Here is a 72,089-nt window from a genome sequence, read left to right as displayed (position 1 = left end):
GCTTTTGCACAGCAAAGGAAACCATAAACAAAATGGAAAGACAACCCTCAGAATGGGAGAAAATATTTGCAAATGAAGCAACCGACAAAGGATTAATCTCCAAAATATACAAACAGCTCATGCCACTCAATAACAGAAACATAAACAACCCAATCAAAAAGTGGACGGAAGACCTAGACGTTTCTCCAAAGAAGACATACAGATGACCAACAAACACATGAAAATATGCTCAACATCACTGATTATTAGAGAAATGCAAATCAAAACTACAATGAGGTATCACCTCACACGAGTCAGAATGGCCATTATCAAAAAATCTACAAACAATAAATGCTGGAGAGGGTGTGGAGAAAAGGGAACCCTCCCACACTGTTGGTGGGAATGTAAATTGGTACAGCCACTACTATGGAGAGCAGTATGGAGGTTCCTTAAAGAACTAAAAAGAGAGCTACCATATGATCCAGCAATCCCACTCCTGGGCATATATCCAGAGAAAACCACAATTTAAAAAGATACATGCTCCCCAACATTCTTTGCAACACTATTTACAACAGACAGGACATGGAAGCAACCTAAATGTCTACTGACAGGAATGGATAAAGAATATGTGGTACATCTATACAGTGGAACATTACTCAGCCATTAAAAAAAGAACAAAATAATGCCATTTGCAGCAACATAGATGGACCTAGAAATTTTTATATTGAGTGAAGTACATCAGACAGAGAAGGACAAATATCGTGTGATATCGCTTATATGTGGAATCTAAAAAAATTGTACAAATGAACATATTTACAAAACAGAAATAGATTTACAGATGTAGAAAACAATCATGGTTACCAGGGGGAAACAGGGAGAGGGATAAATTGGGCGATTGAGATCGACATATACACACTACTATATATAAAATAGATAACTAATAAGCACCTACTATATAGTAAAGGGAACTCTACTCAATACTCTGTAATGACCTATATGGGAAAAGAGTCTAAAAAAGAGTGGGTATATGTATAACTGATTCACTTTGCTGTACAGCAGAACCTAACACAATATTGTAAATCAACTATACTCCAATAAAAAATGTTTTTAAAAAAGACAGGGAGCATAAAAATAAAAAATTAGCATACATATTTGTAAAACATTTAAATAAATGTGATTTCCTAATGGCTTAACAAAATGTAAGTAAAATTTCTTTTTAAAATAGAGCTAAAGTTACTTCCAGATGGCATCAATTTATTCCTTTCCCAGTTTCCATGATAGAAAAATGAGGAAGTCAGGGTGAAGAGTTCCCTTTTCTCAAAAAATTACTTGGAAACGAACTCTACACCATGTCCAAATTTCTAACACTCTTAGCTTAACAAGGAAATTAACTCTTCTTTGCAATCAACAATACAAAAAAGTTATGATGTTGTTCTTTGCATTCTGGGTGAACTCATGGGTCTTGACCTCTTGCATTCAAGAATATGTGAGGGTACAAACAGACCAATGTCCTGCAAAACCCTAGACTGACAGATAAAGCAGATATCGGGAAGATCTTGTTTGGGAGGAATTCTCATGAATTTATATATCCTAGACTGCTCCCCCTTTACAGTTTTGGATCAAACAAATCATTCTGAATTAAATGATTTTCTCATGTCTCCTACCTGACATTCCACAGGGTCCAGGTCTCTTCACAATTTGGCTCAAATTTCCTGGAAATTCTGCCAAAATTCAATCTTAGTTTGTGAATCTTGGCAAAGGATTCTGCTGGCCACTCCAAGCTACCCCCAGCCAGGAACATGCACTGCCTTCCCAATCTGGAGGATCTGGAGAGCCAGCCTTACTGTGTGTTTGTGTTGGTTATCCTCCCCAAGTCCAGGGTGATGTCTCCTTTCCTGAGTTCCAGGTCTACAATTCCCTAATGTTGACCACCACATCCCAGAGGGAAGATAAAAATCCTGGGGCCATACTAATGGTGAAAAGTTCCTCTGACATGGCCAGTTTAGTCTTGGTCTCTGTCCATTGCCAGCCCCCCGGATAGCACTCTTAACATGGTTCCACCATCCCTTGACATCCCTTCAGGGTGTCCTAAACACACTTTTAACTACTCTTCCCTTTACCATGTGCCTCACAACACCATGGGTTGAGGGAGTTATAGTGTATCACTGCTACTTTATCATTTGGGAATTCTTGTAATAAGTTAAAATAGGTTTCTCTATAGTATCTCTCCTTGCATGAAGAATTCCAATCAGGGAAATTTCAAAACTTAAACCTAATTCTCTTTTAAAAATATAAGCTGCTGGGGCTTCCCTGGTGGTGAAGTGGTTGAGAGTCCACCGGCCAATGCAGGGGACACGGGTTCATGCCCAGGTCCGGGAAGATCCCACATGCCGTGGAGCGGCTGGGGCCGTGAGCCATGGCCGCTGAGCCTGCGCGTCCGGAGCCTGTGCTCTGCAACAGGAGAGGCCGCAACAGTGAGAGGCCCGCGTACCACCAAAAAAAAAAAAAACTATATATATATATATAAGCTGCTATCTCCTCAAATTAATAATTACATTTAGAGCAATCTCAATTGTAATTTTGTGATTGCGTTAAATCCCAAAGTGTCTTTCTAAAGGTAATGATTCTAAAATCCACGGTAAATTAAGCAAGTGAAAACACTCAATAAAATTTGGGGTGAGGGAAATACTGATATAACTTAAAAGCATAAAAAAGCTATAACAAGGAGAACATTTCTGTCTTAACATAGAACTCAGTAGATGGACTATGAAATTTTTAAAAAATCCAAGAAAACATAATATAATAAATATTAAGGGTTAAAACTCAAATTGGAATATTTGTTTATCCAAAGAAAAAGTTATCTCACAGCATACACTAAAATACTTTATAGAGTTAATTTTTTAAAAAACAATAAAAGGGATTTTTTTTTGCTTAACTCAGTCTTTATAAACATAAATTATACTCAAAATATAAAAAAGATGAGCTGGTTATGTATGACTTCAGGAGGGTGAGAATAAATAAACTTATGGATGTCAAAATTACCACAAACAAAATATATTGACAAAAGACAAACCAACAAAAAGACAGAAGTATCTATAGCATATATAATGGCAATGGATATATGTATGTATACATTATAGTTAATATGTAAATGGTTTTTATAAATCAAACAGGAGAAAATGAACATACCAATCAAAAGCTGGTAAAGAATATCTATAGGAAATTCATAAGAAACCACATTAAATTGGTCCATAAACATACAAAATATGTATAACCTAAGAATCAGTGGGTCTAGTCTAAAAACCAATATTTCAAAGAAAAAATAAAATAAGATGCAATTTTTCACCTACTGAATTTACAAATATTAAAGAAAGTACAATGCTGATGATGATGTAAAAATACTGTAAAAATACCATTCATTACTACTGATTGTTTAAATTGGTAATTTCTGAAAAGCAATCAGAAACATGTATCAAGAGTCTTACAAATGTCACATTTTTTGACCTAGATATTCAAAGGTTGGACATTAGTCCTGGGACAATAAAAAAAAATTATGCAGAAGTGTGGATATAAAGATGCTTATCATAATAGCATAATTTGTAGGAAAGGTTAGGTTTTTTAATGGAAATATGTAGGCAAGTCAGTGTCAGGACATAAAGTCAGTAGGTAAAGACTCTTGCTTCTTAAAATTATTTTCATCCACACATTTCCACAGGAATGCAGGGGCCAGAAATTCAAAGTTGTTAAAAAAAAAACAAACCAAAAAACATGTTATACGGATGGCCCTGATTGAGGCTAGTTTATATGAAAGACTTAAGGTTTAAAGTCAATGAAAAAAACCTTTACATTAAGATCATGTCAGTTCCAGATCTCTGAGACTTCAACATGCCTGACTGGCTCCATAGAAACTGACTGTCTAGAAATATTGGTAGACATTCGCAACCAAGGAGACATTCTGGGCTCACAAAGAACTGTGTACCTGTAGTCTACTGAACTAGGGTGATCATTCTCCCCATTCTGCCTGAGATAGTCCCGGTTTACTCTTATTGACTGGGTATAAATGTTTAATTTGCTCTCAAAACCTTCCCATTATTTGGATGATAAATTATATGTCATCCTAATGAACCATTTATTTTTATTTATTTATTTATTTATTACATGAATGAATCAACAGTTTAAATTTTATTTATTTATTTTTGGCTGTGTTGGGTCTTCGTTTCTGCGTGAGGGCTTTCTCTAGTTGCGGCGAGCAGGGGCCACTCTTCATTGCGGTGCACAGGCCTCTCACTATTGTGGCCTCTCTTGTTGCGGAGCACGGGCTCCAGACGCGCAGGTTCAGTAGTTGTGGCTCACAGGCCCAGATGCTCCGTGGCATGTGGGATCCTCCCAGACCAGGGCTCGAACCCGTGTCCCCTGCATTGGCAGGCAGACTCTCAACCACTGCGCCACCAGGGAAACCCGCATTTATTTTAAGTAAATAAATTCCACTCATTTTAATTAAATGGTGTTTTGACGCAATGGAACGTATTGAAGAGCATTAAATGAAATAGCTCTCCTCAGGTAGGTTTATTCCTAGGTATTTTATTATTTTTGTTGAAATGGTAAATGGGAGTGTTTCCTTAATTTCTCTTTCAGATTTTTCGTTGTTAGTGTATAGGAATGCAAGAGATTTCTGTGCATTAATTTTGCATCCTGCTACTTTAGCAAATTCATTGATATGCTCTAGTAGTTTTCTGGTAGCAACTTTAGGATTCTCTATGTATAGTATCATGTCACCTGCAAACAGTGACAGTTTTCTTCTTTTCTGATTTGGATTCCTTTTATTTCTTTTTCTTCTCTGATTGCCATGGCTAAAACTTCCAAAACTATGTTGAATAACAGTGGTGAGAGTGGGCACCCTTGTCTTGTTCCTGATCTTAGAGGAAATGGTTTCAGTTATTCACCATTGAGAATGATGTTGGCTGTGGGTTTGTCATATATGGCCTTTATTACAGTGCTCTGTGACCACCTAGAGGGGTGGGATAGGGAGGGTGGGAGGGAGGCTCAAGAGGGAAGGGATATGGGGATATATGTATACATATAGATGATTCACTTTGTTATACAGCAGAAACTAACACAACATGGTAATTATACTCCAATAAAGATGTAAAAAAATAATAAAATAAAATTAATAACAGATGTAGTCAAACTAATATACATTTTATCTTGGAATCAATATGTATACGCATTGCTTATGTCTAATTATCTTCCTCACCTAAATATATCTGTGTATGTGTGTGTGTTTTGTGTGTGTACATACATATCCCCATACATGTTGTACATTTATCTCAAAGCTGTTTTATATTCTCCTATCTCATTACTGACTAAGGTCCTTTACCATAATACTTTGATTTACTTCTAGTAATGTCTGTTTGCCACAAGGCATTTAAGAATGTGAAACCTGAAAAGGAGATTAATTTGAAGTCGTGAAATGCAGGCTAATAAAATGTACATGAAATTGCCTTGAAAACAATAGTGGAAAGATTTTCTATAGATGAGTACATACATGGGAAAAAAAACCAAAAGAAATAGCTCAATGTAAGTCATTACAGTATTTGCCAAGGGTGTGTCCATTATGTTGTTCTTCTCTTTGAGAACTCATGAGAGGCATTTCTCTCTGGACTCATTGACAGTGTAGCTGTGTTTCTCCTGAGAATCTGGTGTAGTTTTGTCTCCTGGACTCAACTGTAGAACTGGTCCTGTTTCCCACTTTGCATTCAGACATTGCTAGATGCTTGGAGCCAACCATGATGTTCACTTTCAGTCCAATCATGGCCCTAGAGTTCTGGGAGATAATTAGGTCTAAAACTTAGACCTAATGTTTTATCTTCCCTTCAAACTGCAAATACTTGTTTTTCATTTTAAGGGTTTAAAAGTAGCAGAAATATCATGCCAACCACCCACCATTAAACAATGTTTTCCAAAAGATACATATTACTATAAGAATGCTATAGGTGTCAGCCAGCATACATTGTATTTGTCAGGTCACCCTTCAAACAGCCCATGTCTTACCATTGCTACATGTATGATGTACTCTCATAGTGCAGTCAAGAAAAAAAGAAAAAACCAATGGCTTATGCTATGATCAGGAGTTGATTGGGGAGTTTATTCCTGTAACTAGTATCTCCCTCCTGTTCCTTTATTTAGGTCAGTTTTATTGGTTCTGCAGCCACAGAAAGCTTTCACTCCAAATGGCATCTGGCAACTTAGTCTCTGGTCTGTGTAAGGATATGATATAATTCTTCCTCCAATATCTAGAAGGTAATAGAGGCAGCTATTGACAGAGCTTCAAGTAGCAGGGCAAGCCTATAATTGACTAATGTCATTTTCAACATTAGTTGGCAGAATGTAGGGACTTAAAACAGAAAAGAGAGGGTTTAGGCAACAACATGCTCAGATTTTGTTTTCCTCCCTGATACCTTTGGACTAAGCATCATCATTTCCTCAGCTATAAAGACATATTTTTAAAAAGACATGGCCGTACTATCTTTGCAACTTTTCTGTAAATCCAAAACGATTCTAAAGTAAAAAGTTTATTTAAAAAAAAGCACAGTTGCCAACTACAAATTGGGAGTTACCATCTACCTCTACAAGGATTAAATCATGAGCTGCTGCAGCTGCTGACCTTCATCACCCCCTGAAAAAAGTTCAGGGTGGAGATCAGGAATGAGGCCCTCTATGCCCGGGGAAAACTGGCAGAACCGCTTTTCAGAGAGTTAGATATTTTCAGATTTTATGAGCCCAATTCTTGCATCTTCTCTTATCTAGAAAAGCACTAAAATCCTTTGTGGTGACGTCTGCTCCTCGTGACTAGCAGTAACCTTCTGCAAAAAATATGTGCTTGGGGGCTTCCCTGGTGACGCAGTGGTTGAGAGTCCACCTGCCGATGCAGGGGACACGGGTTCGTGCCCCAGTCTGGGAAGATCCCACATGCCGCAGAGCGGCTGGCCCCGAGAGCCATGGCCACTGAGCCTGTGCATCCAGAGCCTGTGCTCTGCAACGGGAGAGACCACAGCAGTGAGAGGCCTGCGTACCAAAAAAAAAAAAAAAAAAAAAAAAGTGCTTGGTTGCATGTACTCCCCCTTCACCAAAATCACATATATACTGACCTTCCCCCCTACCTCTTTGGAGCAGTTTCTCAGAGCTATCTGAAATGCTGCCTCTGGGCTATCATCCTCATTTTTCCCCAAATAAAACTTAACTCACAACTCTAATGTCAACACAGTGTATTTTTTTAAAAATTATAAACACTCTTTGTGCTAGCTATAATGCTGCTAAACAAATATTTGCAGTTCTTCAAACTCCAGGCACATGGTAGGATTGCACTTTCTGGACCCCTGAAGTTACGAGAGCCATGTGACCACCTCTTGTCGATGAATTGGGGCCAGAAGTATTTCCTGGCATTGTAGTCAGGTGCTGTTATAAGACACTGCTTTCTCTCTGGCACAGTGATTGAGACTGTTCTAGCTAGAGGATGTTCCACCACCCTGGGTCTTGAGCAATGATGACAAAGGAGCACAGCAAAATCCCAGCTGGCCATCGATGGACATGAGTGTGATATGAACCTTTATCTTTCAAGCCACTGAAATTTGAGGGCTGCTTTTTCTCACAGCATAATTGAGCATATACTGATGCAACATGCCAGGACTTTAGATAGAATGGTGGAATCCAAGTTTATTTGACTGTACTCTGTGTGTGTGTGTGTGTGTGTGTGTGTGTGTGTGTGTGTGTGAAGTTTATTAAATGGGTCCTTCAACACTATTTAGTATAATTATGTTCTTGTTTGTCCAGCAGAGCTCAGGTTAACATCTATTGCCCTGGAGTATCACAAAGTTGCCTTTCGTTGTCAGAAGTGTCTCAGTTTACACAACAAATTGTACAGTCATAACAGAGCAACTGCATGTTTCTAGCAAATGTATTAGACTTCATAGTATGCATTTTGCACACAAACCTCAATAAAAGCCTCCATTTAATTTTCCTAACTTTATTTTTAATTTCCTTTATTTTTCCAATTTATTTAAAATATTCTCCATTTTGCTCTAATGTAGTATTTTTAATTTTCCATTGGGAAACAAGCTGATATAGTAATGTGTGTAAACAATTTATTTTAATTACTTAGTTTTAAATTAATTTATTTAAAATAATTTTTATTTTTAAACGTGTTTGAAGAATTGTAAATGGCTTTCCTTCTTTTAATACTGTTACATGTCCTTCATCTAATATCATTTCCCTTCACATTCCAGTAAAGCAGCCCATTCTGGTGACTGATTAGCCCTGAGATTAACTACATAATGTGCTATGACAGTTGCATCAGTCAGGACTTTTACCTGCAAGCAACGGAGGTAGATTCTGGCTGAGTTAAGAAGAAAAAGGAATTAAGAAGATATCAGGAAACTCCCAGAATCATTGGAAAATCTTGAAGCTAAGCAGCCATGGAAAATCCCCCCAAATCTAGAACCTTATTCAGTGAGGAAACAGCTTTAGCTGATTGGCCCTGCAGCCATGAAGAGAAGGTTCTTATTCTTTACTTCCTGAGTTACGAGTTCCTGAATCAAATTCTGATGTAGATATCCCTGACTGATCTTCTGGGTGCTGGTGTTCTACTGCAAAGAAGGCTGGAAAAGCAAAAATCTGGCATTTTCAGCAACTACAGTAAAAGACAGTCTTTGTTCTGTACAAAGATATGTAGTATGGGGAATTAAGTAAATATTCCCTTGGCCTTTTGTTAAGGGTTTAGATGCTGAAACAGAATAATTGGAGAACCAAAATAAATGGCAAATGTCTGTTTTAGGCAATGAAATTCAATACAGAATTACAAGTGGTCGTTATAGTGTACACACATGTGGCTTTGATCTACTGTTTGGCCAAATATCCACAGTCCTATTTATTCCCATGCACTGAGACCACAGCCACTATTTGAAAAGCCAGATGCATTCATCCACTTTACACCAATTAGAATGTTCTTTCTTCAGTAATGACTGCATAGAAAAAAACTAAAAGGAAGGCAAATATCCTTCTCTCTTACTACAAAAAGTCTTCAATAACATCTTCATCCACATATTTAGGTGAAGTAACAGCAATTCTTAAGAGAAGAGCTTGCCCCAGAGTTAGGAACAAGCCTACTTGTCCACTGTGAATCCATTTACCCAAGGTCCTAGCTAAATAAACTACCAACATTAAATAAAATGTTACTCTTCAAACTGAAGTTAGAAAACCAGCTCTGCTACCCAGTCACAACATGTCTTTAGATATCCACTGGTGTCATTTTTACCACCCATGAAATGAGGCATTTGAGAGCAATAAGATCCCCAAAGTGCTTCCAGATTTCAAATTCTATGCTTCAGTAAATATAAGACAAATAGGCAGGATTGTGGCCAGGTATAGTCTCTGGACCTAAACATGATATTAATATATGGCAGATACTTACTGAAGGTTGGTTGAATGAATGAATAAATTATGAATGGACAAATTAAGTTAATGAATTATGAATGAACAAATATTTCTTTAATTCTTTGTTGAATGAAACATAACCAGATCAAGGACTACCACTCAGTTGAACTCCCTCTGATTATGTTTCCTCTTTTCAACTGATCCATAAGTTTCCTCCTTTTTCTTTTTCTTTTTCTTTTTCTTTTTCTTTTTTTTTTTTTCTTGCAGTACACGGGCCTCTCACTGTTGCGGCCTCTCCCGTTGTGGAGCACAGGCTCCGGACGCGCAGGCTCAGCGGCCATGGCGCACGGTCCTAGCCGCTCCGCCGCATGCAGGATATTACCGTACCGGGGCACGAACCCGTGTCCCCTGCATCGGCAGGTGGACTCTCAACCACTGCGCCACCAGGGAAACCCAGTTTTCTCCTTTTTCTAAACCAACACTATCACTAAGAACTGCTCAGCTAAAATGCTCTAACTGCACCTTTATTTCTATTTACTTTTTTAAAGTTTATTTGAGTTATATTTTATACACTACACTATTTACCCACTTAAAGTGTACAGTTCAATGTTTTTTAGTATATCCACATTAGCTGTAAAACCATTACCACAATCTAATTTTAGAACTTCTTAAAATTCTTCCTCCAAAACCCTGATACGCATTAGCAGTCACTCTCCATCCACCTCCTACCCCCAGCCGTGGGCCAACACTAATCTACTTTTGGTCCCAATAAATTTGTCTCTTCTGGACATTTCATATAAATGGAATAATAAAATATGTGCTCTTTATAACTGGCTTCTTTCGGTTAGCATAATATTTTCAAGGTTTGTCCTCGTTGTAGCACTAGTCAATGAATCATTCCTTTCTTTGGCCAAATGACATTTACTTGTATGAGTATATCATATTTTATTTATTCATTCATCAGGTGATGAGTATTTGAGTTGTTTCCACTTTTTTGCTATTATGAATAATGCCACTATGAATATTTAGGTAATAGCTTGTTTTGTTTTTTATGAATGGATATTTTCATTTCTCTTGAGGATATACCTAGAGATGGAATTACTGGGTCTTACGGCAACTCTATGTTCAACCTTTTGCAGAACTATGAGACTATTTTCCAAAGTGGCTGCACCATTCTACATTCCCAGCAGCAATTTATGAGGGTTCTGATTTCTCCATCCCCTCACCAACACTTGTTATTATGTCTTTTGATCATAGGCTTCCTAGTGGATGTGAAGTTACATCTCATTGTGGTTTTTTTTTAATAGTTCATTATTTTTTTTATTAGTTTCTGCTTTATAACAAAGTGAATCAGTCATACATATACATCTGTTCCCATATCCCTTCCCTCTTGCATCTCCCTCCCTCCCACCCTCCCTATCCCACCCCTCCAGGCGGTCACAAAGCACCGAGCTGATCTCCCTGTGCTATGCAGCTGCTTCCCACTATCTATCTACCTTACGTTTGGTAGTGTATATATGTCCATGCCTCTCTCTCACTTTGTCACAGCTTACCCTTCCCCCTCCCCATATCTTCAAGTCCATTGTGGTTTTGATTTACATTTCTTTGATAACCAATGATGTTGAGAATCTTTTCATATGTGTATTGCTCATTTGTATATCTTCCTTGGAGAAATGTCTATTAAGATCCTTTCATCATTTTTAATTGGGTTGTCTTTTTATTGTTGAGTTGTGCAAGCTCTTTATATATTCTGTGTACAGGTCACTTAGCCGATATATGATTTGAAAATATTTTCTCTCATTCTGTGGGTTGTTTTTTGCACTTCTGTATGGTGTCATCTGAAGCACATTTTTTTTTTAATTTTGATGAATATCAGTTAATCTATTTTTTCTTTTGTCAATTATACTATTTCTTCTTTAGTCAGTTCCAGAAAATTATGGGTTTCTAGGAATTTAATTTTTGGCATAGAGTTGCTCAAAATTCTCTTTATTTGTGCAAGATCAGTGGTGATGTCCTTCTTCCATTCTTGATTTTTTTGATTTGATTCTCTCTTTCTGGTATCATTGATTTTCTCTATTGTTTTTGAATAGATCATGCCACTCCCTTGTGGCCTGCAAAGTTTCTGTTAAAAGTCAGCTGATAGTCTTATAGGAGTTCCCTTGTATGTATCTAGTTGCTTTTCTCTTGCTGCTTTTAAGATTCTATCTTTATCTAACTTTTGCCATTTTAATTATAATCTGTCTTGGTGTGGACCTCTTTTGGGGTTCATTGTGTCCAAATAGAGGAAGACTCTCTGTGTTTCCTGGACCTGGTTATCTGTTTCCTTTCCCAGGTCAGGGAAGTCTTCATTTATTATTTCTTCAAATAAGTTCTCTTCCTTTTCTCTCTCTCTCTTCTCCTTTTGGGATTCCTATAATGGGAATGTTAGTATGCTTGATGTTGTCTCAGAGATCTCTTAAAGTATCCTTTTTTTTAAAATTCTTTTTCCTTTTTCCTCTTCAGCTTGGGTGATCTCCACTACTCTGTCTCCCAATTCAGTCATCCATTCCTCTGTATCAGCTAATCTACTGTTAATTTCTTCTAGTGTAGCTTTATTTCAGTTATTGTATTCTTCAGCTGTTTGATTCTTCTTTATATTCTCTAATCTCTGTTAAACTTCTCACTGTGTTTATCCATTCTTCCCCCAAGTTCATTGAGCATCTTTATGATCATTAACTTGAACTCTTTATCAGGTAAATTGCTTATCTCCATTTTGCTTAGTTCTTTTTCTGGGATTTTGTCTTGTTCCTTCTTTTGCAGCATGTTTCTCTATGTCATCATTGTGCTTAAGTCTCTGTTTATTTTTATATATTAGTTAGGTCAGTTGTATTTCCTGATCTCAGAGAAGTGGCTTTATGTAGGAGACATCCTATGGGGTCCAACAGTACATTTCTCTTGGTCACCAAAGTTGTATGTTCTAGAGCTGGCCCCTACATAAACTGTGTGGGCCCTTCTGTTATGGTAAGGCCAATTACTGTGGGTGTGCTCGTGGGCAGGGCTTGGTCCCAGCATGGCTTGCTGCATAGCCCTGCACATCCTGGGGCTTGTGCTGAGCTGCCAGTGGGCAGAGCTGGCCCCAGCCCATTAGCTGCCTGTCTGTGTCTCATGCAGTGGCTGCTGGCCCACTGGTGAACAGGGTCAGGTTTGAGGGATCTTTTAAATTTTTTCTTTCCTTGATTCTCTCTGGTGAGCTTCTAACTGGCTTACAGTTTAGCTTGATGCTTTCATGAAGCTACCAAATTTCTTTTAATTGGTTACCACTACAACCTCCATTGTTTATAAGAATATACTTAGTCATGAATTTCACCATGCTCTGTGTTAAATAGAGTCAGTTACTTTGGGGAGAACTCATAGCTTTCTGCTCTATGGCCTGCCCTCTCCCTGGCACAACCTCTGCACCACTGTTCCAGATTGGGTGTGGGGGAACAGTGACCCACTTCTTTAAAATGACACCACTGCCTCATGAGCAGTATCCTGGCCTAGAGAAGCAGCCTCTAGTCTTCTCAGCATGCCTCTTCTAATGTGTGACCTCCACCCTATAAGCAAGATTGGACAAGGTTCGTCAGGGCCCCAGGATTCTTTGCCTGCCATGCCTAGGGTAATTTCTACCTTATGGGTAAGGGATGGGTAGAGGAGGAGAGATTCAAAACCCTCAGTCACTCTTTCTGGGAACAAAGGCTCTGTAAAATAGATTCAGGAAGCGGACTGTATCCTTTGAGGCATGAAATGAGAGACTGCACAGTGTGGGAGGTGCAGGGTGATAGCACAGCCCTCAACTGGGAGCTAAGGGGGAGAGGGAGACCTGTGCTCTTGGCTGTACCCATCTGGAGTAGAGCTTCCATCATGATGAGCTGGGAGCAGGGAAGAAGGACGTGGGTTGTGGCTCAAGTGCCACAAACTCTTGCTATTCTTATTGAGGTATAGTTTCTTGAATAAATGTTTATTTATTCATTAAATATAAATGTAGTTCTTTCAAATACATTTCTAATTGTGTGTCCTTAAGTCAGTTTCCAAACAGATTAACTTTTTTTCGTGACTTTTTCCAGTTATGATTGTTTCATTGGGCAGAGAAAGTTTACAAAGCTCATTACTTCACCATTCCAGAAATCATCTCTCATTTAGCTTAAATAGTTGTTTAAACTTCAAGAAGTTTTGATTAGCATGTCATACAGTTTATATTCTAAAAACTTCCTGAAGTTAAAGTATGCTGCCTCCCTTGACATCTTCTTTACTCTCATGCTTTTCATTCTATCAAATAATCAAGTTGGAAGAACCAGAAAAATCAATGAAGATTTTGAAAAGAAAGCCTAAATATATCAACAAGTAATGACGATGAATGGAATAAAAGTGATTCCTGGGGCATAATGTGTCTGTACATGCCAATTTTGTGCCCATGTAGTTTCCCATTCACATATCTCAATTCAGGAATAACTGGGGTGGGGACAGGCAACCAGTCCATATTACTGTAAGTGGTCAACTTGAGGAATAATTTTCATTCATTTGAAAGGATCTGTAAATTAGTGTCACTCTGTAGACTCTCAAGATGCACACTCAGATCTCATGACAGTATTTGTTCAGTCTGTTTCTGTCAAGCCCATATAAACCATTTTTCCACTTTCATTTAGTTTAGTGCTTTGGTGATAAAGGGTTTTGAGGCCAAAATATTAGTTATTCTGATTTAAAAGCAGCTGAGAACACATAAATGGCTAAATTTTCTTTCGAGTCTTAGAACTGGTAAATGTTTTAGCTTTGGAAACCTTCAAATTTAATGTGGTCTAAATCACTGCTATACAAAACATGGTCTGCAGACCAGCCCTGGCCCATGAACTGTTTGTTATAGATCTGTAAAAAGCATAAAAATTGAGAATAAATGTTTATAAACATTTATACCAACTTGACAATGTAGCTTTATTTGAATCTAGTAATAGCAAATTTGGGATTAATGTTTGTATGTCTTTGTGTTTTTGTTTCATTTTTATACTTATTCATTTTCATCATACTTTGTAAAAGAATCAGTCCATGATAGATTGAAAATAAACAAAACAGTGCTTCGTGGCAAGTAGCTTGAGATGTTTGAGCACAAGTCTATGCCCTCTCCTATCTTCTCACCAATTCTCCTATGAAGAATGATGATGCATCATAAATGTAAATGTTCCCATTTACATTTTCCATAAAATATAATCTTATGCTCTGTATCAGGTTTCTATTTTGTATAGCAAATTGCCACAAGCTTAGCAGTTTAAAACAATGTCCATTTATCACTCACAGTTCTTTAGGTCAAAAGGCTGACACACGTGGCTGTGTTCTTTACTTAGGGTATCCCATGGCCAAAATCAAGGTGTTGGCTAGACTGAATTCTTGGCTGGAGACTAAAGGGAAAATAAACTCCTAAGCTCATTCTTGTTGTTAGCAGAATTTAGCTCTTTGCAATGGCAGGACTAAGGTCCCTGTTTCCTTACTGGCTATCAGCCAGAGCCTGCTTTCAGCTCCGAGACTCTGCCCATAATTTTTTGTCACTTGGCCTCTTTCATCTTTAAGCTAGTAACAATACATGGAATCCTTCTGCTTCAAATCTCTGACTTCCTCTTCTGTGACCTAAGCCATGTGGTTAGGCCAAGCCCACATGGATAATCTCCCTACATTAAGGGAAACTATGCCATGTAATATAACCTAATCACAGAGTAAAATCTCTCATGTTCACGTACCCAGGGATTATTTGGCCATGTCCATGGGAAGTTGGGGAGGAGAGAATATTTGAGGCCATCTTAGAATTCTGCCTACCACATGCCCTGCTGATTTTCATATCTGAATTTGGCAATTGTTTCCCTTGAATTCTGGCCAACAAAGACTCTTGACTATTAAATAACATTCTTTACATAAATCTACCCTTTGTTTGGAGGAGGTCTTTTTCTGTATAAAATAGGTTAAAATTGTTTCATTTCAATGACCGAAATGATATTCACTAAATAACTCCTATTTTTAAAAAAATAGCAACTGCACCTGTGTACTATATATCATAATGTTTAATTTCAATGTCTCAGATTTCACAGAGTGAATAAAATAAAATTACTTCTTTAAAAATTCATTTTTTGTAAACTTTATTCTTTTTAAAAAACATTTCCCATTAAGAGTTATTTTGAAGGAATGCCTGTGGTTTCTGCTAATTTATTATAGATCCATCCTTTTATAACATAAACCACGGACTGTGTGATAAAGCATACCAGTTAGAACTATAAACAGATATGTTATAGATAACTTAAGTAATGTTTTTCTCTCCTGTGAATACAATTTGTGTCACTTAAAAGCTGGAATCAAAGGAAGCTTATTTTTAGAGATATTTAAAGCTAGGAGATGTAGCAAGCAATAGCAACACTAGCTAATTAAATCAAATACCATCCCTGGTCTCTGTTACCATTTTAGGGTTCAAGATGAAACAAGATGGAAAAAGCGTAGGATCCCTTGATAAGTATAACTTGCAACAAGTTGGCAAACTGCCAAGAATTAAAAGCCAAAAATAGCAGTTTTGCTGTGTAATTTTTTTTTGCAATGACATTATAGCTCCACATCCCAGATTGCATTACTCATTTTGTAAAATAAAGAGAAAACTATATTTTTTTAAAAAAAAACTTATTTTAAAAAATTACCCCATCAAATTGACCAGTTAAAAAGAAAATATTCCATGGGCTGATGGCATTTGAGGTTCTATACAGGAAAAAAGAGAACCAAATATTCTTTGACACTGAGAATAATACAGCCCGATATAAAGTAATAATTGCAGTCGGTGCAACTTAACCTCTGCTTAGTACTATGGCTGTTTTTATTAACAGGAAAACATCTAAACCAGTACCTCGTTTCTGAATTGTAGTTTAATTTAATTAACGTTTTCATTGTTTTTCCATGTTGATGTTTCTATATTAAATTCATCTTAAGCAATGCAATCAAGAGACCAAGGACTATACTTCCCAGACATAAAAAGCCGACTTCAGAATATGGTAATTCTTAAAGATCAGGCTTCACCATGGAGAAAGAGAGATGTGTAAAGACAAAGTAAGATAGAGTCCATTTTTCATTGGATAAGTTCAGGTTCATGATCTTTGCCTGGTGCCTGGATCATGAAGCTTGATCCAAGAATCAAGTGATCAAGTCAGTTCTATGCTTACTGATTCTTTATTCTAATTATGTTTTGTCTTCCCATGCATCTGCAGGTGGGTAGTTCCCAGGAATTTGAATAAACATTTGACCACAGGATGAGCCAAGTACTGGCCAATAAACAAGAGTTATGAATGTACAAGTTCTGATAACCTCCTATTAACCTTTAAAAAGGGTACTGCACCCAATTTCAATATGTCTGGGGGGGCAGGGGTTTCCCCACTATCAACAAGCAATGCTCCAACACCAGCTGAGTCTCTCTCAATTCAACTCAATTCTGACACTATTTACCAGAAAATAGCATGAGATCCCACAGGTTAAGTAAGGGCTCAGTCCTACAAGATTGCCCCCTGCTTCAGATGTTATTCACAAGTCCAGGTTGTTACCTGTGCTTCTGCTTCACTGGCTACATATTGGAGGTTCCCATGACCCCTTCCTTGGACTTCAGACACAAGTCACAAGTCCAAGTTTTACCTGTATGGACCAGCTATAAATCAGAGGTTCCCACAACCCCCCTCTTTGGGTTTAATTAATTTGCTAGAGTGGCTCACAGAACTCAGGAAACCCATTTACTCACTAGATTACCAATTTATTACATAGGTTATTAAAGGATACAAATCAATAGTCAGATGAAGAGAAACATTGGGTGTGGTCCTGAGGGTGGAGTTTGGAACCTTGCACAGTGACACATGGAAGCATTCTGGTTCCCCAATCTGGAAGCTCTTCAAATCCCCTCCTTTTGGGTTTGTATGGGGGCTTCATTACATAGGCATAATTGATTTAATCATTGCCGATGGTGATTGATTCAACCTCCAGCCCCCTTCTCCCCACCCCAGAAGGGAAGGGGTGGGACTGTAAGTTCCAACCCTCTATTTGTGGTTGGCTGCCCTGGTGACCAGTCCCCTTCCTTAGATGCTCTCCAAAAGTCACTCCATTAACATAAACCCAGTTGTGGTGGAAAGGAAATTGTTATGGATAACCAGATACTCATTTCACCTCTATGGTTCTAAAGCAATTTCAGGAATGAAGACAAGAGACCAGTTATTATAATAAGAGATGTTCCCTTTGCTCTTATTGATCAGGAAATTCCAAGGGTTTGGGGAGCCATAAACCAGGAACTGTGGATGAAGACCAAATATATATGAGAAATACATTTTGGTCATCTGAACGACCAAATACATTTCTTATAAATCACAGTATTGCCACCCTGTTGGTGAAGAAGGTGTACCCCACCTTAAATGGTGTGAGATGGCTGAATACACAACAATCCTTGGCATTAGATAGATGAGATCAACAGCAGTTGATTAATCACATGTACTCACAGCCTGGGGGAGGACACTGCATGCCAGGTGGGGCCACGCAGGAGTTGCACTTGGTAATAGGCTAAAGAACCAGGGGCTGTGGGAGACAGGCTCTGTAGTATCAAGAGGGTGAGGTGCCCCCTGGTTCCCATGGTCTATTAGAATAATTTTCCCAACTAGCAGGAAAGCACAGCCTGTTAGGTTGAGGATCGAGTGGACTGCAACTGATATGGCTGATGGAAGAATGAGCTAGGTGAGGAGCCTTTTCCACTGGGTGGGGGGCATATCTGGTGAAAGCTGTAGAACTCACAGTGAGGGCTTTGGGGCCTTGTCCGTTTCAAATATTTCAGGACAGCCCTTGAAATATCGTCTTACAATACAGCTCAAGTGACCAAAGAGTTTGAACAAATCAAAACCCCAACCAGCCCTATCAGGACAAGGAGCACACCCTGGCCACTGCAAATTTTCTCTGAAAATGATAATAATAACAACAATAATAATTCCACAACCTTATCTTAAAGTTCTAGGAGGAAGAACATTCCTTAACCTCTTCCTGTCTAGCTGCTTTATCATCTCTTATGACAACTCTTGATTATGTCTCATTATGATATTTATTCACATATTTGTCTTCCTCACTTTTCCTGCATAAATAATCCCATTTTTTTGTCCATGGGCAAGACCAGGCTACTCCAGGAAGTGACTTGGTTCATGTTCAAACTGCTCCTTACTCACTTCCCTCAGCACAGAGACTGTCATTTCTGTGATGGGGTTTTTTCTGTTTTTTTCCCAGAAAAGTACTATTGAAGTTTTATTTACATGAAGTGATTCATTTCCACCCTTTTTGTCCCCCCTCCCCGGTAGCTTAGAAATTGCCAAAAAACCCAAAGTACCTCATGCTGATGCTGAATCATCTTTAGATGTCCTTGGAGTATGACTCTGAGTTCATGAATGTGCCTGTCACAGGAGAAACTGGCCCTCCACCTCAGCAGACCCTAAATGAAGCTGTCTTCTCTAAACTTGTCCATCACCACCATGGAAAGATGGAGAGTGTGGGCAAGAAATGGAGGGAGGGAAAATGAAAGGGAAAGCGAGAGAGTGGGGTCAGGGGGGGAAAAGGAGAGAGACAGAAAGACAGAGAGAGAATTTTGCAAGAATCAAGTGGATTCCAGAAGGCAGTGCCATTAATAACATGTGTCACCCTTGATGACATTAGGAGCCAAATTCTAGACTTCACAGCCAGGCACCAGGGGAACATTTTACTGGTACAGTCACTACATAAACTCCCATTTGGTCTTTTTTGGTACCCCCTACCCCGCAGGCATCCTGTAAATTTTCTTGACTTTATTTCATAAGATTTCTGAACTTGCACGTCCTCCCTGTACAGTAAGTGCCAGCAAGGCTGAGGTCACAGCAACACCCACTGCTGGAGTTTGGGGGAAGGTGATGGGAAGCAGCTGTTCTGTTCTTGGCTCCTGCAAATCACCTGCTGCCTTATAGAGGATAAAACCCACTCCGTAAGAATTCAGCTTCCTTGCTTTTGTGCTACCTTCATTCATTCATCCATTCATTTATGTATTCAAAAACTACTTACTGAGCACCAACTATAGGCCAGGTATTCCTACCACACTGTTTTATCTTGTCTGGATCTGCTAAGGGAAAGAGGAAGAGAGGAAAGATGGAAACACAGGTGCACTAATTCCATCCCACCCTCCTCCTTTGCCAATTCAAGTACTGGAGAAAATGGAACATAAATTTTAAAATAGCAGAAGGTTAAGGTTAAATAATTTTTAGAGTGAAGAGTTTTCTTCAGGGCACTATCTATTTAAGTCAACACTAGGTCAAATGGATTCTGGGTTGGAAAATTAACCTTAAATTACAGAAGTCAATTTGGTCATCTCACTTTGATCAGATAGTAGTACTTAGCCCTGTGAATCTTATCTTTTAATATATGCAAGCATTTGCTATGGTTTTTCTAAGAACTCTTTCTCCAAGATTGCTATTGATTTTCAAGGTACTGGATCAGATTCTAATTTCCAGCAAACGTATTATTTTTCAAATCTTACACAGGCTAACTATTGGATCCTAAAAGAGGCTGAGGGGAATTTTTTTCCTAAAATACTAAGAAATAAATAGGTACTAATTACAATCCCATATTAAGAAAAGATAACAGTGTCCCCATTGGTTTGAAAGAAAATTGAGGGTTGTTTTCTTCTTCTGAGCAGTATGTTAATGAATGTCCACTTCCATGGTTGATATAATCCATAGCCTGTTGAAAATCCTCATTTTCACACCCTAACCTCAGAAATAAACATTACAATTAGCAAACTCCTGAGTCTTTTGAGAAAAAGTGGTCAGTAGGAGAGCCTGGGAAGTATATGATGAGTCTAATAGTAGGAGATTTATTTTTTATAGTTTTTGTAAACTAAGTAAGAAAAGCCTTCTTGAAAACCAGTTAGATAGTTCATTGTTGATGTGATCATGTATGAAATACACTAAATATTTCAGATGACCCTGAGATCAATGAGAAAAGGCAAGGGTCTTAGCATCTCAAGCTTCAGTGGGGTGAGGTCATGAAGTTACAAGAATTTACTTTAAATAAAAACACACATTCACACACACGCAAAGCATTAGTCTTCTCAAACCTATAAAAAAATTGTGTGTGTGTGTGTGTATTTTCATAAACAGAGGGCATGAGCTCTTAAGTAAGAAGATTAAACCATTGTTCAAGCTGAGGAAAAAGGGAGAAGGATTATGTCTGTTGTTAGGATCAATGCCACAGTGAAGAAAACTGCAGAGAGTAGAAATCATCGCGATCATTTGAAGATGGTCTTTTTCTCTATTTGATAGCCTGAGAGAGGTTATAGAAATGAAGGCTGATTTCCCCAGCCTCCAAATAAGACCCCTGGTGGCCATTAGCTGTACATGAGCCTCGTGAGACCTTGAGCAGAGAACACAGCCAAGCTGCCTGGACTTCTGACCTGCAAAATTGTTAAATAATAAAAGAATTTTGTTTGAAGCTGTGAAATTTGAAGTAATTTGATACATGGCAGTTAGGTAAAGCAGGCAATCAAACACTGATTCTCTGCTTCCAAATGAAGTTCCAAATGGACCAAAAAGAGTCATGCCTCCAACCTGCCCTATCTCACTCCCAAAACTCCTGGTCACAGCTTTACGTCCTTTTTGCCCATTCCCTACTGGCCATGCCTGTCATATGGGATGCATGGCACTGTTTTTCAAGCTCCTTCCACCGTGCTGTTGCATCTCCATCCTGACATCGTATCCTTGGACCCACTTCATATGAAGCCTCTCCCGGAAAAACATTGGACTCCAGACCCTTGGAGCTCTGCTAACTCCCTCTCAGTTTGCCCCAACTGAGAAGGCAGACCCTTGTAAATTCTTACACAGTTCAACACAATCACAGTTTCTTCATTACAGAAAAATGCTTTCCTGGAGGAAAAAAATAGATGGATATAGAAAACATTTCAGAAGACAAACAGTCAGGTTTGGAACTGACAGGATGAAGAAAAAGAGTCAGTAGTGTGGAGCCTGGGAAGCATGAAGAATGGTAAGGTCACCATCAGACTTCAGAAACTTAGAGCTGGCCTTTTAGGATGAGATTGATTTTATCATGCTGAGTGTGAAGTGTTCGAGGGACATCCAACTGGCCATATACCCCTTGGAACTGTAAGATCCTTGTGGCCAAGGACCCTATCTTACCATGGTAGCTCCAGAGCCTTTCATAATGGTGAGTGCATTTTAAGTGCTCGCTCCTTGAGTGAATTAATAGAGACAGAAATTATTCACTTAACAATTATAAGTGCTCAATTGGAGTTTGAAGGGAAAGGTGTTAGAGGTAACCATGAAGAGTAGGAAAGCACCAGTCTTAAGCCACAAATTAACAAAAATCTTACAGGAAGCCTAGAAGAGATAAAAGTCAAACACAAGTTAACTATTAGATGGCATTACAGACTTATTAATTTGGGGGTGGGGGCGTGTGTGTGATTGTTGTTGTAGATTTTTAAAACATCTTCTGTTGGAGAGACATACTAAAATAATGGTGGGTGGAGTAATTTGGGGTGAAATGTCTTGGTTTTGATTTAAAATACCTCCAAAAATGTGTGAAGAAAGAGGGGGTTGAGAATAACGAAGCAGAAAATTGGATGGTTATTAAAGCTGGGTGATACATGCATGGGGATTCAATAGACAACTCTCTTTACTTGGTGCTTGAAAATTGCTGTGATGAAAGGAAAGAAAGAAAGAAAAAAAGAGAGAGAAAGAAGGGAGGGAAGGAGGAAGGAAGGCCACTCAGAAAACACATGAAGAGTTGCAACAGGTTGCCAACTGTTTTTCATTGACATTACACACTGAACCTTCTTAGTCCACTCTAAATCCAATTTGTCAGACTCTAGGGATTTACATCTGTTTCTAAGCCTTTAGAGTTTTCATTCTTCCATTCATCGAATGTTTACTACAGGGTGACCCTGGATGAGACCCTATGCTAGGATTGGGTTGATTGAGTAACAGATAACCACGTTGTGTGGGAAACCCACAAAGATGTTATTTTTGCCATAAAATATAATTACTCTGCAGTTCACCATGGGAACAGCCTTATTGAACAGCTGTAAAATACATGGGCACAATGCTCCTTCCTCCATTTTCCAATGTCCTGAAAACAAAACTTCACCATTATTACTCTATTGTGTCACTACTTAAAACCAAGGCCTCCAATCAACCTGACTCCATCAGAGGAAGGCAGGTTTGGAAGAAGAGACTACCTGCTCCACAGAGGGAGCTGCAAGGGGATGGGCAATGCCCACCCAGGCAGAAAAGATACCAGACAGCCCCAAGCATCCTCCTGACCTAGTCCTATAACAACCCCCACAGAGAAGTGAATCTCCTTAATGGAAAATAGATATGTTTCTTACTTACACCTATTACAGTTCTACTCTTAAACATTTCCTGCCCCCTAAATACTCTGCTCAGCTAAGGGGAGGTAAAGGAGTGGGGAATCCCTGATGTCTCCAAGTGCAGTCAGGATGAAGCACAGCAGACAAGATTACTTGGAAAATGCCTTCTTCTTCACTCATCCCTTCCTATTCAGGCAGTGCAAGAGAAAGAAAGGAGCTTGGGGTGGGAAAATGTGGTGAGTAGGCAAATAATACCTCGCTCTTTGTTTCTGATTAATTCTGTTTCTCTGGTGGCACAGGACTGTGACCCAAAAAGGATGAATTCTGCAGGCTTTATTAGATTTCAGTATCATAGTTGGAGGAGACATGCAGCATTTCGGACATGTACACAGACTCCTCTTTTAGGTCTAACAGAAGAAGAAAATGACATCACGCTAAGGACAGGAGTTCAGAAAAAAAAATGATCTAGAAAGTCTAATTTAGTAACCATCTGGCTCTAGCATCTTGAGAATAAATCACAGTGTTATGTTTCAAAAGGCTTCAGGGCTTTAGGCAAACCTAAGCCTCAAGATTGGATATTGGCTCTGCCACTTACTGGTGTGAAAAATTCTCTTAACTTCCTTGACCCTTAGCTTCCTAACTTTCAAGTCAGGTTAGTGGGCTAATAATGCAGTCCAGGGTGGTTGTGATGATTAAACGGGGTATGCATGTGCACAGGCAAGGTGTTATTCATGTGACTGAGTGATGTAGATATGAACTCCTCAGACCAAAGCTCAGGTGTGTGAAAATGCAAGTTTACCTTTTTCTATGGTTGAATTTAGACAATCTAATTAAATGTAGTCCGTTCCAGGTAAATCAGGTTGATTCAAAGTATTCTCAGTCAAAAGTGATGGATGTGGTCATATTTGACAGTATGAGTGTGAACCTTTTTCCTTTGAGTTGGGCAGGGGGTGGGAGATACTACAATAAATGGGAATGGGGACCATTCCCTCTGGATCAAACCCAAGCAGCTGGAGATGGGCACATGGTTGATGTTGGCCAACAGGCTAGCCTCACCCAGTACATCAAATCAACAGTGAACAGGAAGTGAGGGAAAGTAGAGAATTTATTCTGGCAGCAGCAGCAGCAATGGCATCCAAAGTCCTATTCTGGGAGTGGCAGAGGTTGAAAGCAGTGATGTCCTGTGTCCATTTCTGACAGGGGTGATGCAGTGGTGGTGTTATCCACATCTCACCAAAACTTCCTGTGCTGTGGTTTTGGCTGGAGGTAATTCACCCTTTTTCTTGAGCCCACTGTTTCTGAGAATTCTCTGGTATCCTTACCATAAGTTCCTTTAATGCTTATGTTAACCAGAGTTGTTTCTTTGTTTCTAACCATGGATTCTGACAATTCACTTAAGCATTTCTCCTGGCATCTCCCTGAGAGTGTGGTGGTGTGAGGTACCCAAGCTCCACAGGGATTTACATGGCAGCAGTTCATCCAGAGGGGTCTCCTGGATGTTGTTCATGATCAGTTCCACACAGGCATTTGCGGAGATGTATGTGGTTCTATCTAGTCTTTAGTCATCATCCCCTCTCCACAGCAGCCACACTTGAGATGTCCTTGTTCCTATCCGGCCCCTCGTCTTATGGTTCACACCACATCTACTATGGGCAACTCCATCCTGCAGGTCTTCCAGCCTCATTCTCAGATGCTGGACAATGTCAGTCCCATGGAAAGAATCTGCTGTCCCTGCACCGCATTAAGGGATAAGGAGGATCTGTGGTTTTGCCTCAAGTTAGTCTGCCTTGGTGCTTCTGTTTGTCTAATCCGTAGAGGCACAAGGAACTATGGGGTCTTGCTGCCTCCCAAGACCCTAACAAGAAGTGGAACGTAGAACTCCTCGATATTTGGATCCCCAGATCTGTCTGGGGCTTCTATGGCCGTCCCCTGGGATTTAGTCCAGCATAGGAGAAGGGCAGGTTGCAAGGATTGGTTCTTGAGGACATTCACCAGATCTTAGTGTTTTCCAACTCTCCCCCACCCCCAGATCTGAGGATTGTGTACTTCTCAGAGGGGGGGTGGGGGAAGAGGGTGTACCACATATTCATCCACTTTTATTCCATGTTTATTGTCTAGACCAGGACTTTGGCACATATATCACTATTTATTTAAAAAATGTATGCACATGGCTACTTTATAAATCATATTAAAATGTATGTAGCACAAAACAGTAGCTTTTATCTCACCTTTACCATCCCCCAAGTTATTACTTTTAAATACTTTAGCCATTTCTTTTACAATAAGATTATATTGCTATTTATTGATTTATCTATTACCTTTCTCTTATGAAATATGTATATTTAGTTCTATTACATTTCCCTCTTCTTCTGCTCACCCTTCCATTAAAAATGTTATGAAAACACATTAAAAGACAAAGATATAGCACTGAAAGGTAGGACAGTGATTTGACTGTCAAGCAGCTTAATGCCAGAATATGGAGGAAACAGCTCTATATTTACATAGGTGAACTAAGAATTACAGCTGATAAAATTTGATGTGAATATCAAAAATGATTATTAAAAGAGAATATAGATAAAACAAATATACTCATAAAATTATACAAACTTAAGAGGAGGCAAAGGAAGATGTAGGGTGGTGATAGGAGGAAAAAGATGTTAAAATATTCATTTTATACAGAAAATAATCAAAATACAGTACATGCATTTTCTACTTTGTTTAAAAGAAAAGATACTTTTGAATAACTTAAGGATAATCACATGCAGAATTAAATCAGGATTATTATTTCCTAAATGAATAGAGAAAAGAAAAAAAAGAAGAAATCCCAGAAAATAAGGAAGGGTAGTTGACATGACTGCATAAAGATAACATAAGAAAAGGCCCACTTTTACTTGTTTTTTTTTTAATGTTCTAGAGTTTCCCCCCCAGCTTTATTGTGGTATAATTAACAAATAAAAATTGTATCTATTTAGGTTATACAACATGATTTTTTAAGGTGTACAATGTGACAACATATGTATACTTAACATATATAACATATAACATATGTATACTTAACATATGTATACATTGTGAAATTATTACCACATGCAAGTTAATTAACACTTCCATCACCTCACAGGGTTACCATTTGTGTGTGTATGTGTTTGGTGAGAACACTTAAGATCTACTCTCTCAGCAAATTTCAAGTATATAATACAGTATAATTAACTATAGACCCATGATGTACATTAGCTCCATATAACTTATTCATCTTATAGCCAAAAGTTTGTACCCTTTGACTGACATTTCCCCATTTCCCTGGGCCCCAGCCCCTGGTAACTACCATTCTATTCTCTCTTCTATGAGTTTTATATTTTTAGATTTCACATATAAATGAGATCATACAGTATTTGTCTTTTGGTGTCTGGCTAATATCATTTAGCATAACACCTTCCAGGTTCATCCATGTTGCTCCAGATGGCAAATTTCCTTCTTTTTATGGCTAAATAATATTCCATTGTATGTATATGCCACATTTTCTTTATCCATTCATCTGTCCATAGACAGTTAGGCTGTTTACATATCTCAGCCCTTGTGAATAATGCTTCAGTGAACATGGGAGTGCAGATAACCTCTTCTAGATTCTGATTTCATTTCCTTTGGATGTATACCCAGAAGTAGGATTGCTAGATTGTATGGATTGTATGGAGGTTCTATTTTTAATTTTTTGAGGAACCTCCTTCCTGTTTTCCATAATGGCTGTACCAATTTACATTCCCACCAAGTGTACAAGGGTTCCCTTTCTTCACACCCTTGCCAATATTTGGTATCTCCTGTCTTTTTAATACTGGAAACAAACTTATTTTCAAATCCAAGCTCTGCATAGTCGAGCTGTGTGGTTTAGTCAAGTCTCTGAACATCTTTGTAACTCAGTCTTCTCATCTGTATAATGAAAATAAAATGCCCACTTCAATATGGTTATTGCAAGATTGAATGAGATCAAACATGCCTCTTATTGCATGGAGTCAGTAAAATTTCACATTCAAAGTAGCATAGTCCAGGCATCTCTTGAAGAACATAAAGGAAATTCAATTCAAAACTTAAAGTATGACTTCATAAAATACAGTTTTCTCATAGCCCATAGCTTCTTGAGAATCCCCATTCAAGTCCCCCATTAGTTTACACATCACCAAGCTCTCCTTGGTCCATATCAGCTCTTGTCCTCATAGTCCTTTCCACCCTTCCCCCTGAACCATCCAGTCTTGTCTCTCTCTACCCACTTTCCTGATGCTCTATTTAAAAATCAAGAAAATGACCACAGATTCAGATCTCTTCATACAGGAGAGAGGATGAGAGAAGTTGCAAAAACTCAGGCAGAGAAAAGAAGGAAGTGAAATTGGAATTATGCTTTAATAAATTTTATCCCCATAACATATGTAAAGTGCCTTACACATAATAAATACTTAAAACATAATTATTTCCTTTCTCAATGGCTCCCAACATTTCATAAATGCTTAGCCTTTGTTTTTGATATGTCTTCCATAAATAAAAATAATTATTTAATCCTTGAACACTAAATTTCTCAACACTCTCTCTCCAACTCTACGAAATTAGCAATATGAAAATGGGCAGTGCTTCACAGGAGAGGGACTGCTGTTTTAAAGCAAACTTATGATTCAGATAAAATTAAAAACCTATATTACAATATGAATAATCATCTCCTAAAGTCTCTAATCTATGCTTGATTTTTTTTTCATTGTATTTTCTTAAAGCAAGGCACACCTGCACCTCATACCATCCCCGAGGGGGCCTAGAGTGAAACTAGACTCTGCAAAAAAGACCCCCTTGGTGATTCCAACTTTTCTAAAAGTAAGAGTTTTTCTCCTGACATTTTAGAAGTGTTATTAAAACTCACTGGATTCTTGGGATTTGGAGAGGGAAGAAAAGAAACAACTGAAACCTTGATTTTCCTCCCCTGGATATCATGTTTGTTTTGACATGTGGGTGTGGTGTGCTTTTCTGGCAATGATTGCACAAATTCAACCCTGGGTGTCTACAGGACACAGCACAGCCATGTCTATGTTGCTTGGACAAGGAGTATTGCTTTTCTGTCTGCAGGTCATTCACCCACAGCTGCTGGGTTCAGGTGTCATAGCACCAAGTTTCTCTGCTCTTTCATTAAGATCTTAAGCTACATACTTATGTGTCTGATAACAAACAGGGAGAGGGACTGTCAAAAAGTTTAATGTGGTGGTAGATGGAGATGGGCTTTGGGGTCATGGATCTGTAGGAAATGTACAGGTTGCAAGTTTCTGACCCTTTGGACAAGACACCATTGTCTTTTTTATGACACGTTTCTAACTGCGTGTCAGGATGCCATCATTTCTGCCCCATCATCTCTTTTTCATTCTGCAGTTCTTTCTGCCTCCTATCTCAGTGGAAGGTCTTCTCAGATGTCTTTGAAAGTTTGAGGTTGCATCTCCCTCATATATCTTGGCACTTATGTAGAGAGTGATATGTTTTTTCTGCAGAATTTCTTCTGCTGAAATGAGTTCTAATATTTTATTTGCTTCAGTCATCATCTTTCCCTTCCTCCAGCCATGGATTATTCTGCTTCAGCCATACACAGTGGACTACTTGGGGTTCACACATTCATCATATTATTTCACACCTCCATACCTTTGCATGTGCTGCCCCCTCTCCTTAGAATTCCTTTTCCTTAGAGCCACAGACATAGAAAACAAACTTATGGTTGCTAAAGGGGGAAAGGGGGGGTGATGGATAAATTAGGAATTTGGGATTAACATATACACTCTACTGTATATAAAATAGATAACCAACAAGGGCCTACTATATGGCACGAGAAATATACTAAATATTTTGTAATAACCTATAAGAGAAAAGAATCTGAAAAAGTATATATAAAACTGAATATATATATATATATATATATATATATATATATATATATAACTGAGTCACTTTGCTGTACACCTGAAACTAATACAACATTGTAAATCAACTATACTTCAATTTAAAAACATTTTTTAAAGAATTACTTTTCTTCACTTCATTTAGCTATCACCAGTGCTTGTCTCTCAAAACTCAAGTCGTGTCACTTCTCCCCAGAAATCTTCCTTGACTCTCCCATTGTGCTCTCCTAGCAGCCTGTAAATACCACATAAAACCAATATTTCCTGAGCACTTATTAAGAGCTAAGCAATGGGTTAAGCACATAACCTCTATTAATTCATTTAATCCTCATGACAAATTTATGTTGAAAGAACTGTTAGTTAGAATCCTTTTACAGACAAGAGGAAGAGATGACGAAACATTAAGGAACATGCCCCAGGCCAAGCTGGTGGTGAGGTCCAAATTCAAGTGCAGGTCTGTCTGACTTCAAAGCCTGTCCTCTTTAGCAATAGATTATTTTACCTTTTCTAATAATTAAGGTATATTTGCTGATATACTTTAATTATGGGAATGCTTTCCTGGCTCTTCCATTAATCTGAAAGTTCCTTGGGGTCAGAGCTAAAATCTTACTGCAGCATATACTAGTAAACTGCCTGGCTTAACACAAAGAGCTGTTGAATAAGTAAGAGTGGAGGTCTCTGTTCTGTCACTTTCTGTGTTCAGTTTACATTAGAGTACGTCTTTTCTCAGTAAAACTGAAACTCAACTTCACCAGGTCAAACCATACCATATGCTAGTGAGGAAAAGCAGAAGGAATCCGAGGCAACTGCCATATTGGCAGCTCTGAGTAGAGTGAACAGGAAAAACAATGTGTAAGTGCCCATGGATGCCAAGCTCCAGGGATGAATTAGTTTGTGCAGCTGCGAGTCAGTGGCAGCCAGCCCACCAATTTCACACAGGAAGCAATCATCAATAGAGGAACACAGACAAAGGGCAGAAGAAAGATACCCTGTGAAACCAAAGACTGATTGAGAGAAATCCACGTAAGTCCAAATAAAGAACAAGATGATGTAGACAAGATTAAATGTAGTGTCTATTTCAGTAGTGACCTTACAGGACTGACTACAGGATGTGCCTGAGCATTTGCGGTAATCAAATCACCTATAGTTAGGACTTAGTAGTGACTCCCAGAGAAACAGAGATCCAGAATTTGCTTAGAGAATCGTACCAAGGAGAGAAAGGATCTGCACTCATGGAAATAACTATGTGGCAGTTTTCTAGGCAGTTTTGAATCCCAAGCTCACTTACTTAAAGAATGAATGAGAGTGTATAAAAGCAAATATGTGGCATAATTAAATGGATAAGGTGACGAATGAACAGTCCTACTGAAAGTAACAGACTAGGAATTTGAATGAGAAAAAATATGATTGTGGATGAGATCTGTGATGAGGAGAGGAGAGAGTTAAGTATTTTCCAGTAATTTTGAATGTAGCAATTTTAGGGGGTCATGTGTTATATGCATAGCTGGAGAAGTCATACAGGTATAAGAAACAGGGAAGAAGAGTTATGTAGTTAGGTAAGATTGAAAGGTGACTGAAGAATGGGTTTCAGATGAGACAAAAGGGAGAGTATAGATGAATGTGTATTTCAAGTTTTGAAATTAAGAAGAAAATATAAAATTATTGGGAGTAAACAACATGCAGCAAGAGAACAGTGAAGAAAATCAGGAAACGATTTCTTTTTGGATGTCAAAACCCTGGAGATAAAAATCCTGGCTTCAAAAGAAGGAATTTCAATAAAAGAAAATGGGGCAGGAGAGTTTTGGGGAAATGAATGAAAGGGGCAAAAATTAAAATGATAAAAATAAAACAGCAGCCCACTGTAGAAAACCTAAATTCCAAATCTATAGAAAGAGAGCAGTAATACTAAGCTTGAGACAGCAAAGTACAAAAGGAAGGGGGCCAATCAAAGCAGAGCCAAAAAGATTAAATAAAATGTGAAGAGTACAAATATGGAGAAAATGTGCCTTCAAGTTGGACATTTAAATAGTTGGGATTTAAGTTGGGATTTAAATAGTGCACATGTACAGAGCCCAAGAGGAGAAAAGAAGAGTCAATGTTTCAGAATGAGAAAAAAAGTTGAAAAGACACTGCTTTAGGGGCTCTTTGTACAGATCGGTCTGGGAATACAGGTATATGGGGTATAGTGGTTAATGAAAGTTTGAAAATTATGTCATTTCTGGTCAAATTATGGCTTTGAATTGTAGGAAAAGAGCTAGTATATAAAATATTACTGCCCCAAAAGAAAAGGGAAAGAGGACAATTATGGAAGGAAATTATACTTATCCTATAAACCAGTGGTTCTCCATGGCAGCATGTTAGGATCCTATGGGAGCTTTTTTCAACTGTACCTGTCTAGACCCTGGCTTCAGATATTCTAAATTAATTTGTTTGGGGTGGGGTCCCAGCATCAGTATTTTTAAAAGCCCCCTTCAGGGGAATCCACTATGGGGTCAAGGTTGAAACCACTGCTACGTGCCCATGAGTCACTTGATAGTAAGAAGGAATTGCATCTGTGTTAGCTAGGAAACATGAAAGGTGACTGTCTGAAATATAAGATTTAGGAACAATCTGTAAGAGAAGTCTAATTGAAGAATTCTTATTTATATAAAGCTATTTACCATGTAGAATGACAAATCTAAAAGAGAATCAATAGAGGACATATTTATGTGTAAATAAAAATAAGTGAAATTTAAAGTTGAAAAATATCTAAAATAAAAAACTGAGAAATTTGGCAGGGATATTTAAGGAACCAGCAAATCTTCTTAGAATATGAAGATATTTACAATAAAGTGAAAGGAATAAGCAAAGAGAAGGAAGACTATGATCTTATAGAACTGATTTGATTTATGTCTTTGCCTCCCCAGTAGATAGAGCAGGGCCTGGCATGAAATTGGAATTCATAAATTTTGCTGAATAAAGGAAATCTGCATAAGGGTAGGCATGAGAAAACTGGGTAGGAAATCAGGGAGGCAGTGTAATGGATAATGAAAAGCAATGAACTGGCAGTCAGTGCTGGGTTCCACCCACCAGCGGGTCGTTATGTGAGAGGACAAATCAATACATCTCTGTGGCTTACTGTTGGACTACGTGGGCTCAAAGCTCATCTAGCTCTGAAAGTTTATGACCATATCGTAGCTTAAAAAACTAAATAGACCATCAAAGGGTAAAGAGAAGTCAAAAACCTTAAAAGAGCAAAATGGGGTGTGCCAGAGGCACATAATAGAATTCATAGATAGATAAACTGAAGGTGAGGAAATGAAAGCCAAAACACCAAAAATAGGAGTAAATAAAAGGAGTTTAGAGGTGCACTAAGATGTAAGCTGCCTGAGGGCAGGAGCTTTGTCCATCTTGCTTCTCACTCTATCCCCAATACCTAGAACAATGTTTGGCTTATAGTGAGTGTTGACTTGACTGGAAAGATGGGGAATGCCAGATTTTTATAGAGATCCAAACAGGGCACTGATCTGGAAAGTGTCATGGAGGAGATGGTCAAAAGAAAAAGATGTCCAATAAGCACAAAGTATTCACAAATCATCAACATCATGTATCTGTATGATTGATATCTTACATGGGGATTGCCATCAACTTACCTTACTGCATACCCCGTGCAGTAAGTGCACCAGGACATGGGCCACATGAAACATTGGCTTGAAGCTAAGTGTGGTGACATGGAATTAATTCAGATATTGAAAGGACTTTAAAGCAGTACAGTACTGGCCAAGTTCGTTTTTTTTTTTTTTCCCTTCGGCCAAAAGCATGTGCTTTTCCACAGAAGAACACCAAGAGGCCTTGATCATGAATCCGTTTTTGTATTGCAGGACCATTCCTGAGGGAATACCTCAATTATACTAAAAACCTTCCCCAAATAACTCCAATGCCTTCAAGGTTTAGTCCCAATTATTTTTTCTCCAAGTAAAGCAGGCCCTCTAATTTACAACTCACAGCTTTCCAAAGAGTAGGAACTTTAACAAGGAGTCTACATTTACCTATCTTAAGTTCAAAGACTATATGGACTTACTTAAGCTTCCCTGTCTCATTTCATCACCCACAAATCAAGAGCTTGGATACAATAATGAGGTAACCCAAACCAGAGGTCCACAGGCATTGTTAGAGGATGCTGGCCAATAAGTTGGGCCAAGTTTTCCAGGGTTCAACATGGCATTCCTTTCATCCAGCAGCCAACACATTTGCATTGAACACCTGGATTGGACACTGTACTAGGTGCTAGAAAGATTCATAAGTCAAAGTGTCTCCCCAGAAGGCTTTATGGTCTAGTGGGAGAGACAGACAGGTCCACCTCTAAACGGGAAGGGAAAAGAAAGAGAACTGATATTTGTTAAATATCTGCTGGAGGCCAGGTACTGTGATATAGGCATTATCTTCTCTTCTTTAATCCTACAGTCTCTTTTACAGACAAGAAAACTGAGGTTCAAAGAGGGTATTTACTTACTCAAAGTCACAGACCTGAGTGTAGCATAATACAATGGGCATCCAGAGTTTTTCTCCTTGAAAATCTATTCTCTCGTCCCTCTACCATACCCAAATGCAATTTTCAAAAAGTGAAAATAACAGTGGTGATAAATGCTATACTAGTAGTAGTTTGAACAAAGGGCTATGGGAGTGCAAAGGGCACAGTGAAACTGTGACTAGGAGAGGAAGGGGGTCAGGGAAGGCATCACCGAGGATGTGACATTTGAGCTGGGCCATGTTAAACAGCTGGAGTTAGTCCTGCTGGATTAGTAATGTGTTGATTTTTTGACTACACCTCTTGGGCACTTACCAGAGCCACAAAGTGAAGGAAGCAATAATTCTTCTCTGGTCACCCAAACTGCTGAAATGGAGTCACCTGCTATTTCCACACCCACTGGTTTCACACAGAGAGTTTCTCAAATAGGGTTACAGTAAGAGGATGTTAGCTTAGGGAGTAGCAGGTGTGTGGATGGAGAGGGATGTGGGCCATGTCTGTTGGGAAGGGGAGTGTCACGGTGCTTTTGAGCCCCTCTTGTTTGTATGCTGGGACTAGAGGTACCAAGAATAGATAAATGGAAGCTCCAAAGAGGATCTGCAAAGGCACATGGTACAATTTTTGTCTGAGAGTTGTTTTAAAAAGAAAGATCTCAAGCATGGATTTTTTTTTAAGAAGCAGAGTTTCTGTTTACTTATTGATGGTAAATCAACAGGGTTGCATGGCAGCCAAATGGGTCTTTGAATGTGCTGCTTCATTTTTCCCATTAAGTCTAAGGAGTGTCCCAGAAATGGAAAAAATAAGGCATTAAACTTCAATGAAGCAAAATTTGGAAAAATGTGTGTGATCCACTGAACAAAAGACACTGGGTTGGACATTAATGGAAAGAAACTTAGAGTAAATTATGGAAAGTTTAGTGATTATGTACTCTGAAAATTAAGGAAAATAATGGAATGCCCACATGAAGCACATAGAGTCACCAAGTGGGGAGGGAAAGGGAAAAAAATTGAAAAGATTTTTAAAGCACTATGATGTTTCTCTATAGGAGAAGGTGCACAAAGGCAATAGCTGAATAACTACAAGCCAAGTGGCTGAAGCAGAGAATGACTGAGCGGTTCCCAGGTAATCTTCCCTCCCAGGTTAACTCCCCTCTTATAAATGATTCCTCCCACTGTGACCATTGATCTCTCTAAAATTCAGATCTGATTATATCACTCCTCTGCTTAAATGTCTTCAATGACCTAGTCTCAAGAAAAAGTCCAAATTCCATGGTGTGCCATGCAAGAACTTCCATAATGTAGCCATTCTTACTATCCAGTTTGTCTCTCCCCTTTCCCAACTCACACTTTATTCTCTAATTGTGCTGAACTATCTGAAGATACCCCCAAATCGACCTTTGAAATGTTGAAAATACTATTTCTCCTACCTGGAATGCTATGCTTCACCACTATCTTCTTTTTTCAAATATTTGAAAATAATGTTTGAAATAAATGTTTCAAATATTTTGGGTGTTTCAAACATTTTGTTTCATTTTGTATGAACAAAACTTTCAATTCTCACAAGAACTTGGAGGTAGAAGACAATTCTTATTATCATCCCTATTTTATTGTGAGAAAACTGAGATTAAGTCTTTTGCCCATACTTAAATCCAGCCAATCTTGTTTCCCAGTTCATGATCTTTCTTAACATCTTAATAAGCAAAGTATGTGCTGTAGTGGAGTTATGTATAAAGTGCTCTCTCAAATCAAAGACAAGAACTGAGCCCGGAACTGAAATTCAGGAAAACTTTCTTGGAGGAGCTGAGCCCTTTCTTGTGCTAACCTCAGGGTCAATACAGTGAATCACTGCCTTAGCTAGTTGAATGAGCAGACCCACTTACCTCAAATTAGGTGAGAAGAAAGAAACCAGGGTGGCAGTCAGATGATTCACACAGTTGTGACATACTCTTTGTTAAATATTAATATTTTTATACCATTTGGGAAATAACTATTGCCCCCAATATCCCCAAGTCCCACCCTTGTCATCCTGGCCATCCTAGCTGCAATGCCAGCTTTATAAGATTTAAGCTTCCAAGCAGGTGTGAATCAGCTTCTATTTTTGCTATTCTATTCCATTGACTTAATTCTCTACACCAAAAACACACAGCTGTAATTAACTATAGGTTTGTAATAAATCTTGATATCAGCTAGGCTAAGTCCTCCTACTTTGTTTTTCTTCAGAAGAGTCTCAGCTATTCATGGCCCTTTGTTATTCTGTTTATGTATTTTTTATGTTTATCAATATACTTTGTTTTAGGTATCTATTGCTATAGAACAAATTATTCCATTAGTGGCTGGAAACAACTCATACTTATCTCACAGTTTTTGTGGATCAGGAATCCTGGAGAGGCTTAGCTGGGGGCTTCTGGCTCAGGGTCTCTCATGCTCAAGCTGTGGGCAAGAGCTGGATAGTCATCTCAAAACTTGACCTGGGGAGGAGTCACCTTCAATTTCCCTCATGTGGCTGTTGACAAGCCTCAGAAGATCCACGTCCAAGTTCAGTCACTCCGGCCTCTCCACAGGGCTGCCTGGAGATGTAGAAGCTGGCTTCCTCCAGAGCAAGCAATCCAGAGAGAGTGAGAGCCAGCACCTGAGGCAGAAGCCACAGAAGTGACATCCCATCATGTCTCCCATATTCTATCCATTAGAAAAGAGTCATTAAATCCAGTCCACCCCAAGGGGAGGGGATCACACAAGATATGAGGAAGTGGGGATCATTGGCAGCCATCTTAGAGGCTGTCTACTACAATTTATTTATGGTAAATGTAAATTTTTAAAATAGAAAATACCTTCTCATATTTAAAAATTTTACATGTACCAGAGGCCATATCGTAAGAAGTGTCCCTCACACCCCATTTGTCAAGTTCTATGAAAAATATTACTGAAATTTTGACTGTAATTGCAATGAATCTAGAGATCTGAGAATTGGTATTTTTGTGATATTGAGTCTTTCTCTCTCCATGAAAAGATGAAGTGTCTTTTGTCTAGATCTTGTTAATATCTTTCAGTATACTGTCATATTTTTAATTTATTTAGGTCTTATTAATATCATTCAATAGATTATCATAATCTTCTCTTTAACAATTCTGCACATCTATTAGATTTATTTCTAGTACTTTATTTCTGTTGTCATTGTAAATAACACCTTTTAAATATATATTTTTTCTGACTACTTATTCCTGATTGTATATATGCAATTGACATATATCCAGCACCTTTGCTAAACTCTCTTATTAATTCAAAAGAAATTGTCAGTGTATCTTCTGTGTGGATAATTTTGTAAACCACAGTGATGACACTTTTGTTTCTTCCTTTACAAACTGTATACCTTTTATTTATTTTTCTTCTTTTACTGTGTTGGTTAGGGCTGACAGTGAACTACTGTTTTGTTTCTGATTTTAAAGGGAATGTTTTGACATGTCATGATTTAAATAAATCTTATGTAGTTCTTTTGTAGATATCACCTAGCAGATCAAAGATGTTCTTTTTTATTTCTACTTTACTAAGATATTTTAAAATAGTTAATGGACTGGGAATTTTAATTATTCTTTTATTTTCCATATATTAAGATGATTATATCATTTTCTTCTTTAATCTGTTAATATGGTGATTCTCTATTATTGAATTAACTTCATAATTAGGAAACCATCTTAGTAATGATGTATATTCATTGGATTTTATTTGCCTATTATTTCCTTTAGAATTTTTGTATCTATATTAGTGAATGAGATTGTCTTGTAATTGACCTTTTTCATACCATCATTGTCTGGATTTGATAATGAGGTTTAATAGCCTCATAAATTAAGGTGGGAATATTCTCTCTTCTCTTATTTCCTAGAAAATTTTGTAGAAATACCTGTTATTTAAATATTTGAAAGTATATGAAAGAATTTGCTTGTAAAATCATCTGACCCTAGCATTCTCTTTGTGAGAAGATTTTAAACTTACACTGATTAAAATTATTTTATGGTAATGTGACTATTCAGGCTTTCTCTTTTCTGTTGATTTTGATATGTTATATTTTTTCAAGTAATTTGCCCACTTCATCTAATCTTTTTTTTTTTTTTTTGTGGTACGCAGGCCTCTCACTGTTGTGGCCTCTCCCATTGCAGAGCACAGGCTCCGGATGCGCAGGCTCAGCAGCCATGGCTCACGGGCCCAGCTGCTCTGCGGCATGTGGGATCTTCCTGGACCGGGGCACGAACCTGTGTCCCCTGCATCGGCAAGTGGACTCTCAACCACTGCGCCACCAGGGAAGCCCTCATCTAATCTCTTAATGGATTGGCATAAGTTGTATATAATATCCCATTATCTTTTTAAGTTCTTCTGCATCTGAAGTTACATCCTCCTTTTTTATTTATAATATAGGTTTTTTGATGCCTATCTCATTTTTAAATCAATCTTACCGGACATTGGGCAATTTTGTCACTTCACAAAAACCCAACTTAGTTGATTCTCCTTGCTTTCTATTTCATTTATTTCTTTCATTTCTACTTTTATCCTGATTATTTCATTTTCTCCATTTCTTACTTTATTGTTATTTTTAGTTTCTTTTTTACTGAAGTATAGTTTACATACAATGTTATGTTAGTTTCAGGTGTACAACATAGTGATTTGACATTTATATACATTATGAGATGATCACCATTGTAAGTCTAGTTACCATCTGTCACCATTTAAAGTCATTACAATATTATTGACTATATTCCTTATCCTGCATATCAAATCCCCGTGACTTATTTACTTTATAACTGGAAGTTTGTGCCTCTTAATGTCCTTCACCTATTTTGCTCATCTTCCCTCTATCTCCATCTCAGTTTGTTCTATCTATGAATCTGTTTCTGTTTTGTTTTATTTATTAATTTGTTTTGTTTTTTAGATACCACATATAAGTGATATATGGTATTTGCCTTTCTCTGTCTGACTCATTTCAATTAGTATAATACCCTTTAGGTCTATTCATGTTTTCACACATGTTTATAATGGCTGACTAATATTTCATTATATTATATACATGTACCATATCTTCTTTATCCATTCACCTATTGATGGACATTTAGGTTGTTTTCATATCTTTGCTATTGTAAATAATGGTGCAATAAACATAGCATTGCATATTAGCATTTTCATTTTCTTCAAATAAGTTAGCATTTTCAAATTAGCATTTTCATTTTCTTTTTCAAATTAACATTTTCACTTTCTTCAAATAAATACCCAGAAGTGGAATTGCTGGGTCATATGATAGTTCTATTTTTAATTTTTTGAGGAAACTCCATACTGTTTTCTACAGTGGCTGCACCAATTTACATTCTCACCAACAATGAATGAGGGTTCATTTTTCTCCACATCCTCGCCAACACTTGTTTTTGTTCTTGTCTTTTTGATAGCAGCCATTCTCACAGCTGTGAGGTGATATCTCATTGTGATTTTGATATGCATTTCCCTGATGATTAATAATGTTGGGGACCTTTTCATGTACCTGTTGGCCAGTTGTATGTCTTCTTTGGAAAAATGTCTGTTCAGGTCTTTTGACAATTTTTAAAATTGGATTGTTTGGGTTTTTTGATATTAAGTTGTATAAGTTCTTTATATATTCCAGATATTAACTTCTTATCAGACATGTGATTTGCAAATATTTTCTCCCATTCATGAGGTTGCCTCTTTGTTTTGCTGCTGGTTTCCTTCACTTAAAAAAAATTCAGTTTGATGTAGTCCCATTGCTTATTTTTGCTTTTGTTGCCCTTGCCTAAGGAGATAGATCCCCCAAAATATGCTAAGACCAAAGTCAAAGAGCTGACTGCCTATGTTTTCTTCTAGAAGTTTAGTAGTTTCAGGTTTTCCATTCAAGTCTTTATTCCATTTTGAGTTAATTTTTGTATATGGTGTAAAATAGTGGTCCAGATTCATTCTTTTGCATGTAGCTATTCCTATTTTCCCAACATCATTTATTGAAGAGACTATATTTTCCCCATTGTATAGTCTTACCACCTTTGCTGTAGATTAATTTGCCATATGTGAATGGGTTTATTTCTGTTGTATTGATCTATGTGTCTGCTTTTACGCCAGTACCATACTGTTTCGATTACTATAGTTTTGCAGTATAGTTCAAAGTCAGGGAGTGTGACACCAATTTTGTACTTTTTTTTCAAGATTGCCTTAGCAATTCAGAGTCTTTTGTGGTTCCATACAAATTTTAGGTCTATTTGTGGTTTTTTCTATTAAAAATGCAGTTGGTATCTTGATAGGGATTGCATTGTATCTTTATATTGCTTTTGGTAGTATGGGCATTTTAACAATATTAATTTTTCCAATCCATGAGAACAGTATAAATTTCCATCTATTTTTGTCATCTTTAATTTTTTTCATCAATGCCATAGCTTTCAGAGTACAGGTCTTTCACCTCCTTGGTTAAATTTACTCTGAGGTATTTAAGTTGGTGCAATTGTAAGTGTAATTGTTTTCCTAATTTCTATTTTTGATAGTTCTTTGTTAGTGTATACAAGTGCAACAGATTTCTGTATGTTAATTTGTATCCTGCAACTTTGCTGAATTCACTTATTAGTTCCAATAGTTTTTGGTGGAGTCTTTAGGGTTTCCTGTTTATAGTATCATGTCATCTGTAAATATTGACAGTTTTACTTCTTTCTTTCCAATTTGGATGTTGTTTCTTTTTCTTCTCTGACTGCTGTGGCTAGGACTTCTATAGTAAAAGTGGTGAGAGTGGGCATCCTTGTCTTGTTTCTGAACTTACAGGAAATGCTTTTAGCTTTTTGTCATTGAGTATGATGTTACTCATTGATCATTGAGTGTGGCCTTTATTTTGTTGCAGTATGTTCCGCTATACCCACTTTGTTAAGAGTTTTTATCATGAATTGTGTTGAATTTTGACAAATGCTTTTTCTGCATCTATTGAGATGATCAATGATATTTAATCCTTTGTTTTGTTAATATTGTCTATTATGTTGATTCATCTGTGGTTGTTGAACCACCCTTGCATTCCTGGCATAAATCCCACTTGATTATGATGTATGATCCTTTTAATGTACTGTTAAACTCTGTTTGCTAATATTTTGTTGAGGATTTTTGTACCTATGGCCTGTAATTTTCTCTGTGTGTGGTGTCCATCTGGTTTTGCTATCAGGGTAACTCTGGCCTCATGGAATGATTTTGGAACTGTTTCCTCCTCTTCAATTATTTTTGGAATAGTTTGAGAAGGATAGGTATTAACTCTTCTTTAAATATTTGGTAGAATTCACCTATGAAGCCATCTGCTCCTAGACTTTTGTTTATTGGGATTTTTTGAGTTACTGACTCAGTTTCATTACTAGTAATTGTTCTATTTAGATTTTCTGTTTCTTCCTGATTTAGTCTTGGTAGGTTGTACGTTTCTAGTAATTTATTCATTTCTTCTAGGTTTTCCAATTTGTTGGTGTATAACTGCTCATAGTAGTCTATTATGATACTTTGTTTTCCTATGGTATCAACTGTAACTTTTCGTCTTTCATTTCTGATTTTATTTGGGCTTTGACTCTTTCTTCTTGATAAGTCTGGCCAGAGGTTTGTAAATTTTGTTTATCTTTTCAAAGGACAAGCTTTTAGTTCTATTGATGTTATCTAGTTATTTAGTCTCTATTTTTTATTTCCACTCTGACCTTTTTTATTTCCTTCCTTCTGCTAACTTTGGGCTTTGTTTATTCTTTTTTTTTTCTAGTCCTCTTAGGGGTAAGGTTAGATTGTTAGAGATTTTTCATGCTTCTTGAGGTCGGCCTGTATTGCTATAAACTTCCCTCTTAGAACTGCTTTTGCTGCATCCCATAGATTTTGGAAGGGTATATTTTCTCTTCTTGTTTGTTTCAAAGTTATTTTATTTTCCTCTTGACGTCTTCATTGACCATTAATTGTCTAGTAGCATATTGTTTAGACTCCACATATTTTTATTTTATTCAGTTTTCTTTTTGTAGTTGACTTCTAGTTTCTACCATTGTAATTGGAAAAGATTCTTGATGGGATTTCAATCTTCTTCAATTTACTGAGACTTGTTTTGTGGCCTAACTTTTGATCTCTTCTGGAGAATGTTCCCTGTGGACTCGAAAAGAATTTGTATTATGCTGGTTGGGGATGGAATGTTCTGCATGTATCTATTGTCTATCTAGTCTAATGTGGCACTTAAGGCCAGTGTTTTCTTAGTGATTTTCTGTCTGGATCCATTACCATAAGTGGGGTATTAAAGTCTCCACTATTACTGTCAATTTATCTTTTTTATTTCTGTTAACATTTGCTCTATATATTTAGGTGCTCCTATGTTGGGTGCATAAATGTTTACAAGTGTTATATTCTCTTGTTGGATTGTCATAATTATGTAATGCCCTTTGTCTCTCTTGCTATTTTTAATTTAATTTTTGAGTTGTAGTGTTAGCTTATTAATCTTCAATCATTCTTTTCTAATACAAGTATTTAAGTACTGCTTTATCTGCATTCCAAAAATTTAATATGTAATATTTTCACTTTCAATCAAAGTATTTCCCAAATTTCATTATGATTTTTATCTGTCCCATGAGTTATTTAGCCTTAAAATTTTCAAATGCATGGTGTGGTTTAGTAATCTTTCTGTAAAATATTTCTAAGTTAATTGCATTGTTATCACAGAACATAGTCTGCATGATAAGAATTCTCTAAAATTTTTTTTTTCTTTTTTTTTGCGGTATGCGGGCCTCTCACTGTTGTGGCCTCTCCCGTTGCGGAGCACAGGCTCCGGATGCGCAGGCCCAGCGGCCATGGCTCACGGGCCCAGCCGCTCCGCGGCATATGGGATCCTCCCAGACCGGGGCACGAACCCGTATCCCCTGCATCGGCAGGCGGACTCTTAACCACTGCGCCACCAGGGAGGCCCCTCTAAAATTTGATGAGTCTAAATTCTGGTTAGTTTTCATAAATGTTCAATGAATGCTTGAAAAGAATGGTTTTCTCTAATTGTTTGGTGTGAGAGTCAATATATCAAGTTTGTTGATAGTGGTGGGCAAATGTCCTTTATTCTAAGTTATTGATTGTTCTGCTTGATTAATCAATTGCTGAGATTTTTTTTAATATTGGTTATAATAATGGTAGATTTTTCTCTTTTTCTTATAGTTTTTAGTATTTACCTTATATGTTTTGAAGGTATGTAATTATGTGCATGAATGTTTTGAACTGTTATTCCAAGGGAATTCAACCTTTTACCATTATATAGTGGATATTTTTATTTCTAGTAGTGATTCTTGTTTTAAAGTCTTGTTTTGTCTGAAGTTCCCATTACCACACCAATTTACTTTTCATTATTATTTTCTGGTATATCTTCTTCCAGCATTTTACTTTCAATTTTTATATCCTTATACTTTGTGCAAGTCTCTTATAAACAACATAGAGTTAGATCTTTTTTTAATCCAGTCAGACAAACTTAACCTTCTAACTGAAAAGTTTAGTTCATTGATATTTACTGAGATTGTTGATGTATTGAATTTCTCTTTACCACCTTATTTTTGCCCTTTTATTTGCCCTGCTTTTTTTGTTTATATTTTTCATTGCCATCTTTTGGATTGCTTAAGGTTTTTGTTATTTTTCTTTTTTTTAACCTTTATTCATTTGGAAGTTTACACTGTATTTCTATTATTTCAGTAGCTGTTTAGAAATTTTAACATGTAAACATATTAAAGTCTAAAATGCTTTAATATTAGTTGCTCCAACTTACATGCTATTATCAGGAAATATTTTACTTGTATTCAAAATTGTTTTCATATTCCACAAATTAAACATTATTATTGTCATTGTTGTTTTAAATATTGTTTTATACAATAAATATTTATCTAGATTTACCCACATGTTCACTCCTTTCTTCACTATCCTTTCTTTCTTCCTTCTCAGACCTTCCCTCTGGGATCATTTTCATTCTTCTTGAAGTGTATTCTTCAGTAGTTACTCTACTGTTGGTAATAAACACCATATTTGATGGTAAACAGTTTTTTGTTTTCCTGAGAATGTCTTCATTATACTCACATTCTTAAAAGACAGTTTTGCTGTGTGTTTACATTTATTTTCTCTCAGACTTTGAAAACAGTATAACACTATATGCTATTTTTCATTTTTGTCTTTAATTGTTATCTGTTTCTAATCTGCTTTTTCTCTCTGACTACACATTAAATTTCTTTTCCTTTGCTATTTTGCAGCTTCGCTGCAATGTAACTAGATATATAGATATAGATATACATATAATGTTTGCATCTTTCCTGCTTGGAACTTAGTGATTCCTAAATCATAGGATGTGTGTCTTTTATCAGTTTTGGAAATTTTTCACTGTTATCTCTTAGAATATTACCCATTTTTCATTTTCATGGCCACTCCTTCTGTAACTCTGATTACATGTATGTTGGACATTTGCTTTCATGTTATGATCCATGATTTTTGATGTCTCCTTCATGGTTACCATATCTTTGACATTGGTATGCATCTGGTCATTTCTGTAGGGTCATCCTATAATTCAGTCCTTCTCTTGAGTTGTATGGAACCTGCTTTTAAAACTAACTGAGTTTATTTCAATTATGCTTTTCAAGTCTATAATTTCTTCTTCAAATGTGCTTTATCATCACTGAGAGTCTCTAAACTCATACTTTCAGTACTGTTTTATGTTCCTTTAAACTTATAAAATATGCTCTTTCTCTATTCTATATTTGAATATTTGAATATCATAAGTCTTTGTATGTTTGATATTTGTTTATTTGTTTCAACTGTTGGGTATTTCTGCTGATTCTCAGCCATGTTTCTTGTTCCCACATCTGTTTTGTAATGTTTAACTGTTGAGTTGTTTATCTGATATACTTTTATCTGAATGAATTCTTAGAGGCATGAAGTTGAGAGTTCTTTCACCCTCATAAGATTTATACCTGCTTCTGGAATCCACCTTTAAACCTATTATTTTCTAATAATTTTCTTTTAAGATAAAATAAGAAAGTTTCCCATGTAAATTAGGATATACCTCTAGTTCACTGTTCACTGAAGATGTGGCCCTTTTTGTTAGGTATGGTCTTGGCTTCACATGCAGGTCTTTTATGTGACTCCTTACATTATATGGATACCAATATTTGTTCCCTGCTACCTATGAGGCCATTAAAACATAATCTCTGGATCACCAGAAATCCACAGGTGCCCAGAAAGCAGTCATGGACTTTTCTCCCAGGATTTATGCTTTTGTTTCATGTTTGAGTGCTGGGGATTTCCTTACTCTGTTGCCAGCTCAACCATGTAATGAATAGTTTTTCCAAATACTTTATATAGTATCTGGGATTATTCTGTAGTGTAAGGCTTTGCAGAATATCAAGTTTGTAAAACTGCCAGAAATGGAAATCTAATTTATTCTTTTTAAATTTTGCCTAAATTAGAACAGTTCCTTTTTTAGATGACTAAGTTATTTTCTATTAAAAATTCCTTATAATAAAAATATGTTTCTGTAAAACAGAAAATTACAAAAACTTCATAGAAAGAGAATATTGCTGAAAATTTTACCACTTCCCCCAAATATTCATGTATTAGGTTAAACCATTCAAAATAGTCCTTCTATAGGTCAAAATTAACTTTACATGGTTCAAATAAATATTTCCTTCCAGTGTTTTTTTCAATAACTGTGTTATATAAAGTAATAATTTATATATAATCTTATATATTTTTACCTTTGTAGAAACATTTCCCCATTAAACTTCTCACAATAGCTTGCTTATACAATACTTATATACATGATATTTAGCCTGATTGTTTTAATCATTTCCCTATTTTCAGACATTTAAATTGTTTCCACATTTTTATTTAGCTAATACTATCGTGAACATCTTTATGCATAGAGCAATTTTCTGAATTTTGTATTTTCTCTTAGAATGGAGAAATGGAAATGAAATTGCTGATTTAGAAGCTTAAAGTTTTTAAGAATCTTATTACCTATCAGCAAGTTACACTCCCACTTGCAGATGTAAAATATCAGAATAGAATATTTGGAGTCTCTCTCAGTTTCCTAATTTGGTATTCCAACACCTCATTAGAAAAGTTATGTGATGCTGTAGCTCTAACCTACATCTCACCTATTGAGAGGTGTTCTCATTTTCATATTATCTGTTCTTGGTTTAAATATCTCCCAGATACTCACCACATTTTGTGTAATTACTGAAAGAATCTCATCCAACTTCCCTTAGGATTTTTTTCAAAAGTACTATAAAAGTCAAATTACTTAAATCTACCTAAATTAACTCTTCAAAGAGGTATGCCAATTCTCACCAAAGGCCTAAAATTTAGTTGCAAGCAAGTGTCAAGATTTCATTTCATTTCCATTTGTGGAAACACCATTTTGATCCTCTCTCCCAAATTCTTCTCTATGCAACAAAAAAGGCAATAACTCATACATTTTTTTCTCACTAGATTGTTTCAATAACAATAATAAGAGCTACTTTTTATTGGGTGCCTAATCTATGCCAGGAATCATGTTAGGCACTTTACATGATCTCTAATTCCCATAATAAACTTGCAAAGTATCATCATGCCCTCTTGATATCTGAGGAAAACTGAGTCTCAGAGAGGTTAAAGAGCCATGGAAAATAAAGGGTGGGATCAGAGTTGAAGTGGATTTGGCCAAAGTCAAGCCTTCCTCTACAGAAATATAAACAAACACACACTAGTCAAAGTTATGGCTCAATAAAGCAGGAGAAGGAGTCTCTTTTGTGCAGCACACCAGATGTCTTGGGGCAGCAAAAGGAGCCATGGACATAATGGTTCACCCTTTATGTCATAGATAGAACTTAAAGGCCACTATAAAGAAACCTAGCTAACCAACCTTGTGAAATAGCTGCTGAGAAACAAACAAAAAAGTTGAGAAAATGAATGCATAGTCTGAAGATGGTTTTCCCTGTGGCTTAGTTTAATCAGCTAATAACACCCAAGAACAGCATGGCTAAGCTAGTTTTTTCATTCAATGCCATATTGAAGCGATGTTGTTTCACAGCTTTAATAGCCCTGTCAACATTCATCAGGGAATCAGTGCAGCCCTCCAGAATCCTGTCATAAAAACATAGTGGCTTTTTTAAATTAGAGTTGTGCAACCTTCAGCACACTCCAATTCTATGTTGAATTGATGTGTCTCACTCTCACCTTAAACTCACCAAGATTCAGATGAATCCAAGGGAAGCAGAGAGGGGTCAACATGGGCCCAGATGAACAAATGTATTTTCATAGGTTTCACAGTAAACTTTTATCTCTTGAGGCCATGGCTTTTTAAAAAATGAATAAATTATGGTAGGAAAATCTAACTCTCACCAACATGACAGTTGTTAGGTAATTATATGCTGGACACAAGTTCTGTGAAACATAGAAAAGTAGATGTAAATTCAAGATTCTGGTGGTATCGAGGTTGCTATATGCATGTATATACACGCATATAGCACCTGCACAGAGAATGTTATTCAGGCAGGAAATTGGGAGCCTAATTTAATTTGTCGGTTTTATTATTTTTTTAAAAAAATAATATTATTTACCAAAAGTCTTGCATCCATGTTTTTCTTAAAAATATAATGAGTCTTCTATGATTATCATCCCTGGTTTTTGAATGGATCTGTGTACTCACTGAAAATCTATAGCTGGAGGTATTAGGAAAGAGGAGGGTATTCAACAGTAAAGTATAGACACTTGCTGCTTTTCCTAAAAATCTGATTGCAGAATCCTAGATACTTTGCTATTAAAACCACAATACATTGGGCTTCCCTGGTGGCGCAGTGGTTAAGAATCTGCCTGCCAGTGCAGGGGGCACGGGTTCGAACCCTGGTCCGGGAAGATCCCACATGCCACGGAGCAACTAAGCCCGTGTGCCACAGCTACTGAGCCTGTGCTCTAGAGCCCATAAGCCACAACTACTGAGCCCACGAGCCACACTACTGAAGCCCATGTGCCTAGAATCCTGTGCTCTGCAACAAGAGAAGCCACTGCAATGAGAAGCCTGCGCACCACAATGAAGAGTAGCCCCTGCTCACCAAGACTAGAGAAAGCCCATGCACAGCAACAAAGACCCAACACAGCCAAAAATAAATAAGTAAATAAATAAAATTTGTTAAAGAAAAACATAAAACCACAATACATTATGGTGATGGTCACTTCTGGGTTTGAAGCTTCCATTGTCCATGAATTAAATGGAAAAAGTTTGTTCTTTTTATTTTTGCAATTCACTACTCAGGAGCTGTATTCAAAAATAAATAGCTCTAGGCAACTATAGGAAGAAAACTTCCAGTTGAACTGATATGAAACCCATTTGCTAAATATGGGGGTAAATTAAGTTCTTAAATTATACAATGTAAAAATAAATAGCTCTTACAATGGAAAGAAATAGAAAAGATGCATACTCTGAATCTCCACCTATTAGCGATCTTTTTGCCACAGCTCTCATTTTCTCTAAGATTAAATAATATGTTAAACATGATTTGGTCTTTTTTTAAGTGTATATTTACTATAAATCAATTATCTTATCTTAAATTTGATCTCAAGTTTAATTTTTCTTCAAATAAACATATACAGCATCAAATAGTATAGATATAAAAAAAATTCCTCACTTACTCTACTCAGAGTATGCCAATCATGAAATCAAAATTGTTTCATTTTTAAAAATAAACCAAAACTTTTTATAAAATGTTGCTTTCCAAAAATTCATGTACAAATTTTGACCTCACTTTTGAATTTTCCTTGGCAAAATTTCTGGAATAAATTAATCAAATGCAACCCTCCACAGGGAAACACTTCCAAAAAATAACTTCCTCCACTGAAATGGAGTCTACAGAATGACAAGTGACTTCTCCACTTGACAATGTAAAAATTTAATGTTTATTTGCCAAAATATTCATTTTTATTGATAAAAGGAGACTTTGATTGGCAATTCATTAGATATGTGAAATAATTTATTTCCTGTTATATACCAAATATTCAGGTACAAATATATCTGAATATCTAGCATAAATGCGTTGGAAAGAGAAGAGCAAATCTGGGGTTATATTTTTATTCAGGGTAGTAATCTAAGAATATTCCTACCTTTTGATAAATTAGGTTTGAGGCCAAAGTGGAATAAAACAGGTAAGGAAATTAAACTTGTTAAATTTTTTGTAATTGTTGTAATGGGAAGTAACATCTCATAAACTTGTTTAGGAAGAAAATTCTGACCTCCTGTAATAAAGTAAATATGTGCAGAGAAATGGCATGAGTGTCAAATTAAGGGTTGATCTGTCTTCCCTGGAAGAAATACCAAGCCACCTTTGGTCAAGGGCTAACTTCATAAATGAGCCTAGCAGGTAGTTACCCAACCTGTGTGTTCTGAAATCTCTAGCAATGCTGCCTTTCTCAAAACATCTTTCCAGTGTCTGTTACTGGTACCTGAAATTCCACCTTTAGAAGATTATTTTCCTCCTTTCATGTTTTGTCCCATGCTAAAATGTAAATACTACAGATAATAATAATATATGAAGCTTATCAGTCATTTCTGTCTTCATGGTGATGAGTTGTTAATTGAAGAGATAAAGTTTGAAATAATAATCTGTAATGGGAAAGGAAATGCTAGTAAAGGGAGAAGGCCCTGGAAGATTCTGGAAGGCACTGGGAATTATGGGAGGTCACGGGGAGAGAAGGGGAGGCAATTTTTAAAAACCTTTTATTTTATATTGGAGTATAGTTGATTAACAATGTTATGCTGGTTTCAGGTGTACAGCAAAGTGATTCAGCTAAACATATCCATGAATCTATTCTTTTTCAACTTCTTTTCCCATTTAGGTTATTATATAATATTGACCACAGTTCCCCATACTATACAGTAGGTCCTTGTCTGTTATCAATTTTAAATATAGGGAAGGCAATTAAGCCAATGGAAGCTTCACAGTTTCTATTTAAATGGAGTTATAATCATTCTGGGGCATAGCTGCATGGGGCGAAATGTTGCTGGTTGGGTCAAACTCTGCTTCTAAGAGTTAAGAAGATAACACAAGTAAGGTCTTTTGAAACAGAAAATAAAGTATAAAATAGCTAAGAAAACAAACCGTCTTTTGATTTGAATATATGATCCTCAAAGAGTCAGGATCTACAGACATCTGTAACTGCAGCATTTCTTTTTCTGTGTCTACAGCATCATTAGAAGGCAAGAAACCCAACAGCAACTCTTTCAGAGGAGGGTCCAAGGGAACATAACATAAGTATTTCTCTAAGTGTGTTCCATGGAATACTTAAGTGGATAGATGCTAGAGTGATGAGTGGGAGGGAGTTCTTTAGATAAGTAAGTTTGAGAAAAGCTTTACACCATAGGTCTCTCTTAAAGGGTTAAAACATGTGTATGGCAGAGACTATTGTGTGTTCATGAAAATCCATCTCCTTGTTCTCCAGATCACATTTCCCAGCATTCATTTGCACTAGGTGTGGCCATGTGCTGGGTTCCAGACAATGGGATTTGCTTTCTGGGTAGAAGTCATGTGTACTACTCTCTGGATTGGCCCATAAAACCTCCCATGCACCATCTTCCTTGCTCTTTGCTCCTTCCAAATGTCTGGAATGGAATAAATCTGGGGTGATCTGAGGACCTCTTCGTTGAGGATGATGAAATTGATGGATGGTGAGTGGCTTTATGAATTACCTTTTGGAGGCAGCCATCTAATCAAGAGCTCTACTGTTGGACCACGTCATGAGCCAGAAACATATTTTATAATGTTAAGTCACTGAGATTTCAGTATTTTTTCCTATTACAATGCTTTAGGTATTTATCCTAACTAATAAAGTGCTTTGCATCTTAAACATTTGAAAGGCATTGCAGTTAAAAAATCATATTTACTTTTATTAAACCCAATATTTTCAACCGATTTAATCACAGTACATTTATGGTTTTGTTTTGTTTTTACTTTAACAACTATTAGCTAGTAGAACTATTAGTTCTACTATGGAAAAACTATGTCCTTCTTTTTTTTTTTTTTTTTTTTTTTTTTGCGGTACGCGGGCCTCTCACTGTTGTGGCCTCTCCCGTTGTGGAGCACAGGCTCCGGACGCACAGGCTCAGCGGCCATGGCTCACGGGCCCAGCCGCTCCGCGGCATGTGGGATCCTCCCGGACCGGGGCATGAACCCGTGTCCCCTGCATCGGCAGGCGGACTCTCAACCACTGCGCCACCAGGGAAGCCCTATGTCCTTCTTTAGGGAAGACTCAATAAGCCTTTGTTCACTCCCTCTAGCCTTCTAGAAGTTTATTCTAGCTAGAAGAGAAGTTTATTCTAGGTAGAAGAGGAGAGGACTAAGAAACAAACTATGGCCAGGATTATGGGAATGTACAGCACCAGGGATTTTAATTATAAACTCACCCACAGAGCCATGTTAGATATTCCAATGCAGAATTAACTAGGTGAGTGCAGAGAACAGAGGCATATGGTCTCTGAGGAAGCAGCTCAGAGACAGCCTCTCCCACAACTGGGAGCTGGGCCTGGCCCAGGAGACCTTTGCCTTCATCCACGAGGACTTTGATGTCAAAGAGACCTTCTTCAATTTCTCCAAGAGGGAAGTGACTGACCTCTTTTGACCCTGTTCTCATCAAGGTGAAAATTTTCCACCTGGACAAGTACAAACAACTCAAGTCAAGGTGCCCATGATGTACTGGGCAGGCAAGTTTGCCTCCACAGTTGATAAGAATTTTCATTGCCACATCCTCAAACTGCCTTATTGAGGAAATGCCACCGTGCTGGTGGTCCTCATGGAGAAGATGGGTGACCATCTTGCCCTTGAAGACTACCTGACCACAGACCCGGTGAACACACAGCTCAAAAACATGAAAACCAGAAAAATGGAAGTCTTCTTTCCAAAGTTCAAATTAGATCAGAAGTATGAGGTGCAACTACAGGGACTGAGGAGTATGTAAAACAGCATGGAAAGGCAATCAGCACAATCCAGGTGGTGGGGAATAATTTGCAAGAGAAAAATATTCCGTTTCTTTGACATATTAATTATAAGGGAAAAAAGGAAGTGGGAGTGGTCTATATATTGAAAAAGCCTTAAGAAATATATCTGCCATTTGCAATGTGTCATCTTTATCTAGATCATGATTCAAACAAACTATAGTGAAATATGACATTTGTGAGAGAATAATTTAACAGTGGATACTACTAAGTATTCTTAATAATATCTGACAATTGTATTGAATTTATGATCATAAAAAGTCTTTAGAGACTTCCCTGGTGGTGCAGTGGTTAAGATTCCATGCTCCCAATGCAGGTTCCTGGGTTTGATCCCTGGTCAGGGAACTAGATCCCGCCTGCAGCAACTAAGAGTTCTCATACCACAACTAAGGAGCCAGCGAGCTGCAACTAAGGAGCCCACCTGCCACAACTAAGACCCAGTGCAACTATATATATTATATATATATATATATTATATATATATATATATATATATAATTTTTAAAAAGAGTCTTTATCTTCTAAAAAAAAAAGATGAGGTACATGAACTGCTGAAGGAGATGGGAATCAGCAGAATCTTCTCACCCTGGGCTGACCTGAATGAACTCTCAGTTACTGCAAGAAATATTAAAATAACCAAGGTTTTACAAAAAGCAATGATTGAGGTTAGTAAGGAACTGAAGCAGTGGTGGGAAAACTGTCAGAAATCACTGCTTATTCCATGCCTCCATCATCAAAGTGGACCGACCATTTCATTTCACGATCTTGAAGAAACCTCTAGAACGCTGCTATTTCTGGGCAGGGTGGTGAATCCAACTCTCCTGTGACCTATGACATGCATGAGTATTTAGAACTATAGCAAATGTTGAATCTGAGGTGTTTGAACCTACAAAGGACAGTGGCAGTGGGTGTCAAAAAGAGAGAGTGTCCCCCCTTGTCCTCAAATGCTAGTTTAAGTCGTTCTGAGATAAATCTGAGTATTAAATTCAAACTTATTTTAAGGAGAAAAAATAAAGTAAAAGGAGGGGGAAAAGCGAGAATCATATATAGAAGTTAAGGATTAGTGAGAAGAGACAAGTGTGGTGACAAGGTTCTAATTTTTTAAAATTTTGCCTTACTTTCCTCTTTTCATATAAGGAATCATTATACAGGAATAGTAATTACTAATAATGGCCTTGTTCAGTTACTTTAATAAAAATACCTATTGTGATCTTGTATCTATTAGGACTCTATCAGAACGAGCAACTCAAATGAAGGGGATTTATTGGTCTCAGAGGCAGGACAAACCTTAGTACTGGTTTGCTCCAACTGCTCTATGATGTCCTCAAGGATGGGCCTTTTGGCCTTGCTGTTCTTCCTCCTGTGAGATTAGCAGCATTTTCAGTTTGCTTTCCATTGTGGTAGCAAGAACTGCAGTGGTTCTAGGGTTTGCATCCATACATCAGAGGAGAACTTATTTCCCCCAAGAAAACTTCACCCACATTCTGTTGATCTGATGTAGGTCAACACCTCTTCTTTTTTTTTAACATCTTTATTGGAGTATAATTGCTTTATAATGGCATGTTAGTTTCTGCTTTATAACAAAGTGAATCAGTTATACATAAACATATGTCCCCATATCTCTTCTCTCTTTCGTGTCCCTCCCTCCCACCCTCCCTACCCCACCCCTCTAGGTGGTCACAAAGCACCGAGCTGATCTCCCTGTGCTTTGCGGCTGCTTCCCAGCTATCTATTTTACTTTTGGTAGTGTATATATGTCCATGCCACTCTCTCACTTTGTCCCAGTTTACCCTTCCCCCTCCCTGTATCCTCAAGTCCATGCTCTAGTAGGTCTGTGTCTTTATTCTCGTCTTGTCCCTAGGTTCTTCATGACCATTTTTTTTTTAGATTCCATATATATGTGTTAGCATATGGTATTTGTTTTTCTCTTTCTGACTTACTTCACTCTGTATGACAGATTCTAAGTCCATCCACCTCACTACAAATAACTCAGTTTCGTTTCTTTTTATGGCTGAGTAATATTCCATTGTATATATGTGCCACATCTTCTTTATCCATTCATCTGTTGATGGACACTTAGGTTGCTTCCATGTCCTGGCTATTGTAAATAGAGCTGCAATGAACATTTTGGTACATGACTCTTTTTGAATTATGGTTTTCTCAGGGTATATGCCCAGTAGTGGGATTGCTGGGTCGTATGGTAGCTCTATTTTGAGGTTTTTTTGTGTGTGTGTGTGTGGTACGCGGGCCTCTCACTGTTGTGGCCTCTCCCATTGCGGAGCACAGGCTCTGGACGCGCAGGCTCAGCGGCCACGGCTCACGGGCCCAGCCGCTCCGCGGCATGCGGGACCCTCCCAGACCAGGGCATGAACCCGTGTCCCCCGCACCGGCAGGCGGACCCCCAACCACTGCGCCACCAGGGAAGCCCTATTTTGAGTTTTTAAAGGAACCTCCGTACTGTTCTCCATAGTGGCTGTATCAATTTACATTCCCACCAACAGTGCAAGAGGGTTCCCTTTTCTCCACACCTTCTCCAGCATTTACTGTTTGTAGATTTTTGATGATGTCCATTCTGACCAAACACCCCTTCTTGTATCTGCACAAATTCCAGTGTTTAGGAAAATGCCGTATACTGATTGACTTGTGTTTGCGTAACCTGGACCAGTCACTATGGCAAAACGGACCATCTGATTAAATTACACAATTCAGGCCCCTCACTTGTAGCTGGTGGTAGGTTAAATCCTTCCCCACACCATATGGCTGTCACACAACAGGGGAGGGGTGGAATTATTGATGAAGGGACAATCACAGATCAAATTTTGAATAAATTATATAATAATAAGAGTTAACACTTACACACCAGACACTTACTATATACCAGGCACTATTCTAAGTGTTTAAATATAAAATAAAAATATAATTAACTCATTAAATTGGTTAACTCACAGCAACACCATTAAATAGGCACTATATTAACCTCACTTTACAAATGAGGGAACTGAGGCATAGGTAGATTTTGTTTTGTTTTGTTTTGTTTGGCACAAAATCAAAGCATGTAGGTAACAGAGCTTGGCTTTGATTATATACAGTCAAGATTTACATATACATATGTAAATATACACTTAATAATATGTATAAATACATTTATGCTTTTACACACACATATATACTTATACACATATTTATACCACATACACACACTCACTCACACACACTCACATATTGGATAAATCCAGCTCTTCAGATCTTATGATCAAAACAAAGGCGCCATCTGCTGTTACAACCCTCTAATTGCAGAAAAAGCACCCAAGTGGAAATGAAGACCCTCAAACAATAGAAACTTAACTTCAAAGTAGTCTAAAATCCTAAATCAGAGCTCTGTCTCTCTCTTTGAGACATCCTTATCATACCTGAAAACACATTTAACCTTTCAGTGTTGCTTCCAGCTGGCCCTGCATACTTATTCTCTATATGACCTGTGAAAACCACTCCTGAATGGGAATCATTTCATTCTCATGTCCATGGAAAGACCATAACATGGAATTTTTAAATTTGGGGATAAAATGAGTTGTCCTATATTACACACCAAGTCCTTCCATCTTTAGCACCCAGTCCAGCCCTGTGCATATGTCTGCCTGTTCCAGTGGCTGACTTTGGAGGCAACATGGTACTTTTCTTCCTCTTTCAGTTAGTGGATAAAATGTGATGACTGCAAATCTTTCCCAGGACATGGGAGTACATTGTGGCAGAATCCCTGTTTAATTTCTCTAACTGCTTTGTTAAACTTGGGACTTGATATTGGTCTGACATAGTGGGGGAGCTCTCCAGGGATGATACCTTGGATAGAGACCCAACCCTGTGTTTTCTCTTCTCTTTCAGAATAATTAATTCTAGATTTTTGAAACTACTTCCATAATTAACCCTGAATTGAAACAAGGTCACCAGGAGCAGTACCCTCTAGCCCACACCTTCTTGTCAGCCCACTGTAACTTACCCGGTCAGAATTTCCTCCAGTTAATGATTTAATAAGCCTTCTGGTAAACCAAAGGAGCAACTTAATATGCTCACACTGACTCCTCTCCTTAAAAGTGCTATTAAATATAGAGTGCCTGCCTCACTCTCAAGGGAGCACCCTATTAAAATAAATGATTAGTTACTATACACACACACACACTCATTCACACAGACTCACACACAAGAGTCCAACACTGTAGGCTTAACCTTTGGGCTGCTGAACATCAAGTTTCTCATAGCACGTAAGGTGTTAATAGTGTGGTGTTATTTCAGTGCATTTAAGTGAGCTGAAAGTTTTTGGCAAAATAGAACATTCTCAGTTCATATTCAAGTAACAAAGGTTGCATAAATGCAGATTACACAATTTCATAGCTGTATAACATCAGCATGTTTTTAAAAAGACATAAAAGAGAAGGTGCTGAGCAGAAGTTCACTGCTACATGGCAAGCAGTGTGGTTTTCAAAGGTTTTCCCTTGAATCAGTGTCTCGTTAAATAGTTTGGCAATAAGGATTTATCATAATCAGTGTGAACTGCAAATGTTCCAAGGTCATGAGCTTTTCAGTGGGTAACAAGTGTCATTAAAGGAGCCCCCGTTCTACTCAAAAAGCTGCTTCTGCTCCTTTGGTCTGTTGGTAGACCCCAAACCTTGCTTCCGGGAACTTAGGTCCAGAGTTCTATACACAAGTCAGGGATAAAGAAGTAATGATATTTACATACTCTTTCTTTACATAATCTGGAAGACTCAGAGTTCAAACTACCTATTCTAACAAGAGACTATGAAAATATTTCTTCAACACCAGTGAAAATTCTGCACCTAATTAACATTTTTATTTCTTAATCTTTTCAGTTCAGCTGAGTTTTCTTTTTGGAGTAAACTCTTCCCCTTGATTACAAGGGCCATTCATGAACCTACCTGTCAGGGAGTCTTCAGTGTTCTTTTGTGGGCTAAGATACCATATCACCCCACTACTCCTCCTGCCAGACCCAGTCCTACCATCTCCCTTCTGCCCTAGACTCCTTGTACAATAGCCAAAGTCTGAAGACCTGGATTCAAGTTCTAAAGTGAACAAATAATGAGGGAACTTTCTGCCATGATGGAAATGTTCAATTTCTTGCTTTGAGCAGTAGATAGAAGAGTTTATAGACTTTTCAAAACTCATTGAAATAAATACTTAATACCTATGCTCTCTTTGTATATAAATTAGACCTCAATTTTTAAAAATGAGCACACATCCTCTATATCCATTAGGAAATTCTCTTTGGGGGACATGAGTTTATTGCCCTCTATGGAACACCCATCTACCTGGGCAAAACTGAAAGAAGCACAGGCCTTAATTTCAAGTTGGGCTCTGTGACTATGTGTTGATGATGGAGGCTCCTAAAGAGAAACCTTAGTGACTCATGACCCAAGTCCAGAGATGACACCACCTTTAGGATGAGAATGTCCATTGTGAAGGCTTGCAATGTCTCCCCTCCAAATTGCCTCGTATTTACACACAGAATATTATGACTCCTTAGACATGGTAGAAAAAGTAACTTCTGCTGAAGACTCAGTCTGGTAACACCCAGAGAAGTCTTGTGAGGAGAAGGTATAAGGAAGGATCTAACTCTAATTATGCTGCCATTCCAGGACCTGCCAGCCTGCCTCTCATTCTGGTTACCTCCAAGTAATGGCAAGCATCCAGTGAGCACTATGTACTAGATGTAGTTCTAGATACTTGACTTGTATTAACTCACCTAATCATCACATCTTCTTTAGTTGGTACAGAGAAGAGTAGAAGGACGGAAGGTGCTATGGTGTGATTGCCTTACCTACCTCGACAACTTGATCTTCTTCCTCCTTTCCCACCATTTCCTCATGAAATCAAAGAAATGGGGATAAGCATGATCTCTGAAGTGCAAGTCAAGAATGGAAACAGGAAGACAAAGGCAGCCGGAGCATAGGTCACTTCCACAGTTAGAATCAGAAGGAACCCCAGGAATGGCATGTGAAGGGCAGAGAAGTATACTCTACCTTGTGGGCACATTTCCTGCAGAGAATTTAAAAACAACAATAGGGCTGATCTGCTTTTTATTATCACCATGTGTTGATAACTCTAAACAATATCAATGAGAAGCTACTGTTTCCCCCCCAAAATCTTTTGTCTAAGTTCTAAACCATTATTATAGTTTCCATTGAGTTTTACCATTAATACGCAAACTTGAAATTAGTACATTTTTATTAGTTAGTCTTTAGTAGTTATTGTATTATGCATAAAGTTAATTCAGAAAACTCCTAGTTATATAGTCAGCCCTCAACACATGTGGACTAAGCTACACACATTTGTTTTGAGAGTAAGTTGGTAATAGTTCAGAATGAATCTTTCAAGCTCACTGTGGGTACAGTTCACCTCTCCAACCCCATGGTACTACATATTCCTCTGTTTTTGCAGTAAATAAAAATAAACAATGACATCACAGTGATTGTAAAGGCAAAGAAAGAGAACTTGAAATACTTTAATTTGGCATTCGGTGTGGGCACTTGAAGTTTTTACTTTTTGGAAATTTCAGAAAAAGTCAGTTCATTCATTCTAGTATTACTTCCTTGTTGGAAAATGCTGCAGAATGTAACAGTGAAAAGGCTTTCTCAGGGAAGATGAAGCTATGTCCACAGAAAGACACAAAAGAAAATATGGTACAAGAGAATCAGTTCAAATTTTATTCTCTCTTTGATGCAGTTTTTCTTTTCTGTTATTTTTTTCTGATGTAAAGCTTTAGATGAGATTAATCAAACACAAAAATATTTGCAAACAACCAGCATCAGCTTTGAACAATGCATAGTGAGACATCAAGCTTTAAAATGGATTCTTTTAGACAGCTAACACAGATCGTGTAAGGCTGTTAACCATGCAACAAAAAATATAGGGAAACGGACATTTCTTAGAAAACAGAATGAAATTTTGAAGAATGCCAGGAGAAACCACAAAAAAATGCAGCTCTTACATTGCCAGAAGCAATTAAACAATAATAGATGAATCCCACAATCATTTTCACCAAGAACTAGACACTTATTCTAAAGCCATTGGTCAAAAAATGTCCATTTCCTTTGTCACTTAGCTACTTTTAAATGATTTTTTCAGAAGAATTAAAACTTTGGAAGTTCTTACCAGAAATAATAGAGATTTCTGATAAATTTTCTAGTGGAGATATTTCTGCTGGGAGGTATTTGAACGGCATATACCCAGAGAAAACCATAATTCAAAAAGACATATACACCCCAATGTTCATTGCAGCACTATTTATAATAGCCAGGACATGGAAGCAACCTAAATGCCCATCGACAGATGAATGGATAAGGAAGATGTGGTACATATGTACAATGGAATATTACTCATCCATAAAAAGGAATGAAATTGGGTCATTTGTAGAGACTTAGATGGATCTAGAGACTGTCATACGGAGTGAAGTAAGTCAGAAAGAGAAAAACAAATATTGTATATTAACGCATATATGTGCAAACTAGAAAAATGGTACAGATGAACCTTTTTGCAAGGCAGGAATAGAGACACAGACATAGAGAATAAACATATGGATGCCAAGGAGGGAAAGGGGGGGTGGGATGAATGGGAAATTGGGATTGACATATATACAGTAATATGTATGAAATAGATAACTAATGAGAACCAGCTGTATAGCACAGGGAACTCTACTTAGTGCTCTGTGGTGACCTAAATGGGAAGGAAATCCAGAAAAGAGGGGATATATGTATACAAATGGCTGATTCACTTCACTGTACAGTAGAACCTAACACAACATTGTAAAACAACTATACCCCAATAGAAAAAAAAAAAAGAAAGCCACTAGAAATGTGTCTGAATGAAAAAAAAATGAACAGTATTGCAATTTCTAGAATATTGTGATTGGGATTTTTATGAATTTCTACCAAATTTATCTTATGTGTGAGACTTTTCTATTTGTATACATGTTGTTTCACATGAAAAAAATTGAAATTGAAATTAATAAAGTGTTCTTCCATAAGATAGGATGGCAAATCTGTTCATACTATTTTTGGAACGTGAATATGCAAAGAAGATAAGCTTGTCATTGACAAATTTGCAGAAGTTAAAGCTCAGAAATAGAAACTGTAATATATTATTCATTACAGTTTCAGAAAAACATAGGTATAAGGATTTTCCCTTCCCCCCCAAAATATATTACTATAGTTAAAAGTCTTACTCCATTACTTTTTCCTTTTTGTACTGTATGTAATATTTATTTTCACTAGTATGATCATATACATATACATCAAGAGAATTAAATTTTCACAGTGTTTCTTTTCTGGCTAGTATTATTATTTAGCTCATTAATTAGTTTAGTGTAGAGAAGGAAGATTTTTGTTTTAAATAATCCTCTGTGTTAAACATATTACAGACATCACTGAAGCCAGTTATAAAAAGCCAGGTATAAAACTGGAAGTGAACTGTGGACAGCCCTGTGGTCTGACATCCTTTTTTACTATCTAATATCTAGTGTATTATAATAGCTTCCAACATTTTAAAATATTTCTCTTCACTCCATATTTACCCTTTATGTTCCTGTCAGACCCATCAACCAAATGTGTATGGCGTAAGTCAGCAGTGACTCCAAAATTTGTATATAAGAGGAGCTTTCTTAGAAGTGTCCATCTGCTTGGAGGGGACATCAGAGGCCTTGTCTAAGGATGAATTTGCTTAGCAAGGGCAAGGGTTTAACTAATATGTTTATTTGGAGGCATAGGAGGTAGGGAGGAACAGGTGGGGAGGAGTCAAAAGCCAGCTTTCCTGTCTACTGCTGAGTGATAGCATGGAGGGGTACTAACTCCACAAGTCCGGAGATCAGGAAACCCAGGTGAAATCCAGTATATCAGCTAATCATGTGATTGTGGACAAGTTTTTACTCTCAGTCTCCTCATCTGAAAAATGATGGGGTTGGGCCTAGATGGTCTTTAAAGCCCCTTCCAACCATAACATTCAATGGTTATGACTCATTTGCCATGGCAGTCTTCAACTATGGATGGCCCTAGATTTATGCCAAATTTACATTGCATCAAAGTGGAGAGACAAACAGCCACGGAGCCAGAGACTATGAGTTAATCGGCAAGCCACAGTTGGATAAATGAGAAAGTATCAGGTTCCTGTTTAAGAGACCAGGTGTTTTACATAGTGTGTGTTGTTCTTCCATAAACTTTGGCTTCTTAGATCATGTCTACGTTCACAAGTCCTTCTGTAAACCGTGTCACTATCAACTGAGACAAACACTTAAGTTTTCTCTTTCTGTGTCACCTGGAACTCCTTTAATCCCACTGGACAAAAATTGGGTAGAAGTAATTTTAAAAATTGCTGCATATCAGTCTAGTTTACACAACAAATATTTCCATATGGGCAGGAGCCAGTTTTCTGGTATTTGGAGGACAGGCCAGATCTCAGAGTGGTCTTTTAACTCAAAAACCAAATGTGGGGTGAGCTCATTCACTGGAACTTTGTTAAGGAGAATTCATTTCATTTCCTTGGCATAAATTAAGCTGTAGTGAGCGAGTGAAAGATTCCACCACCTTTCACTGAGATGGTAAATTGAGCTCTGCAGTGGAGGTCAGAAAGAGACCTGGGCCCTCTGGAGAATGTGGAGGAAGTGGGACCCGATGGCGTGTGTTGGTTTCCTGGCTGGAAGCCAGGGAGAATCAAACAAGTGGCCAGTGAAACTGCAGGCCTACATCCTTCAGTGGGAGAAGAGCTAGTGAGAATCTCTGGATCCTGCCCAGGCTGCAGTGGGGGAAAGAGGAGAAGGGAGAGACTTGTCTACAGGAGAAGGAGGTGTGCCTACATCACAGCCCTCTTCTCGGACTGGAGACACCCCTACCAAGGGCAAGGAGTAGTCCTGGGGGCCCCTCTGTCCCTGGTGAGTGCAGGCTGGCTTCTGGGGCCTCCAGGCAAGGAAGAGCCTCCATTGCCAGCTCCTCTGCATGTTGAACCCTTTGAATGTGGATGTGCCATGGGCTTTCTCCTCAGACTTCTGGGGTCCTCAGAGTCCCCATCTCTCAGAGCAGCTTCCAACTCCCACATCTGTAGTCAGTTGCCATCTGTGTAACGCCAAAACTCCTCAGCCCAGACCATTCTCCTGTGAGCTATACTCCAAAACCCAGCAGCTTACTGTACCTCTCCACACCTTTAGGTACCCCCACATCCTATCTGAATCCAAACTAGATATCTGAACGCTCACACAAGCCCTGTGTCCTCTCAGAATATGCCACCAACACCCTTTCACTCACCTGCCTCAGAAACCAGAAATTCAACCCCATCACAACCACATCCAATTAGTCACATCATCATATAGACTTCATTTCCTTACAGTCGCAAATTTATTTTTCCCTCTCCGTTCCCACCACCACTGAATTAATTCAGTCCCTCACCATTCATTTCCTGGAGTCGTGCACCACCTCCAACTATCAATAGTGACCCTGCTGCCAATCTTTTTCCTCCAATGAGTTCTCCATGTGCTCGCAGAATGAGCTTTCAGAAATGCATATATAATCCCGTTACTCCCCTGCTTAAAACCCTTTGATGAGGCCTAAAACAAAGTCAAAAGGCAAATGATAAAATGGGAGGAAATATATGCATCACATATGATAAAAAGTTAACATCCCTAATATATTCAGAGTGCCCATACATTGGTGAGAAGACAAACAGAAAAATGGGCAAAGGCTATAAACAGGCCTTTCATCCACTAGGAATGAAATGATCAACAAACCTATGATAAGAACCTACTGTATAGCACAGGGAACTCTACTCAATACTCTATAATGGCCTATATGGGAAAAGAATCTAAAAAAACAAAGAGTGGACATATGTATATGTATAATTGATTCACTTTGCTGTACACCTGAAACTAACACAACATTGTAAATCAACTATATTCCAATAAAAATAAAAACCTATGAAAAATGTGTGAGCTCTCATCGTCAAGCAAACGCAAATCAAAAGAACAATGAGATTCTACTTTTTTACCTTATAAGATTGGCACAAATTAAGTTTGCGAACATCTAGGAAGACCTGAAGAGGGTGTGAGGACTTATGCATTCTCATATATTTCTACAACCTTTATGAAAAGTAGTCTGCCAGGATACCTGCACCTGTATCTGCCTGTACCAGATGCCAGGATACGTCCAAATTTAAAAAGGAATGGAACATTCGGGGCAGCTATCACACCTAGAACTCTTTCCAACTAAAAGAAAAGTACCAATATGTAAGAATATTGGTATATGAATGTTTATTACAGCACTGTTTGTAACAGCAGAAAAACTAGAAACAACCTGAATGACCTTCAATAGAAAAAAAAGTTAAATAAAATACATTCATATTATGGAACAATATTATGCAGCCATTTAAAAGAAATGAATGATCAAAATGTATTATCATGGAAGGGTATCCATAATGTATTATTAAGTTTTAAAAAGGCAGGTTACAAAGCAATGTGTATAGCCTTATCTTGTATTTGTGAAAATTAAGCAGTCATATATTTGCACATATTTATTTTATAATCAAGATGTGAAAGAAGGTATACCACGGGGGAAACGGAGGTGGAGGCTAGAAGAAGAGATTTTTTTAAATATAGCTCTGATTGTTTAACACTCATTTCTCCTCATCCCAGGACCCTGTGCATTTTCTTCACAGCATGCCATCATCACAGTCCATAACGAATTTCTTATGTTTATTTCTAACATGGCTTTGTCTATCTCTTTCCAATAGAATATAAATTTTGTGAGAACAGAGACCCATACCCATCTTGGTAACCACTAACTCCTCATCTTACAGGGCCTGGCACTTAAGTCGTATCTTACAGGGCCTGGCATTTAAAAATACTTATTGGTTCCATATATATGTGTTAGCATACGGTATTTGTTTTTCTCTTTCTGATACTCCAATAAAGATTTTAAAAATAAATAAAATAAAGTTAATAAGCTAAAAAATACTTATTGAATTGGTTTATTAATTAATAATTCAATGGTTTCTGTAATTTAAAAAGAAATTAAAAGGTCAAACTCCTATAATGGCTATTTACAGTTTCTGGAATAAAAGCTTGAAGCACATTCATTCATCATCAGCTTCCTGGCTTTCTCTGCAGCTTCATCTCCCCGCTCCCCTCACCATGGCCCCCCATTCTGCCCCAGGAGTTCTTCTCTTCACGGCTAAGATTCCTTGAGGGCAGGGACCATGTCTTACTAGATTTTGGATCCCTATGCCTTATACAGTGCCCAGTATGTTATAGTTCCTCAGGGAATGTTTGTTAAATGATCACTTCAGTTGCAGACGGGGGAGGAGGGGAATTAATGAAATGGCTTAGACCTGAAGGAGGGGGTCCCCTCTCAGTGGGAGCTGCCTTGCCTTACAAGCTCTGGGACCTTGGGAAAATCACTTATAAAATGGATATAACTACAACATTAACCCCTTTACAGGGTTATTAGTACCCAGTGAGATAGCAGGCGTGAATGTATAGTGTAAACTTTAAAGAACTGTACATATATTGTTATTTTTCTTAGATAGATATAGATAGGCTTAATGTCACACTTATTTCTCTAAATCAAATTTAATCTGTACCAGATGCCACTGAATAGCAAGAAATTCAATTTCATTATTGTTGGTGTTTCCTTCCACTGCCCCCAGCATCATTCAGAAGTGCCAAGCACCTTTCCCTGGTCTTCATATTTAAAGAGGGCCCTCTCACCTCCAGCTCCTACAGCTCACTGTGAATATGCTTATGGTCCAAGCCCAGGAGGTCCTCATGTAGACAGGAGACCCTGTGCTTCCATGCCAATCTGGGACATGCAGTTTTGCCCCGGCTGGGAGCTCTGGCATCTGGAGGCCAAACTGACCAGGTGGACCATGAAGCTTTCCCTTCTAGGATCCTGGCAGCACCGTGAGGAGCCAGGATGCTGTTCGTAGTTCAAGAACCCATAGGCTGGCACCCATTGGCAGCTTCGGAAATAGTTCTTCCTTTCCCAAGTTGACCACCATCTCCACCCTGCCAGCATGCTTCTCTCCCTCTCTGAACAAACGTAGCACAATCTCCTCACAGAGAAGTCTCCAAGCAACTTCTAAGATCCCTGAGACAAGGGAACGCAAAGATCTGGTTACCTTCCTAAAACCAAAAGAAGGACAGAGCAAACATTAACAGCCCCTGAAATTAGTCTGACACCTCATCATTATTAAAACAATAATCAGGATAGAGGAATAATAGGAAACCTACTATAATGCAGTTGACTACAATTCCTGTGAAAGATTTCTCTTAAATGACTCCCCAAACTATAGCTTAAGAATTTGAAAAGGACCCTTGAGAGGGCTCACCTAGTTCAAAACATAAAGTAGGGCTTCCCTGGTGGCACAGTCGTTGAGAGTCTGCCTGCCGATGCAGGGGACACGGGTTCGTACTCCGGTCCGGGAGGATCCCGCATGCCGCGGAGAGGCTGGGCCCGTGAGCCATGGTCGCTAAGCCTGCGCGTCCGGAGCCTGTGCTCTGCAACAGGAGAGGCCACAACAGTGAGAGGCCCGCGTAACGCAAAAAAAAAAAAAGAAAAAAAAAAAAAAGAATGCACTTTTCTTTACCCCTCACTTATACTTAAGCTTGCTGTGCCAGCTTTTCTGTAGGCGATTCTGTGATACATCTCTGCGCTCAGTGAATTGTGGTATGTTCATCAGCACCCCAAGAATTCTCAGTCAAGATGTGCTATCTTTGATAGTAGAGGCCCCTGCTTAAAGAATGAGTTATCCAGTGGCTCCCCTGCCTTGGGATCTCATGCAAAGCTGTGTCACCTGCTTTAGTGCATAGAATTCCTTTCACGATGATGTATCACCACTTTTCTAATATCCAAGGTTATCGCTGTTTGCTATAGGTTTAGGGTGCTTTTTTCCATGTCACATCATCCCATAGGTACAAATAGGAAGTTGTAATAAACCAATTGAATTTGGATGTCCTGGAACCAGACCTTAAATGATTCAGAGTAAAATCTGTGAACAGCTCCCTAGCCCATTGTCCAGTGTGCATACTGTTGCCACAATGTCTCAGCCATGTGACCTTGGCCAAGACACAATCCGGTCATACTTCAGATGCCTTATCTACAAAACAGGAGAGTAACTCCACACAGCTTAAAGCTAAGTAGCTAGACCAAAAGCCTGCAGAATCAACTACATTATACTGTATATGATAATAATTTCACAGATGTAATCTCATAAGATGCCTTCCAGTTCTAAAATCTAACATATCATTTACTGGTGAGTTGTGTTTTGCTTTGAGTCTTAGTTTGCTCTTGCATAAAACAAAAATAATAATCCCTGCTTGAATCACAAGATTATTATAAAAAGGATTATATAAAATAAACTATGCAAATATATTTTGAAAAGTACAAAGTGTTTTTTTAAATTGAAGTATAGTTGACTTACAATATTATATTAGTTTCAGGTGTTGCAACATAGTGATTCAATATTTTTATAGATTATACTCGATATAAAATCATTATAAAATATTGACTGTATTCCCAATGCTGTACATTACATCCTTGTAATTTATTTATTTTATACCTAGTTGTTTGTACTTCCTAATCCCCTTCACCTATTTTGCCCTTCCTCCCACCCCTCCAGCCCCTGCTGGTAACCACTAGCTTGTTATCTGTATCTGTGAGTCTGTTTCTGTTTTGTTATAATTGTTCATTTATTTTATTTTTTAAATTCCACAGATAAGTGAAAAAATACAGTATTTGTCTTTCTTGCTCTGACTTATTTCACTGAGCAGTTCCATCTATAATGTCACAAATGGCAAAATTTCATTATTTTTTACGGCTGAGGAATATTCCATTGTGTGTGCATTTGTATGTGTGTTTGTATATATATGTATATATACCATATCTTCTTTTTATTAATTTTTATTGGAGTATAGTTGATTTACAACATTATGTTAGTTTCTGCTGTACAGCAAAGTGAATCTATTATACATATATCCATTCTTTTTTAGATTCTTTTCCCATATAGGTCATTACAGAGTACTGAGTAAAGCTCCCTGTGCTATACAGTAGGTTCTTATTAGTTATCTATTTTATATAGAGAGAGGTGTGTATATATCTTCTTTATTCACTCACCTGTTGATGGACACTTAGGTTGCTTCTTTATCCTGGCTATTGTACATAATGCTGCTATGAATATTAGAATGCATATATCTTTTCAAATTAGTGGGGTTTTTTTTTCTCCAGATAAATACCCAGGATAGGAATTGCTGAATCATCTGGTAGTTCTATAGTTCTTTTTTTTATTTTTTATTTTTTTTTTGGCCATGCCATGCAGCATGCGGGCTCTTTGTTCCCTGACCAGGGATTGAACCTGTGCCCCCTGAATTGGATGCACAGGGTCTTAACCACTGGACCACCAGGGAAGTACCCTCCATACAGTTTTCCATAGTGACTGTACCAATTTACATTTCCACCAACAGTGCATGAGGGGTTCTTTTTCTCCACATCCTTGTCAACACATTTTATTTCTTGTCTTTTTGATGATAGCCATTCTGACAGGTATGAGGTATGTCATTGTGGTTTTGATTTGCATTTCCGTGATGACTAGTGATGTTGAACAACTTTTCATGTGCCTGTCATCCATCTGTGTGCCTTCTTTGGAAAAATACCTATTCAGGTCCTCTGCTAGTTTTATAATCTGATCATTTTGGGGTTTTAAAATATTAAATTGTATGAGTTCTTTATATATTTTGGATGTTAACTCCTTATAAGACATATCGTTTGCAAATATCTTCTCCCATTCAGTAGGTTGCCTTTTCAGTTTGTTGAAGGTTTCCTTCACTATGCAAAAGCTTTTATATTTGATTAAGTCCCACTTGTTTATTTTTGCTAGTTTCCCTTTCTTAAGGAGACAGATCCAAAAAACAATTATTGCTAAGACCAGTGTCAAGGAGTGTACTGGCTATGTTTTCTTCTAGGAGTTTTATGGTTTTGGGTCTTACATTTAGGTCTTTAATCCATTTTGAGTTTATTTTTGTATATGGTGTGAGAAATATTCTAGTTTCATTCTATTACATACAGCTGTCCAATTTTCCCAACACCACTTATTGAAGAAACTGTTTTTACCCATTGTATATCCTTGCCTTTTTGTCATAGATTAATTTACCATATTAGTGTGGGTTCATTTCTGCAATCTCTCTTCTGTTCCATTATCTATGTGTCTGTTTTTGTACCAGTACCATATTATTTTGTAGCTTTGTAGCTTTGTATTGTAGCATAGTCTAAAGACAGAGAGCTTGATATCTCCAGCTTTGTTCATTTTTCTCAAGACTGCTTTGGCTATTCAGGGTCTTTTGTGGTTCCATACAAATTTTAAGATTTTTTGCTCGAATTCTGTGAAAAATGTCATGGAATTACATTGACTCTGTAGATTTCCTTGGGTGGTATGGACATTTTAACAATATTAATTCTTCCAATTCTTGAGCATGGGATATCTTTCCATCTTCAATTTCCTTTTTTTTTCTTAACCTTTTACAATTTTTATTTTATATTAGACTATAGTTGATTTACAATCTTGTGTTAATTTCAGATGTACAGCAAATAATTCAGTTATATGTATACATATATCTATTCTTTTTCAAATTCTTTTCCCATTTAGGTTATTACAGAATATTGAGCAGATTTCCCTGTGCTATATAGTAGGTCCTTCTTGGTTATCTATACATCTTCAGTTCCCTTCATCAATGTTTTATAGTTTTCAAAGTACAGGTCTTTCACTTCCTTGGCTAATATTATTTCTAGGGATTTTAATTCTTTTTGATTCTATTGTAAATGGGATTATTTTCTTGATTTCTCTTCCATCATTAGTGTATAGATATGCTACAGGTTTCTGTATATTAATCTCGTATCCTCCAAACTTACTGAATTCATTTATTAGCTCTAATAGTTTTTTGGTGTAGTCTTTAGGGTGTTCTATATATAGTATCATATCATCTACAGATAGTGAGTTTTACTTCTTCCCTTCCAATTTAAATGACTTTCATTTCTTTTTCCTGTCTGATTGCTATGGTTAGGACTCCAAAACTGTGTTAAATAGAAATGGTGAAAGTTGACATCCTTGTCTTGTTCTTGATCTTAGAGGAAAAGCTTTCAGCTTTCCACCATTGAATATGATGTTAGCTGTGGATTTGTCATAAATGGCCTTTTTAATGTTAAGATATGTTCCCTCTATACTGACTTTGTTGAGAATTTTTATCATGAATGGGTGTTGAATTTTGTCAAATGCTTTTTCTGCATCTATTGAGAGGATCATGTGATTTTTTAATTCTTTGTATTGTTAATGTAGTGTATCATGTTGACTGATTTGTGGATATTGAACCATCCTTTCATCCCTAGAATAAATCCCACTTGAACATGATATATGATCCTTTTTATGTATTGATGAATTCAGTTTGCTAATATTTTTTTGAGGATTTTTTCAATTATGATCATCAGGAATATTGGCCTGTAATTTTCCTTTTTTGTGTCTTTGTCTGGTTTGGGTATCAGGGTGATGCTGACCACATAGAATGAATTTGGAAGTGTTCCCTCCTCTTCAATTTTTTTGAATAGTTTGAGAAGGACAGGTATTAATTCTTTTTTAACTGTTTGGTAGAATTCCCCTGTGAAACTGTCTAGTCCAGAATTTCTTTTGGGGGATTTTTTCTTTTTATTACTGATTCAATTTCATTACTAATAATCAGTCTGTTCAGATTATCTATTTCTTCCTGATTTTGTTTTGGACAGTTGTATGTTTCTACGAATTTACCCATTTTTTTTCTAGGTTGTCCATGGCCATAATTATTTTCATATAACTGGACTTCAAACCATTTGTATTATTTACATAATTATTTCTTGGTCAAAAGACATGAACTATCAAACAAAGTAGTTAAGTAACTTTAGACATCTCCATTAACCCCATACAATTTTATTTAAAGCTAGAGAGAGAAGAAATTGTACTCAATTATTCCATTCTTTCCCTGGACTATAGGATGGTCTAACTCTAAGGTTTTCATCTATGGTAAGGAAATTATTTATAATCTATATCTTCTTACTTCAGTGTATATGCTCTATCATACTTACTTCCTTTAGTCTGAAATTTGGGTGCAAAATTAGGTGACATTCAAATCTGGACTATATTAAATACCTTTCTGTTTGATTGAGTCAGATTTGTAAACAAATGACTTTCCTAAAAACATGAAGTCATATCAAATCTTTTACTGTTAATGCCTTGTTCTCTCCTGACACCATAAATAAACCTCATTTCCCCTCAAGGATTAGTGAGAAAAGCACATTTTGAAAAATCTCTCTTTCTGCAAAGATATTAGGTAATTGCTACCCGCTGCCTTGTACTTTCTTCCCTTTAGTTCCTAATGAAGAAAGTAAACAATGTTTCAAGTCAAGTGTGTCTTGGAGCTCAGCATTTTAAGCAGACTTCTACTATCTTGGCATTTCTACAAGGCCTGTTACATGATTTACAGTGAAACTGGCTGTGGCGAGCAGCCTAATCTCTACCAATGCCATGTAAAATCAGTCTCGCAACATTTTAGCATTGTCTGCTATTGCTTCTGATCCACTCTCATGTTTCCTTTCTAGCTTCCTATCATTTTTATTTGGCTACCCCAAGAGCCTCCTTACATTAGCCTGAGCATTCTAAATTCTTTCTTTTATTTACTTTTCTTTTCTTTGCTCTTTTAATGCACACTTATTGGGTCTGCTGTACACAGTTCACTGAACCCATTTCTGTGGGAAGTTCTAGAAGGACCAGGACATACTGGGTCCCAAGTGTCTTGCAGTAGCATAGAGCAAGCCCAATACTCCTACAAGGTTGAAAGTGACAAGAGATATAGACAAACAGTGAAATAATATTTGCAGCACAGAAGACGTTTTGGAATAGGCATCCTTTAGACTGAACAGTAAAAGATCAATATGATTTGGACCTGTGGGGATGGAAGAGGGAACATCAGACAAAAGAAGTGGTGTGGGCAAAGGCAGTGAAAACTCCCCCACATGTATGCAGGCCGGAGCAGTTCAGCCTGGCTAAATCATTAGGCACCTGGAGGGAAGTAAATTAAGGTTAGAAAGGTAGTTACCAGATCATGGGTATATGTGGTTAGTATTGTGATCATTCTATGTTACCAATCAACTTAGAAATCTATTCTCTCCCCTATTAAATTCTAGATTAAATCTCTATGCTAGGTGGAGGGAAGAAAGGAGAGGGGAAGGGAGTAAAAAGGACAAGCAAGTCATGGCCTCTGCCTTCAAGGAATTTAATGGAGGAGAGAGACACGCAGAGATCCTTATAGCACAATGGGTCCTATTATCTACTGCGGGTCTGTGAACTAGTGTGAGAACACAATGTCTCCAAATGCTAAAACCCACCCAATTTTCATCTGTCCCCAATAGAGGAATACCACATGACATTTCTTCTGTGTATTTTGTTAGCAAGATCCTTTTCTCTTTTTCTTTCTCTCTCATGCCTATATGTTCCAGACAGAAAACAAAACTATGTAAAGCAAACTATTAGATTTGAAACTAAATTGAAAATAGTTGAAATTAAGTTGAAGTTAATGGGGGCTAATTTAATTTAATAGATTAAACTGAAAATAGTAGAGTCTCTGGTGAACTGAAGATTCTGTCTAAAGTGTTTTTGATTCTTTTGAGACAATTATATATTCATTTACAGTTGTAAGAAATGATACAAAGATCCCATGTACCCTTTACCTAGATTCCCACAAAGGTAACCTCTTGAAAAACAAGATTTTTCACATCACAACCAGGATAGTTTCATTGATATAGTCAGAATACACTACATTTCCATCTCCACAGGATCCCTCATGTTACCCTTTTATAGTCACACACACCTCCTGCTCCCACTCTCTCCTGAATGCCTGGCAATTCTTAAATTGCTCTCCATTTCTATAATGCTGTCATGTCACAAATGTTAAAGAAATAGAATTAGAGTATATGAGCTTTTAGGATTTTTTTTTAAACCTCTGGATTATTCTCTGGAGATTTATCCAGATTACTGCATTTATCAATATTTTTGTTTCTTTTTATTGCTGAGTAGTATTCCATGATATAGATGTACCACAGTTTGTTTAACCATTCATCCATTTAAAGTTTGAATAAAGCTTATATAAACATTCATATACAGGTTTTTGTATAATCAAAATTTTTTATTTCTCTGGAATAAATGCCCAGGAGTGCAATTGCCAGGTAATATGTTAGTTGTACGGCTATATTTTTAAGAAACTGCCAAACTATTTTTCAGAATGGCTGTACCATTTTACATTCCCACCATCAATGTATGAGTGATCCAGTTTCTCTGTAATTCTGTCAGCATTTAATATCACTATTTTTTATTTTAGCCACTTTGACAAGTAAGTAGAGATATCTCATTGTAAATTTAATTTACATTTCGCTAATGGCTAATGATGTTGAACATCTTCAATGTGCTTCTTTGATATCTGTATATCCTCTTTGGTAAATGTCTCTTTGTGTCTTTTGCTCATTTTCCAGCTGGATCTTTTGGTGTTTTGTTTTGTTACTGTTGAGTTTTGAGATTTTTTTTTTTTGCAACTTTATTTTGTACTTTCTATTCGCCATGTTTTTTTTAATAATATCTTTATTGGAGTATAATTGTTTTACAATGGTGTGTTAGTTTCTGCTCTATAACAAAGTGAATCAGCTATATACATACATATATCTCCATATCCCCTCCCTCTTGGATCTCCCTCCCACCCTCCCTATCCCACCCCTCTAGGTGGTCACATAGCACAGAGCTGATCTCCCTGTGTGAT

General features: G+C 37.4%; 1 pseudogene; it reads left to right on the top strand.

The window, feature by feature from the left end:
* The first annotated feature begins 32,329 nt into the window (after positions 1 to 32,329).
* On the top strand, positions 32,330 to 52,053 carry LOC132500618 (protein Z-dependent protease inhibitor-like; annotated as a pseudogene).
* The last annotated feature ends 20,036 nt before the right edge of the window (positions 52,054 to 72,089 follow it).

This window comes from Mesoplodon densirostris, chromosome 13 (assembly GCF_025265405.1).
Source record: "Mesoplodon densirostris isolate mMesDen1 chromosome 13, mMesDen1 primary haplotype, whole genome shotgun sequence".
In the NCBI taxonomy this organism is placed as follows: Eukaryota; Metazoa; Chordata; class Mammalia; order Artiodactyla; family Ziphiidae; genus Mesoplodon; species Mesoplodon densirostris.
The sequence above is the reverse complement of the archived record's forward strand: the minus strand, read 5'-3'. Positions and strand labels throughout refer to the sequence as shown.